Raw genomic sequence first — 72,089 nt, forward strand, 5'->3', positions numbered from 1 at the left:
TTGCAATCATGCTTTTTATTCAAGGAGCTACCAAGTATGGGTGCAATAGCGATGATCTCATGTTTAACATAAGGAACTATAGCAAATTGATCTTCATAAATATTGGCATCATGGCCACAAGAATAGCAAGCATCATGTTCATCAAGTGATATTTCAATCAAATCATCGGAATCATCATTATCTATAGATTCATGCATATCATTATTTTCTTCCAAAGCAATGGTCATTCTCTCAATAAATTCTTTGACATAGACATTATGAGCATAGCTTTCATAGCAATATTTAAGTATGTCAAAATTTTCAGATTCGTAGAGAGTAATATCATACTTTTCAATCAAAGAAGCAACTTCATAAGCACCCTTAAAAGCAACAAATTCTTCAATTTGTTCGATATCATAGTAACTATAAACACCCTTTGCATAAGAAGATAAGATTTCATTTTCATTAAACTCACATAGGTAGGGAAGGTGTTTTTAGGGTTCTTAGAGCAACAAGTAAAATCACAAATTTCACAAAGATTCCAAGCATAACACATCAATCTGTTTATTTGATCCCATAAGAGTCTCCCTTTTTCAGACAAACGGTGACGCACAAAATGAGCATGCTCATCTAAAGATTTCCCATCAACTAGGCTAGTTGGGGTTTCAGCACGAGAGCATAAGGATCGAAGATGATCCAAGTAGAACACTTTAAGTGGATCCATATCAATAGATTTTTAGCAAGCAAAGATGCAAGCACATAGAAGGCACATGGAGACACAAGCAAACAAAAAGGCAAGCGAAAGAGAGAGGAGATTGGGAAAGAGAGGGCGAATAAAACGGCAAGGGTGAAGTGGGGGAGAGGAAAACGAGAGGCAAATGGCAAATAATGTAAATGCGAGGGAGATGAGTTTGTGATGGGTACTTGGTATGTCTTTACTTGAGCGAAGACCTCCCCGGCAACGGTGCCAGAAATCCTTCTTGCTACGTCTTGAGCTTGCGTTGGTCTTCCTCGAAGAGGAGAGGGTGATGCAGCAATACTAGCGTAAGCATTTCCCTCAGTTTTTGTGAACCAAGGTATCAATCCAGTAGGAGGCTTCTCAACAAGTCCCACGAACCTACACAAACAAACAAAGAACTCGCAACCAACGCGACAAAGGGGTTGTCAATCCCTTCACGGCCACTTGCGAAAGTGAGATCTGATAGAGATAGTATGATAAGATAAATATATTTTTGGTATTTTATAATATAGATGCAGAAAATAAAGATGCAAATAAAACTAGATTGGCAGCAAATATGATAAGAGATAGACCCGGGGGCCATAGGTTTCACTAGAGGCTTCTCTCGAGAGCATAAGTATTACGCTGGGTGAACAAATTACTGTCGAGCAATTGATAGAAAAGCGAATAATTATGATATTATCTAGACATGATCATGTATATAGGCATCACGTCCACGACAAGTAGACCGACTCCTGCCTGCATCTACTACTATTACTCCACACATCGACCGCTATCCAAGATGCATCTAGAGTATTAAGTTCATAAGAACAGAGTAACGCATTAAGCAAGATGACATGATGTAGAGGGATAAACTCAAGCAATATGATATAAACCCCATCTTGTTATCCTCAATGGCAACAATACAATACGTGTCTTGCAACCCTTTCTGTCACTGGGTAAGAACACCGCAAGATTGAACCCAAAGCTAAGCACTTCTCCCATGGCAAGAAAGATAAATCTACTTGGCCAAACCAAACTGATAATTCAAAGAGACTTGCAAAGATAACTCAATCATACATAAAAGAATTCAGAGAAGATTCAAATATTATTCATAGATAAACTTGATCATAAACCCACAATTCATCGGATCTCGACAAACACACCGCAAAAAGAGTTTACATCGCATAGATCTCCACAAGAGAGGGGGAGAACATTGTATTGAGATCCAAAAAGAGAGAAGAAGCCATCTAGCTAATAACTATGGACCCGTAGGTCTGTGGTAAACTACTCACAACTCATTGGAGGGGCAAGCATGTTGATGTAGAAGTCCTCCATGGTGGATTTCCCCTCCGGCAGAACACCGGCGACGGCTCCAAGATGGGATCTCACGGATACAGAAGGTTACGGTGGTGGAAATTGTGTTTCGGTTGCTCCCTGGATGTTTTCGGGGTACGTATGCTTATATAGGAGGAAGAAGTACGTCGATGGACGCCCGAGGGGCCCATGAGACAGGGGGCGCGCCCTATAGGGGGGGCCCGTCCTATCTCGTGGAGGCCTCAGTTGCTTCTTGACTTACACTCCAAGTCCTCTGGATCACGTTCGTTCCTAAAATCACGCTCCCGAAGGTTTCATTCCGTTTGATATTCTTTTTCTTCGAAACACTGAAATAGGCAAAAAAACATCAATACGGGCTGGGCCTCCAGTTAGTAGGTTAGTCCCAAAAATGATATAAATGTGTAAAATAAAGCCCATAAACATCCAAAACAGGTAATATAATAGCATGGAACAATAAAAAATTATAGATACATTGGAGACGTATCATGCCCCACTAAGGGCGTCTCACTTTACGTGAAAGATTCCCTGGTTTAGGTGATTTATATATAATCGCATAGGTTGCTTCACACTCAACTTGTATGCATAATGTGTAGCTCGGAGGATTCCTCGATTACATGGTTCCGCATTTAAGCTATGCAGACAGAAGAAACATTCTATAGTAAAGTATGGGGTTGTTGATTAAACTGCTGCTGTGTTCATTTCAATGAGAAAAAGTGTAGTTAATTCAGGTTGTGAACATTTCTTAGGAGTTATGTTAAGACACATATATGCTTCACAACACTTTGTTGAAACCAATTGGAGAACAATGGAATAGCCGAACAGGTCCTGTTTGGCAGTTTTTGAACATATAGCATTACTTAGGGATATATGTAACTGTTTTGGTTACTATTTTGTACTCTAGTTTCTGCTTCTCAGTTTCAGTGAAGCAGCATTGATAATTTTATAATTTATTTATGCCTGAACACTGGGCTTTAGATTCTGCCCTGATCCGTTGACTCATGGTTTGATTCGTGGCCTGCGAGATTTGTTCCTGGGCTGACGTGGTGTGTTTGCAGGTGTGATTTTTGCAGGCCTTGGACATAATCAGGTTCAAGAGCCTCATGGACAAGAGTAAGCTCGATGCACAACCTGAGCTCTTCATCAACATCATTCCTGACAAGGCGACCACCACGCTCACGATCGTCGACAGTGGCATTGGCATGACCAAGCCGGACCTCGTCAACAACCTCGAGACCATCGTGCATAAGCTAAACTCTGTTATTTATGTCTGCCCTGCATAAGCTAAACTCTGTTAGTTCCATGATCAACTTGTATATGCATTCCAAGCCTTCTAAAATGATTGCATTTACTATCCATGTCTTGATGTGATTTGTTCTTGAAATGGTTTGCTAGATAGATCCATGCCTTGTATGTTCTGTGTTCTTTACTATACTGTTCTGGCCTAGGGCAATTAAACATTGTATCTGTTTTTATTGTGATGTAGAACTCTTCAAAAAAGAAACTGTATTATGGAATTACTCATCTGCATGGAATTTCTATGTATTCTAGTAGTTTATTTTTGATACTGTATTGCTGTATTGTCGATCTGCGTGGGAGCCGATGCTCGATTTGTTCCTGTTTCTATTTCAGTACTAGTACAATGTAATGATTTAGTGCTTTCATGAAGTATTTGCGCCATTTTTATCTGTTGAGCAATTTAGAAGACCTGTAGAGCATTTAACTTGACAGTTGAATTTGCATGTGCAACTATGCTTGCTTAGAGAATCCCTTGACTGGTTACATTATTGCGATGGCATGTGCTGTTCTTAGTTGTGCTACAGTATGTGTTTCGTGTTGCTTGCACTTGTTAGCCAAATCATTGCACACGTAGTGTCAATGCGATATTGCGGGTTTGTGACCTAGGATTTCAGTAGGTGGTTATAGGTTGCTGTGATGAATATAAATATTAACAAGTGCTCATGCATGGCGGTATACTAGAGCCAGTTGTATGTGCTGGGTACCTTCCTGTTGTTCTAGTTGCTTACAGAATCTTTGCTCTACTGCTCGCAACTTAAATTCTTGCTTGCTCTCATGTACAGTATGTTTGCTTGCAAGAAGTAGTACGCTGAAATTGTACAGTTTGGTTGCAAGCAAGAAAACTGAACTGAATTTGCTTCCTTGCAAACTGAACTTAATTTGTACTCCTTCCATATTTTGAAATGAGAAATCTTATTGTCAACTCTTATGCTGGTAGGTCACTGTTGTAAGTTCATTTGGGGTTGTATTTAAGGTAAACTTTTGACCTTGGGGTTGTATAAACTGGTCTATGGTGAAACTGTACATTCAGTTAAACTTCATTAAATTTGAATTGGATGTTGAATGCCATTTTTTGCATAGTGTAAACTACAAGCAGTTTGCCATGAAATTCTATTTCTTTTTCACTTTTAAGAAACAATCACTGACCAGCAGCAGTAATATTTATGCAAAATTATGCAAACTTTACTGAAATTTTGAGCATCTACAGTTTACTAAAATTTTGTGTGACTTGTCCATGATTATGCAGCAAATTAAACTTGTGTTTAGTTAAACTTGTCCATGATCATGCAGCAACTTAAACTTGTGTTTACTAAAATGGATGCTTTTGATTCCCATTCAACAATATAGTTACATGTGAAAGTCTACCGAAACACCATTGCCTGAAATTATACATATTGCTTGTGAGTTCTAATGGTGGCATAGTCAAGAAAAACCATGATTTATTGGTCTCTTTTTATCGTCAAATATTAGAAACTTAAGAAAGTAAATTGAGACGAGCTGATATCTATTAGGCACATATTGCTTGTGGACATGCATGGTGCTGCTGAAGCTACACATGTTCTCCACCACAAACTTTGTAATGTCTCCTCATTTTTTCCTGCTTGTGATCTTGTTGTGCAAAGTGGTTGAGGTACCTTCTTTTTATACCCATCTTGATGAAGCCTATATTAAATGCATAATTTATACAAATTATTCTATAATATTTGTAAAAGCAAACATTTCACTATGCAAGTCTGTTGTTTTATTTGCCCTTTCTAGTACTTTCCTGCTTACATTACTGTTGCCATTGCGTTTGTTTGGTTCTGACCAGTAGCAGTACACTAATGCTGGAAGTCTTTGTGTTCACTCTTTTATAGGAGCGCCAGGACAAATTTGAAGTGCAAAGCCATGAAGCCAAGTGCAAAGCCGTGATGCCAGAGATTTGTTTGTTCTGTTTGACTGTAATAGGCTGTAGAGATTGTGACATTGTAACAAATTTAGTGTTAGTTGATAAATTATGTTTGTTTTGTTTTGTTTGAAATAGTGATCTAAAAATTTGTCAAATGGAAACCTGATTAGTGGGATCCACTTACCAAAATAATCTGAGCGATGTTGAAATATGTGATGTGTGGGACCAATATATGAGATTATGTTTTTTTAGCAGTATGTATGAGATTATGATATGTGGGGCTTGTTTGACTAGTGGGCCCGGCTCCAATATATATGGCTGAAATTAGAAAATTGATGGATTAAAAAGGCCACGACCCAACGATTAAAAAGGCTGCAATAATGGGCTTGGCCCATGAAGCTGATCAGAAAATGACAGAAAAATATATAAAAAGGCTGATTTGTTGGGCTCGGCCCATGTAAAGCGTCGAATTGGACTGGGCTGAATCTTATCAACGAACTTTTCAATTGGTTGTAGTTTTGCCACGTCAGATTGCCACGTCGGACCCGACGTGGCCTGGGCAGACAACTAGTGACCAAAATAAAAGGTCATGAGTTCAACGACCTTTTGTTTTGGTCGTAAACATCTACGACCTTATCCCAAAGAAGGTCGTTAATTTCAGTTTACGACTGCCAGCTTTTGACCATCTGTTTTTGGTCACAAAAAGGTCGCAAATAAAAATCAATGACCTTTCAGCGACCAATAGTGAGGGTCACAAGTTGACATATTTCTTGTAGTGGAGGCGGCAGGTAGGGCAGCGGGTCAGGCAGCGAGACTAGCAATCGGGCGATCAGGAGGCTGGCAGCGGGGTAGCGAACGGGTGTTGTGGCGGGGCTAGAGAATGGGTGCAGCCGCGTCTGGTGAATGGGTCAGGCGATTGGCTGGCGGTGGCTAGCGAGCGGGTTGCTGACGCGATGAGCGGGAACGGGATCGGGCGAAGTGCGCGGTGCGGAAGCGGAAACGGGCGAAGCCCAAAGCGGCGACGCGGGATTGCAGGGTGGCGCGGACACGCGGCTGGGGAAGCACGTGGCGCGGCGACCAACGCGGGAGGAGGCGCGCGGGCGGCGGCGGCAGTGTAGAGGAGGCGCACGACGGCGGTGGCGACAGCGGAGGCGAGGATTAAAACCTAAAAAACTGATACCATGTAGAATATGTGAATTGCACGATGTATTGCTCTTTGTGCATAGGCACGTATATATGATGTACAAAGGTGGGCCATGGACCTCAACTATACAAGGAACCAGGAGGCGGGCCCAATACACAATATGCACATAACACATATACTCAACAGCTGGAACCAATGATTTATTTTGCTGGAACCGACGAATTTTTTTGCTGCTATCATCTTTTGGGGATCTTTTTTTTGCTGATATTTTGTTTTTTGCTCGGACATGGTGATTCATGCCGACGACGGTGGCGAACCGGAGGCCGTGACGATGGGATGTTGCAACCACAGTCACCGCAAGCTGGAACCCGCCGTTGGAAAGCTGCAGTCGAAGCTGGGACCCACCGGCGCCCGACGACGGCGAGGGCTGTGAGCGGGTGAGTGTGGTGGCACGAGCGGCCGAGGCGAGCACAGTGACCCGAGCGGCCGGCGAACGCGAGCGGCGTGTGTGGCCGGAAAGCACGGGAAGCTGAAGACGGCCATTTGGACATTTTTACAGCGTGTTTGACTTGTTTCAGGATGGTTGGCGTTTAATCTGGATGGTTAAGGGGGCTGTATCCGACGCTCGCGCGGCGACCGGCCCAAATTTGGGGCGGTCGACCGGCGCCTAGCAGTCGCCATAAAGTTTTGCCAATGGTGGACCATCTGCCAATGGTTGACTCACTGGTCACTGCCAATAGATGCAGCAAGCAGCCGGCGAACCCATCTAATGCAGCGGCAAGCAAGGCATTCCGTGCATATGTAGCAGCAAGCAGGAAGCTGCTCGTACTACAACTAATCAAGCTGCATGGATGGAATAGTTGCTAGCTCCGCACACACGAATAAGTGTACTTTGTTCCAGTACCTGTGTATGTGTGTGTCACAATCGCATGGCAAGACTATTAGCCTGATATATGTCACGGATATCAAGTCTCTGTTTGTGTCGTATGACTTTGATATGGTATAATCTAGCAAGAACTATTATTACTTATATTTCCCAGCTACGCATGCCTGCTTCATCGAGCAGCGGGGTGGCTAATAAAATGAGCAGTCCCGGTGTGCTCAGTCGCAGTTGCCGACTGTAAGGGCTTATTTATCCCATAATAGTTTTGGTGATTGATGACAATGCTTTTGCGGATTAATCGTGTGCGTTAAGTTTTTTCAGAGAATCATCCATTGGCACGAGACGATTTCCTCCTCTCGGTGTTTTTATTCAAGACGGTGTAGCTCCTGCATTTCGTGGTTGGTGGACTAGTTTCGTAGGAGTCACCGTACTATTAAGAGGGGATCCGTTTTGGTAAGACTAGGGTGGAATCAACACGTACACATCCTTATCACACCCGTCGTCTTCCTTTCGCATCTTTGGAGCTGCACCTCTCTTCCATACCTGCTTCGCCCTGTGCCAGCGGTAGTACCGCGGTCTACAGCGGTAGTACCGCCGAAGCCCCCCCAGCGGTAGTACCGCTCCACGAAGCGGTAGTACCGCTCTAAGCGGTAGTACCGCTCCGCAGAGCGGCAGTACCGCTCGCGGGCTTCGGCCGTAGTACCGCGTAGTACCGCGCCTACTGCCGCCTCGATTCGAGACGGTGTTTTCTCGTGTCGGGTATTGCGGCACTAGCAGCGGCAGTAGAAGCGGTAGTACCGCTCTGAGCGGTAGTACCGCTCTACTCCCGCGGTAGTACCGCTCTGGGGCTAGTGGCCTGACTTTCTCTTCAGCGCGGTAGTACCGCTGGATAGGGAGCGGTAGTACCGCCCTCAGTGGTAGTACCGCCCTTCCCTAGCGGTAGTACCGCTCTGTGCGGGGCTGCTCAGTGGGGTAACGGTTGGATGTGTCCCCGCACTATATAAAGGGGTCTTCTTCTTCTTAGTTGACCTACCTCTTTCCCCTAAAGCTCCATTGTTGCTCAAAGCTCCATTTTCGCCCGATCTCTCTCCCTAGCCAATCAAACTTGTTGATTTGCTCGGGATTGTTTGAGAAGGCCCAGATCTACACTTCCACCAAGAGAAATTTGATTTCCCCCACTTATCCCTTGCGGATCTTGTTACTCTTGGGTGTTGAGCACCCTAGACGGTTGAGGTCACCTCGAAGCCATACTCCATTGTGGTGAAGCTTCGTGGTGTTGTTGTCGTTGTTGGGAGCCTCCGGTTGTTGTGGAGTTTGCCCCAACCTTGCTTGTAAAGGTTCGGTCGCCGCCTTCAAGGGCACCAATAGTGGAATCACGGCATCTCGCCTTGTGTGAGGGCGTGAGGAGAACACGGTGGCCCTAGTGGCTTCTTGGGGAGCATTGTGCCTCCACACCGCTCCAACGGAGATGTACTTCCCTTTAAAAGGAAGGAACTTCGGTAACACATCCTCGTCTCCACCGGCTCCACTCTTGGTTATCTTGTGCCTTTACTTTTGCAAGTCTATTTGTTTTACATCCTTTGCTTGCTTGTGTGCTAGTTGTCATTGCATCATATAGGTTGCTCACTTAGTTGCACATCTAGACAACCTATTTTGTTGCAAAGTTTAATTTGATAAAGAAAAGCTTAAAAATTGTTAGTTGCCTATTCACCCCCCTCTAGTCAACCATATCGATCCTTTCAATTGGTATCAGAGCCTCGTCTCTTTATTAAGGACTTTGCCGTCCGAAGAGTATGGTTGACACCAACGATGGTGCGGAGGAACACTCTGGTGTGAATCCCATCTCGTCTTCGGCCGAAGGGGGAACCTCGGTCTCACGTGAGGAATTCAATGTGGCTTTAGACACATTGAAAACCTCCATGACGGCCGAGGTTAAAAGCATGTTTACTGAATTTCTAGAGGGACTTAAACTATCTACCTCGCCTATGAAAGTGGGTGATCCCACTAACAAGGTGACGGATGCTAACTCCGATAAGGGGGAAGCTAACATTGAAAAGAGTCCTTCTACTAGTGGTAGAAATGGCACCGGCATCTTTGCCCATGTGGAACCTCCTGTCTATAGAGGACCGATTCCCTCCACTCATTTAAATCATGCCGGTCCTCCTCCTAAATATGTAAAAAATGAAGACTTTGATTCTTGGGTTTATCGCTTCAAGCGACATTTAAAACATGTGAACACTAACCTTTGGAGAATCATTGAAGAAGGTTTCTATCCTCACGACCCAAGCAACTTCACCCCTCGAGAAGAAGTGGACAATCAATTCAATGAGAGTGCTCTCTTCATCATCCAAGATGCTATCCTTCCCGAAGATCTTCCTCATCTTCGACCTCATGGCATGGCTAGAGAAGCATGGAAGTGTGTCGAGCGTATGTACAGAGGAAGTGCTAGCATTCAACGCTCCAACTATGAAGTGGTGCAAGATGAAGCCGATGAGTTTGCAATGAAAGAGGATGAAGAACCTCGTGAGCTCTTTCGAAGAGTGACCAAACTTGCGGTCGCACTCCGAGATCATGGGAGTAAGGACACGGATGACAACTGGATCAAGCGCAAGTTCCTTAAGGCCATGATGCCCTACAATAAGGCCATGTCCTCAGTCATCCGCCAAAGACCGGACTTCCACTCCATGACCTCTAATGAAGTGTTGGATGAGTTTATTGCAATGAACATCTTGGATAAGACCGCCGACAATGCGGTGCTCCGTTCCCAAAGGGCCAAGAAGCCCAACCTTGCTCTGAAGGCCAAGATTATTGCAGAAGAAGAGGAAGAAGTGGAAGATGAGGAAAGCAACCCCGAAGACACCAAATTTGATTATCATGAGCACATGGCCCTTGCTTCGAGACAATTTTGGAACAAGAAGAGTTCAAGACCCAACTTCAACAAGAACAACTCCAGTGGCGTCAAGGGGAAGCAACGAGTTAGAACTTGCTTCAACTGTGGCAATGTGAGCCATTTCGTTGCGGATTGTCCTTACGAGAAGCGGGAAGACAATGGTGGCAAGTTCATCCGAAAAGACAAAGCCAAGTCCTTCCCCAACAAGAACAACTTCGCCAAAAGGACTCCCACTCATGGATTGGTGGTTCAAGAAGAATACCAAGAGGATGACGATGATGATGAAAATGAAGAAGCAATGGCCATGGCATCAGTTGCCATTGCCACTACTCCCTGGGTGTCTCTCTTTGATTCACCCAACGAAAACATCACCGCCAAATGCCTCATGGCTAAAGCTTCAAACAAGGTAACCCCCAACATTAAAACCACCATTATTCCTAATCCCTCCGTGAAGGATTGCATTGATGAACATTGTGGGTCTAATGAAGAAGTGAATGAGTTTGAGTCGTTTATGAGTAAGCTCAAGGGCAAGTCTAAGAAGCACTTTGTTGCTCTCTTGGAACAACTTGGTGAGGCCAATGACATGATCGAGGCTCACGAAGAAACCATCTCTAAGATGGAAGGTCATAGTCGTGATTATGCCGATGAGATATCGGATCTCTCTAATGCTCTTGAGGAAGAGCGTGAGCATCGTTTGGCTCTTGAGGAGTCACACAACGATGGTCACGCTAAACTAAAGAAGGATCTTGATCATGCTCTTGTTGTGTCTCGTGTTCTAGCTTCCGAGAAGGCTAAACTTGGGGTTGATCATGCTAGACTCACGGAGGAGTTTGATGTACTTGACAAGGCCCACAAAGTCTTGAAAAGTGATCATGCCACCCTCAAGGAGTCTCATGCTCAACTCCAAGTTAAGCTAACTAAGGAAAAGGCCACATTTCCTCACATGGTCTTAATTGATAATGCAAATGCTACTAACCCATGTTGTGAGCATGTGCATCTTGTGGAGGAAAATGCCAAGTTGAAGGAACAACTCGAGAAAGGCCTTGTGTCATGCATACAAGGCGAGAAGAACCTAAATGACCTTTTGAGCAATCAAAAGGAAGTTGTGGGAAAGGAGGGAGTTGGGTTCGCGCCCAAGTCCAAGAACAAGAAGAAGAACAAGGAGAAGAAGAGCAAGACCAATCGACCTCCTCCGCTCACGCAAACTTTTGTGAAGGAGGGAGAAGGTACTCCTAAGGAGAAGAAGAACAATGGGAAGAGCGGTGAAGCCAAAGAGCGCATCGCCATCTCTCCCAACAAAGACGGCGACTTTAACCCGTCATATGTGTTGTGCCGTGCTAGTGATGGACATGTTTATGCTCGATTTATTGGTTCTTCTTATGAGTACATTGAATGGTCTATTTGGGTTCCCAAGACCCTTGTTACTAACATCAAAGGACCCATTACTAAATGGGTACCTAAAACCAAGCATTGATCTCGTGTAGGTGTTTGCTTCCGGTGGGGGATCATGGTTGCTCGATAGTGGAGCAACAAATCATATGACCGAAAGCAAGGACTTGGTGGTGGACGTGCAAGAGATTCCATCTATGCCCACCAATGTCGAGTGGGGTGATGCATCAAATTCTAAGGTATTGGGTCTCGGCAAGGTTGTCATTTCTCATGATTTAACGATCGAGAAAGTCATGCTTGTCGAGTCCCTTGCATACAACTTACTTTCCGTTCGTCAACTTGCACTCATGGGTTTTGCTACGTTCTTTGATATTGATACCGTGGCCCTCTTGTGGAGCAAGACTCTTAAAGTAGCCTCTGTTGGGCATGTCGAGAACGGTCTCTATGTGATTAACTTCTCGGAGCGACCCACTAAGACCGCGACATGCCTAATGGCTAAAGTTGACGTGGGATGGCTTTGGCATCGCCGTTTAGCCCACGTCAATATGAGATCTTTGCAAAGTCTTCTCAAGGGGGACCATGTTCGTGGACTAACAAATGTTAGTTTTGCCAAAGATCGTGCTTGCAGTGCTTGTATTGAAGGAAAGCTTCATGAAAAGGCTCATCCTCCTTCAACCATCATCTACTCGAAGAGACCCTTGGAGCTCCTTCACATGGACCTCTTCGGGCCTCCATCTTTTGATAGTCTTGGAGGGAGAAAGTATTGCTTGGTGATTGTGGATGATTATTCAAGATACTCTTGGGTATACTTCTTCAAGAGGAAGAGTGAGACTCAACAAACCGTTATCAACTTTGCAAATGAAGCTCAACATCAACATGATGCAAAGATCTTGACAATTAGAAGTGACAACGGCACCGAGTTCAAGAACTACACCTTGGATGAGTTTCTTAGTGATGAGGGGATCAAGCATCAATATTCTGCACCATATACCCCTCAACAAAATGGTGTTGCGGAGAGGAAGAACCGGACGTTGATGGATGCGGCAAGGACCATGATGGCGGAGTTCAAGTCTCCATACAACTTTTGGGCCGAAGCCATCAACACCGCATGTCATGCATCCAATCGACTCTATCTTCGCAAAGGCTTGAACAAGACTCCGTATGAGATACTCACCGGCAACAAGCCCAACCTCAAGTACTTCTGGGTGTTCGGTTGTAAGTGTTTCATTCTCAAGAAAGGTGTTCGTTTGTCTAAATTTGAGGCTAGAGCTCATGAGGGCATATTTGTTGGTTATGCTACAGACTCTCATGCTTACCGTGTCCTCAACAAGTCCACCGGACTCATTGAGGAGACGTGTAACGTGGAGTTTGACGAAAATAACGGCTCCCAAGTGGAGCAAAGTGGTACTTGTGATGTAGGTGATGAAATTCCTCCCCAAGCCATAAGAAGAATGGGTATTGGTCAAATCCTACCCATTGAGGAACCCCTTGTGGCCGAAGGATAAGGACAATGCTCTACTCAAGTAGAGCCATCACCTCATCAAGACCCACACGCTTCCGAAGAACAAAGTGAAGGCCCTCAACCTTGTGAACAAGACCAAGGGCAAGATCAATCTCAAGATGGTGGTGAACCTCTAAATGATGCCCAAGGTCAAGTTCTCCCTCTCGAGCAAGCTCAAGATCAAGAGCAAACTCAAGCTCAAGGACAAGCCCAAGATCAAGAACAAGCTCAAGACGGCGCTCAAGATGATCAAGTCAACCCTCCCTCCACATCCGAGGAGGAATTAGAGCGTCGTGCCGTGAAGATTGCTTCCAAGCTCACCACTCAAGGCCATCTCATGGAAAATGTATTTGGAAGCCTAAGAAAGGGGGTAAGCACTCGTAGACAATTAGCAAACTATTGTGAACATCACGCGTTTGTCTCTTGTGTTGAACCCCAAAAGGTATATGAGGCGCTCGAAGACTCGGATTGGCTCAATGCCATGCATGAAGAACTCAACAACTTCGAGTACAACAAAGTTTGGAGATTGGTGCCAAGGCCATCGGGGAACCACAACGTCATTGGAACAAAGTGGATCTTCAAGAACAAGCAAGATGCTCATGGGAACATCATTCGCAACAAGGCAAGATTGGTAGCACAAGGCTACTCCCAAGTCGAGGGTATCGACTACGGTGAAACCTTTGCTCCCGTTGCTCGTCTTGAATCCATTCGTTTGTTGATCGCATATGCTTCCCATCACAACTTTAAGTTGCAACAAATGGATGTGAAAAGTGCTTTTCTTAATGGTCCCATTAATGAGTTGGTCTATGTCAAGCAACCCCCCGGGTTCGAGGACCCCTACTTCCCGGATCATGTGTATCAACTCGATAAGGCACTCTATGGCCTTAAACAAGCCCCACGTGCGTGGTATGACCACCTTACCGAGTTGCTACAAGATCGTGGCTTTGAAGTAGGACAAATCGATCCCACTCTTTTTACTAAGAAGGTCAAAGGGGAGTTGTTTGTATGCCAACTATATGTTGATGACATTATCTTTGGGTCTCCTAACAAAGCTTTCAATGAGGAATTTGCCGCACTCATGACCTCCAAGTTCAAGATGTCTTCAATGGGAGAGTTGAAGTTCTTCCTTGGTTTTGACATCAAACAAAGAAGAGAAGGAACCTTCATCAACCAAGCCAAATACACTCAAGACATGCTTAAAAGATTCAAGCTAAGTGACGTCAAACCGGTTACTACACCAATGCCTACCAAGTGCCAACTTGACATCGATCCCAATGGTAAAGCGGTGGATCAGAAGGTATATCGCTCCATGATTGGCTCCTTGCTTTACCTTTGTGCATCTAGACCGGATATCATGTTGAGTGTGGGGATGTGTGCACGTTTTCAAGCCGCACCAAAGGAAAGTCACTTTGTGGTGGTCAAGCGAATCTTTCGATATTTGGCTCATACCCCAAACTTTGGCCTATGGTACCCAAGAGGAGCAAACTTCAAACTTGAAGGCTTCACGGATTCCGATTGGGCGGGAGACAAAGTGGATAGGAAGTCCACTTCCGGAGGATGCCAATTTCTTGGTTGCTCTTTGGTAAGTTGGTCTTCCAAAAAGCAAAGTTGTGTGTCTCTCTCGTCCACCGAAGCGGAGTATGTGGCGGCCGGTAGTTTTTGTTCTCAACTCCTATGGATGAGGCAAACTTTAAAGGAGTACGGTGTCAATTGTGACAAAGTGCCTCTTTGGTGTGATAATGAAAGTGCCATCAAGATTTCTCTCAACCCGGTGCAACACTTCAAGACGAAGCACATTGAGATTCGGTATCACTTCATCCGGGATCACATTAGGCGAGGGGAGATCGAGCTCAAGTATGTCAACACTCATGATAACCTTGCAGATATTTTCACGAAGCCCTTGGATGAAGCAAGATTTCGCGAGTTAAGGCATGAGCTAAATATCATTGATTTGAGCAATGTGACTTGAACCCATGCACCCCCACCACACTCAATGTGTTGTCTAGTTTAGGTGTAGGCATGGACATAGGGGGAGTGTTGTTCTCTCAATGAACTCTCCCTCCCCCCATTATGCATAAAACGATCAACTCTTTCACTTTAGCCATTGTTGATGGTGCTTGTGCTTCAAAGACGAGTTTTGGTCATGGACCCAAGGATAATTCTTCGCGGTGCCATACCAATTGACTCAAACATAGGTGGCTCCGGCCACCGCCCTCTCATGAGAGAGGCCTAAGCTCGCTCTTTTTGTTGTTGTTTGCTTTGAAGGAGTGGGTTCCGGTTCGTGTTTCGTGTGTGTTGTCTAGTTGGTCTTTCTCTTGTCGTTGCCTTCCCGTTCTTCTTCGTGTGTTTTTCCCTTTTGTTTGCCTAGAAGTTTGTTTTTGGTTGCTGGCGGTACTACCGCCGCTGGCGAGCGGTACTACCGCTCCAAGCGGTACTACCGCCCTCCAGCGCGGTACTACCTCTGAGAGGCGCGGGTGGGGGTTATATCAGGGCAGGGGGAGTTTCTTCTCCCCCATACCCATTCGCACGCCCCCTCGCCTGTTCCTCTCTCTCCAGCAACCGGCGCCGCGGGAGGGCTCCGGCGGATCTCCCTCTCCGGGCCGTCCCTCTCCATTCCCTTCGGTGGAGTCGATCCCCACCTCGTCCTCTTGCCATGGATGCCGGTATTGCCCCCATTCTCTTGTTCTTTCTGTCTAGGTTTCCAATCTAGGTTCTTAGGGGCAGTAGCGGTTGCATCTTTAGATTTTTGGCCAAATCTAGGCTTGAGTAGGTTGGAGATTGCTTCTAGGCAGTTTGGATTAGTGTTTGGTTGGAGTATTTTTGAATTTGGTAGGACGGAAGTACCGGATCTGACCACGGTAGTAGGAAACTGCTGTTTCCCCGCCTCAAGCGGTACTACCGCTGTGAGCGGAACTACCGCCCAAGGGTCACGGTACTACCGCCCTCTACCAGATTCCATTCTACTTCTACTTTTCATTAATCTTTTTGCTTGTGTTTGGTGTCTTATGCTCGTGTTTTCTGGTTGTTTGCGTGTTCTTGTGTGTGGTTCCAGGTGATGAGGTCCCTGAGCATCAGGCTCGTCGTGTCAATCCCGGACGTGCCTCGTCCAAGCGCTACCGCACCACCGAGCCTGCCGGAGGATCCTCAAGTGCTCCACCTCCACCTCCTCCTCCACCTCAACTCCCGAAGAAAGCTGGGGTCAAGCCAAAGTCAACCAAAACCGTGCCTGAAATGCCTCCCAAAGAGTTCTGGGCAAGGCGGCGCCGCAACCCGTATGAGAACGACCAAGATCCCACTTTGGTCAACCGTCCGTTCTGGAACAGATTTCAGTTTGCCATCTTCTTTGATGTTCTCAAAGCCAAGAAGAATCTCTATGTCAACATGCACTCCATCGACACCGCGCATATGGAGAGCGATCTCGACTACTTTGGTGAAGCACTTCAGATGTGCACTCAACTGAACATTCTCAGGATCATGCAATTCAACAAGGACTACGATGCTGATATTGTGGCCCAATTCTATGCCACGGTTCACCTAGGGACTGATGTGGACAGGACACTGACTTGGATGACAAATGGCAAGTTGCTTTCTGTCACGTGGAAAGCTTTCATGGAGTTGCTTGGGGTGGAAGATCTAGGTCTTGAGTCTCCGGTTGGCTTTCGCCCCCACGCCCACGCCCATTGCACTCACAAGCAAGCTCTCTGGCCATACTACACTCTGAAGATCAACTCTGAGACACACAAGGAAACCTATGAGATGCCTGCCTTTCTGGATATCCTGCACCGCATCTTCAGAGAGACTCTTTTCCCTCGCATTGGGAATCTGGACCAGGTTCATTCTTATCTCGTGGACATGCTTCTTTTCTGCCAGCGTGAGAAGGACAATCCCACCGGGGAGTCGTTGGATGTCTCTCATGTTATGTGGGCTGAGTTGGTTTCTGCTATCTCCGAGCGCAAGTGCCCGATCTATGGTCCGTTCATTATGCTGCTCATTGAGAAGGCCTGGGATCGTGTCTATCCCAAGGCGGCACTGGAGATTGGCGATTTGGTCTCTCACGATGTCAAGCGTCTGAGGAAGAAGGATAACTGGGGCACTCAGGCCCCTAGGACTGGTGTTCCGTCATCTGCTGCTGCCATGGAGACTGAGGAGGAGTTTGGTGCTGAGGCTGAGGATGAGGATGACGACTACGTGCCCTCTGGGACAGAGCCATCTTGGGCCAAGAAGCTCAAGGCCAAGGTAAAGAAGCTCTTCTGCATGGAGTCTCACGGTCAGTACATGGCTCACGTGGCTGAGAAGAAGGCCCGCGGTCGCCACAAAGAGCTCATGCGTCAGATGGGTGCTATTGTGATTAGTGGCTCTGAGGATCAGCTCACCGAGGAGGAGGAGTGGATTCAGCAGCACTGCCCTTGGACTGATTCTGATGCTGAGCACTTCTCGGCTGACGATGGTGGCGCTGATGACCCCTCTGAGATCTGATGCGTGTGTCCCTCTTTTTCTCTCACCTGGAGCGTTAGTAGCACTCCTTCTCCTTTTTGGTGTCTCGGTGCCAAAGGGGGAGAAAGTTTAGGGATTTGCGAGTTGTGTCTTCGTGTCTTGTTCGTGGTTGTGTCTTGTTCGTGTTTTCCTCGCTTTTGCTTTGGTTGGTTTGTCTATGAGTCCTTAGTTCGAGTGAGACTTAAGTTCAAATCATATGGTGTGAGACATATGCTACCTTACCTTTCAGTATCATTATCTATGTCTATCTAGCTCATGAGTTGCCTGCTTCTCTTGTTATATCATCTATGCTGCTCTCATACACCATGCTTAGATTGTTGGTCTCTAAAATGTAGGGGGAGCTCTGATCATATTATGTGTGCTGTGCAGTCCAAAGCACTTATCGAAATAGCAAACATCTAGGGGGAGCCCATCTACATGTTAGGATCGTGGGGTTTGTATGCGTACTCTATATCTTGTTTATGCAAATCCCGTATTGTCATCAATCCACCAAAAAGGGGGAGATTGTAAGGGCTTATTTATCCCATAGTGGTTTTGGTGATTGATGACAATGCTTTTGCGGACTAATCGTGTGCGTTAAGTTCTTTCAGAGAATCATCCATTGGCACGAGATGATTTCCTCCCCTCAGTGTTTTTATTCAAGACGGTGTAGCTCCTGCATTTCGTGGTTGGTGGAATAGTTTCGTAGGAGTCACCGTACTATTAAGAGGGGATCCGTTTTGGTAAGACTAGGGTGGAATCAACACGTACACATCCTTATCACACCCGTCGTCTTCCTTTCGCATCTTTGGAGCTGCACCTCTCTTCCGTACCTGCTTCGCCCTGTGCCAGCGGTAGTACCGCGGTCTACAGCGGTAGTACTGCCGAAGCCCCCCCAGCGGTAGTACCGCTCCACGAAGCGGTAGTACCGCTCTAAGCGGTAGTACCGCTCCGCAGAGCGGTAGTACCGCTCCGCAGAGCGGTAGTACCGCTCGCGGGCTTCGGCCGTAGTACCGCGCCTGCTGCCGCCTCGATTTGAGACGGTGTTTTCTCGTGTCGGGTTTTGTGGCACTAGCAGCGGCAGTAGAAGCGGTAGTACCGCTCTGAGCGGTAGTACCGCTCTACTCCCGCGGTAGTACCGCTCTAGGGCCAGTGGCCTGACTTTCTCTTCAGCGCGGTAGTACCGCTGGATAGGGAGCGGTAGTACCGCCCTTAGCGGTAGTACCGCCCTTCCCTAGCGGTAGTACCGCTCTGTGCGGGGCTGCTCAGTGGGGTAACGGTTGGATGTGTCCCCCCACTATATAAAGGGGTCTTCTTCTTCTTAGTTGACCTACCTCTTTCCCCCAAAGCTCCATTGTTGCTCAAAGCTCCATTTTCACCCAATCTCTCTCCCTAGCCAATCAAACTTGTTGATTTGCTCGAGATTGTTTGAGAAGGCCCAGATCTACACTTCCACCAAGAGAAATTTGATTCCCCCCACTTATCCCTTGCGGATCTTGTTACTCTTGGGTGTTGAGCACCCTAAACGGTTGAGGTCACCTCGAAGCCATACTCCATTGTGGTGAAGCTTCGTGGTGTTGTTGTCGTTGTTGGGAGCCTCCGGTTGTTGTGGAGTTTGCCCCAACCTTGCTTGTAAAGGTTCAGTCGCCGCCTTCAAGGGCACCAATAGTGGAATCACGACATCTCGCATTGTGTGAGGGCGTGAGGAGAACATGGTGGCCCTAGTGGCTTCTTGGGAAGCATTGTGCCTCCACACCGCTCCAACAGAGACGTACTTCCCTTCAAAAGGAAGGAACTTCGGTAACACATCCTCGTCTCCACCGGCTCCACTCTTGGTTATCTTGTGCCTTTACTTTTGCAAGTCTATTTGTTTTACATCCTTTGCTTGCTTGTGTGCTAGTTGTCATTGCATCATATAGGTTGCTCACTTAGTTGCACATCTAGACAACCTATTTTGTTGCAAAGTTTAATTTGATAAAGAAAAGCTTAAAAATTGTTAGTTGCCTATTCACCCCCCTCTAGTCAACCATATCGATCCTTTCACCGACGTGCACAGGTCGGAACGTTATGTGCCATCTTGCATGTAAAGCGTACCAATGGAACAGATCGGTCCAGGACGTCGTGGCTGACTCCAGCAAACAGCTGTCCGCTATGCACATGGGTCCGTCACAACCCATACGGCTGACAATACCTGACCCAGCCCATATCCCGAAGGAAACGAGCGACTACCGATTCCAGGAGTATGCGAGCTCATCCGTGCTTGCGGATTTTCGTGTTTGAGATGCCCTAGTGTCCCAGTGTAGGTGGATGCATCTGGCGAAGATGCTACTAAGGATTGATGTACTGAGACTTTGACACGAATAAATAAGGAAACCAATGGAGGTCAAAGTAAACTAGAGTTCTCGGGGTTGAATCACTCATCTTTTCAAACGGATGGAGTTCATTTGGGCCACCCTTTAATTGTTCCTGCCAAAAATAGAATTTCTGGTTACAACTTTGTCCTTGATAGATTCATGGCCAAGCTTCCTACCTATAAGGCATGCTTTCCCATGCAGCTAGGTTAGAGCTTATTCGGTCTGTTTTTTCTTCCATTCCAGTCTATTACATGTCAAATATTTTGTTTACCAAAAAATTTATTTCCAAACTCACTTCTATTATCAGAACTTTTTGGTGGATAGGAATTAAGGAGGGCAATTCTTCGGAAGGTCTTTGCCTTAGAGCATGGAAGGATATATGTACTTCTAAGGAGGAGGGAGGTTTGGGAATAAGAAATCTTCAAGCCATGAACCAAGGTCTTATTCTTGCCTCTTCTTGGAGACTTGCTAATGCTCCCAACTCACATTTGTCTCTTGTTCTCAAGTCTAAGTATTTTCCGGATTCTTCCATATGGACTGCTACTTCTAGCCCTCCAAAATCAGCTTTCTGGTCATCTATTCTTAGAATGCTCCCTAAACTCAAAGCTCATTGGTTATACCATATCACCCAAGGGAACATTTCCATTTGGAGTACCCCTTGATGCACGGCTTGGACTAATATTCATGATAATCTAATTATCCAACCTGTTGGTTTCATCTATCCTGCTCGAGTTAGTGACCTTTGGCTGCCAGGGCAAAAAACATGGAACAATGAGCTTATATATTCTCTTTTTAACGAGCCCATGGCGTCTATAATCATTCACACTACCATAATCCAGGACAATTGTGCATATATTCTTGTCTGGGATCTTACTCCTAATGGAAAGTGTAGCTCAAAGTCTACTTATAAGTTATGTTTGCATGGTATTCAAGCGCTACCATCGAATCGGCCTTTTCAGGTTTCTCATCAGGTTAAAGCTCTTCTAAAGCAAATTTGGAAACAAAAACCGATGGCCCCAAGAATCCAGACTTTTGCCTGGAGATTGCTTCAGAAAGCCCTTCCAACAGGTTTGAGAGCTAGTCGTTTCTCTGTACATATTTCGAAACAATGTTGTCGTTGTGCTCAAGATGAAAATGAAATGCATATTTTTTCCTTAGTAACTTTGCTAGATCAGCATGGTTTGCGCATCCTTGGTACTTTCGGAGTGATCTTCTAACAGAAAATCATCTTTCTATGCAAAGTGTTATTCTAGCTTTGCTCAATATGGACCATCCATATGCTACTATACCTAATATTTTCAATTTTTTGTGGTGCATATGGAAGTCCAGATGTGATTATCTTTTTGATAGGACATGCTCACTCCCACATCAGGTACACGTGGCTTCCTTAGCTTTGGACGACCAACAGAAGTCTCAGATGGTTTCCTCCTTAGATGATCGCAATGTTGTTACTAATGCTAGTTCCCCTGTTAATGCTACTACATTGCCAATGCAGGGAAGCACTCTTACAACTGATCTTCTTGTTGATGGTGCTAAAATCTATTCTGATGCTTCTTTTAGGTGCTCAAAAGTTTTAGGTTTACCAAATGGTAGTGTTGCCACGGGCATTGGTGTCTTTCTCAAATTCGTTCAAGGCAACAAGAACGTTGACGTACAGGTCCAAGCCTCAGCCCCGACCACTACTTCGCCCATTCAAGCAGAAGCACTCTCTCTCCTTCTTGCAGCCAAAATTACCCAACTCTTGCAGGTGGCACAACTAACTTTCCTGACGGACAACATTTCTTTGGCAAAGGCGGCTGCGACCAGAAATGTTTCTGCTGACTCCACTCCATGGGCAATCAGAGCACCACTTGCAGATTTCTTTAGGATAACAGATGATCTCCATTCACAGGTGTTTCACATTTGAGGAAGATAAATGGAGTTGCTCATAATGATGCTCATCAGGTTCTTAGTAGTGCTACTAAACCTGTCTTCTGCTGCTTTGCTTCAGCTCACAAGAACATGCTTTGTCCTGTAACTTCTATCTTATCTACCGTGTCTTTACACAGCTTTGTACTTAATGCTCTACTCTGCTACCGAGCTAAATATATTGGCCCTTTAAGTGCCTTCTCTTGTTCAAAAGAAAAATCTTTTCAGACGGATTAAATACATTACTATTACTCTTCCACTCCTATCAGTGTTTAGAAAAATAGATTGTAGACCATCAGGGACATGACTCCTCTCCACAGTGTACAAAACTTGCTGCCCAAATTTACACACACAAGTATGTTGTCGATCAGATTCATGATTTCTCTCCGTCTCTATCAATACTAACACGTGATTGAGGGTTGTTCGTGTGGCGGGAACACGCAGGGGCACGCACCTGCTCAGTCGTGTTGGCTGCCCGATTTCCTCACGATCCGCAAATTCATTGGATCCTGCGCGTGGGCATAATAAGTTTAAAAAGTTTTAGTTCCTAAAACTTGTCGGTCGCTCGTACCAAGTTTCAAAAGCTGAAACTTAACAAAGTTTTAAAAAACTCATCAAAACGTATTCAAAATGGATCTCATTTGAAAGTCCTTGTTACCAGAAATATGAATATGCAAATGAAATTTAATTTGGACTTTAGTTCAAAAGATATGAAAGATTGAAAATGGAAAGCCAAAAGAAAATGGGGGATGCATGCCTTCGCCCCTGCGTGCTACAAATCCCTAGCCTTGTGGGGCGTGTGAAAGCGTGGTTCATGCGTGATGCTGGTGATGTGAACGTCTTTAATTTGTACCATGAACGGTAATGCTTAGGAGCCGCTTTGAGTTACATGTACGCATGAACCCTCGCCTTTTTAGGGCATCTTCAGTAATTTGTATGTAAGTATGTCTCTATAGTCAACCACGTCATCAATCAACACTATTACATGCATCGATTCCAATAAGTTGAATGGGACACTAGTCTATAATTATTTATTTTTATTTTCCCTCTCATTTGTTCTTTGCCTCTCTGTTTGTTTATTGGTTTGGAGGCTATGGCATAAAGTTTTACCAATAATGAACCATCTCTCTCCTAAATATTAACCCTCTATGTTAGAGTTAGGTGATGTGGCAAGAGCTAACCAATGACGACATATCATTGTTTGAGATGCCCTAGTGTCCAAGTGTAGGTTGCATCTGGCGAAGATGCAACTAAGGATTGATGTAATGAAACTTTGACACGATTAAGTAAACCAATTGAGGTCAGAGTAAAGTAGAGTTCTCAGGGATGAATCACCCATCTTTTCAAACTGATTAAGTACAGTGCTGTCACTGTGTTCCACTCCAATCAGTGTTCAGAAAAATAAATTGTAGAGGATCTTCACATATACTACTTCTAATCATTCAGTTAATGTTAACCAAATCCTGATTAAGCTGTTGGGTTAGGAAGATACGAATATCCCTCAGCATGGTACCCGTCTTATTCCAATCAGCCATATATTTCTGTATTTCAACCATGTTCCAAATCATGTGATGTAAGCTTGCTTGTGTTTCTCGCATTCGCTGGGAGGTGGCGTTCCCGTCTCAAGCGGTGGAGCTTTCTCTAGGGCAGTTAGTTTAATTTTGTTAATTATCTTCCATCTCTCTTGTACATTTGTGAGTAAACAACTTCAGTAACTTACATCTTTCTTGCGCTGAAGATAGTAACGCAAGAAGATGGCGTGATCATTTCTCTCAACTATTATCTTACTCTTATGACCTCCTTGGCCACTAAAATATGTCTTGACATTTTTAAAGGGGCGAAGTAAGATAACTCCAATGCGGCCGAGTCTTCCATGCATGCATCAGCAAGATGCGCTAGATTAACTAAAATTTGTCGAATGGGACACATTAAATTAAACAGATCCAGTAATCATACATACTTCTGTTTGAACTATCTGAGAACAAGTTAGTACAATTATTATGGTCTCAGATAACAATGATTAACACCTTTCACATTACGATATACTATCAGACAACGACCCATTACACCGATTTGCCGTGTGACCAAGATCAGCCAAATTACAAAGGACTCTTGATGACTCACGATATGTATGTTCCGCGGCGTGTCTAGCAACCAATCTTGATGCATCAGTTTGGTTTAATTAGGAAACTCTGGAGGTAGTGGCATTAAGCATGCAGCGGTGACAAATTGGTACCCATGTACACACTTGAGCATATAGTTTTCTTTTTTTGAGAAACTGAGCATATAGTTTTCTAATGCAAGGTTAAAGTGTTTTTCTTGTATTCCACACCGGAAAAAAATGTTGTATTTTCTTTGGGGTAAAGGCCAACCGTAACTGAAACAAACTAAATAAACGTAACATATATAAACACATCATAGAAGTATAGAACACACCTACTGTAGTATTTGCTATCCTAAAAACCTCTTAGCCAAGGGAGGAGTTGGTATAAGTTAGAGAGGTAGGTTTAGGGTTTTGTGTGGATGATACATCCACCTCACGTCTCACTATATATAGATGATCAGGTTACATACGTGTACACGTATAAATACAATATATGCAAACTAGACCCTCTTTTACATACCCCCTCAATCTGAACTACATACAAGATTCAGATTGGTCCTGAAGCGGTCTAGCATCTGACGGGTAGCGGGTTTAGTAAATACATCCGCTCGCTGATCATTGTTGAGATAAACCTGACCTCCAATGCACCTGCTGCTACTCGTTCCCTCACAAAGTGAAAGTCGATCTCAATGTGTTTAGTCCGAGCATGAAACACTGGATTTGCCGTCAGGTAAGTTGCCTCTAAATTGTCGCACCACAATATAGGTGTGCGCTGCTGTGTAACTCCAAGTTCTGTGAGAATCGAGTCTAACCAAATAGCTTCAGCTGCGCCATTTTCCAATGCCTTGTACTCTGCCTCGGTGCTAGATATCGAGACTGTAGGCTGCTTCATTGAACTCCAAGATATAAGATTGGGTCCAACAAACACAGCAAATCCACCTTTGGAACGCATGTCATCAACACAACCTGTCCAGTCTGCATCGGAGAATATGCTGACTCCAGTAAAACGGGACTTACAAATGCGTAGTCCTGTGTCTAGCGTACCTTTGACATACCTCAGGATACGCTTAACTGCTTCCCAGTGAATCTCCGTAGGCTGGGACAGAAACTGTGTTCACAGCAAATGAGATATCGGGACGGGTGAGTGTCAAATACTGGATTGCTCCAACTACACTGCGATACCTGAAAGAGTCATCAGTACTCAGCAATGCACCACTGTGGCGTGAGAGGCTCTCGGATGTAGCTAGTGGAGTGGAAGTGGACTTATAGTTCTCCATGTTGACGCGATGAAGCAGATCAAGTGCATACTTCTTCTGCATCAATGTCATGCCCCCTGAATGAAAGGGCGCTTCCAATTCAAGGATGTACTCCAGCCTACCCAAGTCCTTGATGGGAAAACTCATAGACAAGGACTGCACAAGGCGATCAACCACAGCAGGTGTAGAACCAGCAATCACAATATCATCAAAATACACCAGCATGTATATCTGAATAGCACCATGGGAGAAGATGAACAAGGAAGCATCGGCCTTGGAGGCAACAAAACCATGCTATGAGAGACGCTTACTCAGCCGAGCATACCAGGCACGCGGCGACTGTTTGAGCCCGTAGATGGACCGCTAGAGTTTGCACACATGGGAGGGATAACGAGCATCCTCAAAACTAGGGGGCTGATGCATGTAGACATCTTTGGCCAGAAAACCGTGGAGAAAGGCATTACTCACGTCAACCCGTCGAAGGCTCCACCCCCGGGATACTACAAGAGAGAGAACCAGGCGAACCGTGGCAGGCTTCACCACGGGGCTGAAAGTATCTCCATAGTCGATCCCTTGCTGTTGAGTAAAACCACGAGCAACAAGGCGAGCTTTGTGCTTGTCGACAGAACCATCAGGATGATGCTTGGTCTTAAAAATCCACTTGTAGCCCACAACATTAACACCAGGAGGCTGAGGCACCAACACCCATGTGTTCGTGTGACGAAGAGCAGTGAATTCCTCAGACATGGCGGCACGCCAAGCTGGTTCACCAAGAGCATCACGATGAGAGGTCGGTGTGGCAAAGAAAGCGCGCCGACGAGTGTCGTACCGAACAGTGCCATATGTGTATGTCTTGGTCTTGCACGTATGATCACGATGACGCGTGACCATAGTGTGCTCGGGAGCTGCATCACCGGTAGATGGTGATGGCGGCGACGGAGACCCGACCAGTAGTGTCGCGGCTGAAGTCTCTTTAGCAACGGGCGACAAGGGTCGGGGTGATGCGTCGGGCTAGGCCGATCCAGGCGACGTGGGAGAGCCAGGCGGAAACGCGGTTGGCAACCCGGCGACGACCGAAGCAGGCGACGCGGGCTGGGCCGAACCAAGCGCGGGCGACGCAGCGGGCGACCCAGCCGGGACCACGAACGCGCCAGCGGGTGAGGCAGACGGGGCCGCTGACGGACCAGCGGGCGAGGCACCCAAGGCAGCCTCGGGCGGCGTGGCATGCACGTCGGGGCCATGCACGTCGATCACATCGATGGGTGCAGGTGCGGCGAGTGCCTTCATCTTGTGCATGTACTTAGCCGCGGACATCTCCTCCTTCCTCAGCGTCTGGAGTTGACGCCGGATGTGACAAACGTTGGCGTGGCTCTGCGTGCCGTACATGGCACCGATGGCCGTCCATACCGCCTGCGCCATCTCGCAGCTAATAAGCTGACATGCGATATCCTCCTCCATGGAGGTGAGGGGAAGGCCCTTGACCTTCTGATCCTGAGTCCACCGGTAGTGGTACGCCGGGTTAGCGGCGGTCATCGCGGCATCGCCATTGCCCATGGCGATGATCTTGTCGGGTGCTGCCGTGGTGCCGTCCAGGTAGCCATGGAGGTTGGCGCCGACGAGGACGGTGCCGGCGATGCCTCCCCATAGCATGAAGTTGTGGCGGCTGAGGCGGACGGAGATCGCGGTTAACGGCGAGGGCGGCGGGAACCATGGCAGCCGCGGGCGAGGTGATGGCGCCGACGTTGTTGGAGAGAGAGAGAAGCAGAAGACATCGCAGCGGCGCGGAAGGGTGGCGGCGCGCGGCGGCAGCGGCGGTGGCGCGGAAAAGTGGCGACGCGCGGCGGCTGCAGCATGGTGGATCGAGGCGGCGACATGGGGTTCGCTTGGCAGCCCGATTGGCTATCTGATACCAAGTTAGAGAGGTAGGTTTAGGGTTTTGCGTGGGTGATACATCCACCTCACGTCTCACTATATATAGACGATCAGGTTACACACGTGTACACGTATAAATACAATATATGCAAACTGCACCCCATTTTACAGTATAGCATGTTAGGTTCAGCCGAACCCAAAAAAACCCAATGTATTAGTTTTTAACATCGACTATTACTGAAGAATGCATCGACAACCAAACGGAGCTGAACCTAATGGTTTTTTCTTTAGCTTCACCCCTGCTCTTAGCTTAATTGCGAAAACGCATACATTCCACACCTAATAATAATGAGAAGGAACTACGGCCAACACTCGAAGTGATTATGTGACTGGATGACCAAGCCCCTATCCATGTCGACAAAGACACTATTAGGAAAAAGCCTAGCAGCAGCGCGGGTTTTGGGCCTCTCAGTAGCGCGGGGACAGGCGCTACTAATAAGGTGCTACAACTAACGTATAGCAGTAGCGCCTGTTGTCCCACGTTACTGCTATACATGAATAGCTGTACCGCTGTTTAGAAAAGGGCGCTGCTGATATTATCTGCAGCGATGTTTACCGGGAAGCGCTACTGGTAATGCGGCGCTACTGCTAAATTTCCCCCCTCGCTACTACTAGTTTTATTAGTTTTTTTCCTGCATATTTGTTTTTGTATTTGTTTTGTATTTGAATAGGCTTTATACAATAATATTTAGCATATCATACACATACAAATGTAATCATAGCATATACATACAATTAGTCTCATCAAATCATGTCATCATCATAATCATCATCCAACACAAAGTGGTCTCTCGTCATCATCTCAAAAATAGCGATACAAGTCCTCAATTACTTGCAAATACATCGTCATCCATCTAAACAATGATATATGCGAGAAGAGCTATCACTTTGAGTACATGAGTTCGTATCCCTCTCTCGCATTAGCGTGAACCTAAACTAACTACTGCCTGTTGCTCGGAAACCAGAAACCGGTACACCTGGGCCTGACACTCCGACCACTCGTCGTATATATACTCCTGTCATAGCACTTCTTCGCCATCGATGATCTATGCACCTACATCGTCACATGAGTCGATGATATGCAACATATATAGTTGAGCAATAGAAAGAGACAGACTTGGCAAAAATAGAAACAACATATCATAAGCATAAATAACAAAGTTCATCGTACCCAAAATGCCCTAACTAGAGTGATCTTCGCTAGTGGAGGAGGAGGACGGTTTAATTACATCACAAATAAAGTTTCACCGTGCATAACTCAAAGTTTTGTCATACAGAAAGTATGGACTAAACAGACACATTGTCATATATCGACAATCACTCCACCATGTTGTGCCATCCATCCATGTCAGGGAGATAGTCCCCGAGCTTAGTGAAAGGATTCATGTCGAGACGCTGAGAGGCTATCCTTGTTCGGACGTCTTCCCGCGACATTTGTCCTTCTTCGTAGAACATCCCTGTTTTTTGGACGACCCCCTTCATGATGATTTGGGCAAGTTCACGCTAGATGTGATAGAACTCAGCTCGAAGTCGATGATCCTCGATATCTCCTACGTTCTTTGCCCATTGCAGAATATGGGCATCGCCGGATCTAGGTGACATGCGAAGGTTCTGGTGATCCCGTCTGTACTCCAGCATGTGGTGTAGGACATAGAATCCATCATTAAGAGAATTGTTTGGTTGCTGGATGCAGCAGAAGTCGGTCTTATGGCCGAAGGCGACCCTGCCGCCCCTTCTCTTCTTGTCCCTGACCTCTCCACCCCTTGCTTGGTAGTAAAACATAGCACTATCGAGAACATCCTTGATGTGGGTGTAATCCTTTTGTGAATGTTCTTTGACGAGTCCAAGTAAAGAGCATGGGATGGTGGCGGTTGTCCGTATGATGCAGCCTATTTGATTGCCGTAGCATCGATGCGCTTCCTCGGGCGCCTTTGGCTCAAAAATGCCATTGTCCACCTCCGTGACCACCACTCTAGTAGTCCTGAGTTTGTTAGGAAGCCGTTGACTCTTTGCTTTCGGTTCTACACCGGCTCCGCTCCCCGAGAGGTAGCACCGGTCTCAGTCTCAGCGCCAGTCTCGATGCCGGTCTGAGTCTCAGCGCCGGTCTCAGTCTCAGCACCGGTCTGTGTGTCGGTCTCAGTCCCCGATGCCACCGGTGGGCCCAGCAACGACATCGGTTGATCGTCGGTAAGGGTAAAAAATTCGTCTGCCGCCCGGTAGACGTCGTTGCTGAAGGAAATATGCCCTAGAGGTAATAATAAAGTTATTATTTATTTCCTCATATCATGATAAATGTTTATTATTCATGCTAGAATTGTATTAACCGGAAACATGATACACATGTGAATACATAGACAAACATAAAGTCACTAGTATGCCTCTACTTGACTAGCTCATTAATCAAAGATGGTTATGTTTCCTAACTATAGACATGTGTTGTCATTTGATTAATGGGATCACATCATTAGGAGAATGATGAGATTGACATGACCCATTCCGTTAGCCTAGCACTTGATCGTTTAGTATGTTGCTATTGCTTTCTTCATAACTTATACAAAGTTCCTGCAACTATGAGATTGTGCAACTCCCGTTTACCGGAAGAACACTTTGTGTGCTACCAAACGTCACAACGTAACTGGGTGATTATAAAGGTGCTCTACAGGTGTTTCCGAAGGTACATGTTGGGTTGGCATAATTCGAGATTAGGTTTTGTCACTCCGATTGTCGGAGAGGTATCTCTGGGCCCTCTCGGTAATACTCATCACCTAAGCCTTGCAAGCATTGTAACTAATGGGTTAGTTATAAGATGATGTGTTACAGAACGAGTAAAGAGACTTGCTGGTAACGAGATTGAACTAGGTATTGGATACCGATGATCAAATCTCGGGAAAGTAACATACCGATGACAAAGGGAACAACGTATGTTGTTATGCGGTTTGACCGATAAAGATCTTCGTAGAATATGTAGGAACCAATATGGGCATCCAGGTTCCGCTATTAGTTATTGACCGAGAATAGTTCTAGGTCATGTCTACATAGTTCTCGAACCCGTAGGGTCCGCACGCTTAACGTTACGATGGTAGTTTTATTATGAGTTTACAAGTTTTGATGTACCGAAGTTTGTTCGGAGTCCCGGATGTGATCACGGACATGATGAGGAGTCTCGAAATGGTCGAGACATAAAGATTGATATATTGGACGACTATATTCGGACACCGGAAGTGTTCCGGGTGATTTCAGAGAAAACCGGAGTGCCGGAGGGTTACCGGAACCCCTCTCGAAGAGTTAATGGGCCACATGGGCCTTGGTGGGAAGAGAGAGGGGCGGCTAGGAAGGGCCGCGCTCCCCCTCTCCCTCTGGTCCGAATTGGACTAGGAGGGGGGGCGGCGCCCCCCTCTTTCCTTCCCCTCCTCTCCCCCTTCCTTCCCCTCCTAGTAGGAGTAGGAAAGGAGGAGTCCTAGTCCTACTAGTAGGAGGACTCCTCCTCCTGGCGCGCCCAACAAGGGCCGGCCGGCCTCCCCCCTCCCTCCTTTATATACGGGGGCAGGGGGCACCCCATAGAGACACAAGTTGATCTACGGATCGTTCCTTAGCCGTGTGCGGTGCCCCCCTCCACCATATTCCACCTCGGTCATATCGTCGCAGAGTTTAGGCGAAGCCCTGCGCCGGTAGAACATCATCATCGTCACCATGCTGTCGTGCTGACGGAACTCATCCCCGAAGCTTTGCTGGATCGGAGCCCGGGGATCATCATCGAGCTGAACGTGTGGTGAACTCGGAGGTGCCGTACGTTCGGTGCTTGGATCGGTCGGATCGTGAAGACGTACGACTACATCAACCGCGTTGTGCTAATGCTTCCGCTTACGGTCTACAAGGGTACGTGGACGACACTCTCCCCTCTCGTTGCTATGCATCACCATGATCTTGCATGTGCGTAGGAATTTTTTTGAAATTACTACGTTCCCCAATAGTGGCATCCGAGCCTGGTTTTATGCGTTGATGTTATATGCATGAGTAGAACACAAGTGAGTTGTGGGCGATACAAGTCATACTGCTTACCAGCATGTCATACTTTGGTTCGGCGGTATTGTGAGATGAAGCCGCCCGGACCGACATTACGCGTACGCTTACGCGAGACTGGTTTCACCGTTACGAGCACTCGTGCTTAAAGGTGGCTGGCGGGTGTCTGTCTCTCTCACTTTAGCTGAATCGAGTGTGGCTACGCCCGGTCCTTGCGAAGGTTAAAACAGCACCAACTTGACAAACTATCGTTGTGGTTTTTAGGCGTAGGTAAGAACGGTTCTTGCTAAAATCCCGTAGCAGCCACGTAAAATTTGCAACAACAAAGTAGAGGACGTCTAACTTGTTTTTGTAGGGCATGTTGTGATGTGATATGGTCAAGACGTGATGCTATATTTTATTGTATGAGATGATCATGTTTTGTAACTGAAGTTATCGGCAACTGGCAGGAGCCATATGGTTGTCGCTTTATTGTATGAAATGCAAACGCCCTGTAATTGCTTTACTTTATCACTAAGCGGTAGCGATAGTCGTAGAAGAAATAGTTGGCGAGACGATAACGATGCTACGATGGATATCAAGGTGTCGCGCCGGTGACGATGGTGATCATGACGGTGCTTCGAAGATGGAGATCACAAGCACAAAATGATGATGGCCATATCATATCACTTATATTGATTGCATGTGATGTTTATCCTTTATGCATCTTATCTTGCTTTGATTGACGGTAGCATTTTAAGATGATCTCTCACTAAAATTATCAAGAAGTGTTCTCCCTGAGTATGCACCGTTGCCAAAGTTCGTCGTGCCCAGACACCACGTGATGATCGGGTGTGATAAGCTCTACGTCCATCTACAACGGGTGCAAGCCAGTTTTGCACACGCAGAATACTCAGGTTAAACTTGACAAGCCTAGCATATGCAGATATGGCCTCGGAACACGGAGACCGAAAGGTCGAGCGTGAATCATATAGTAGATATGATCAACATAGTGATGTTCACCATTGAAAACTACTCCATCTCACGTGATGATCGGTTATGGTTTAGTTGATTTGGATCACGTGATCACTTAGATGACTAGAGAGATGTCTGTCTAAGTGGGAGTTCTTAAGTAATATGATTAATTGAACTTAAATTTATCATGAACTTAGTACCTGATAGTATTATTGCTTGTCTATGTTTGTTTGTAGATAGATGGCTCGTGCTGTTGTTCCGTTGAATTTTAATGCGTTCCTTGAGAAAGCAAAGTTGAAAGATGATGGTAGCAATTACACGGACTGGGTCCGTAACCTGAGGATTATCCTCATTGCTGCACAGAAAAGTTACGTCCTGGAAGCACCGCTGGGTGCCAGGCCTGCTGCTGATGCAACTGACGACGTTAAGAACGTCTGGCAGAGCAAAGCTGATGACTACTCTATAGTTCAGTGTGCCATGCTTTACGGCTTAGAACCGGGTCTTCAACGACGTTTTGAACGTCATGGAGCATATGAGATGTTCCAGGAGTTGAAGTTAATATTTCAAGCAAATGCCCGGATTGAGAGATATGAAGTCTCCAATAAGTTCTACAGCTGCAAGATGGAGGAGAATAGTTCTGTCAGTGAACATATACTCAAAATGTCTGGGTATAATAATCACTTGATTCAACTGGGAGTTAATCTTCCGGATGATAGCGTCATTGACAGAATTCTCCAATCACTGCCACCAAGCTACAAGAGCTTTGTGATGAACTATAATATGCAAGGGATGAACAAGACTATTCCCGAGCTCTTCGCAATGCTAAAAGCTGCGGAGGTAGAAATCAAGAAGGAGCATCAAGTGTTGATGGTCAACAAGACCACTAGTTTCAAGAAAAAGGGCAAAGGGAAGAAGAAGGGGAACTTCAAGAAGAACAGCAAGCAAGTTGCTGCTCAAGAGAAGAAACCCAAGTCTGGACCTAAGCCTGAAACTGAGTGTTTCTACTGCAAGCAGACTGGTCACTGGAAGCGGAACTGCCCCAAGTATTTGGCGGATAAGAAGGATGGCAAAGTGAACAAAGGTATATGTGATATACATGTTATTGATGTGTACCTAACTAGAGCTCGTAGTAGCACCTGGGTATTTGATACTGGTTCTGTTGCTAATATTTGCAACTCGAAACAGGGACTACGGAATAAGCGAGCACTAGCCAAGGACGAGGTGACGATGCGCGTGGGAAACGGTTCCAAAGTCGATGTGATCGCGGTCGGCACGCTACCTCTACATCTACCTTCGGGATTAGTTTTAGACCTGAATAATTGTTATTTGGTGCCAGCGTTGAGCATGAACATTATATCTGGATCTTGTTTGATGCGAGACGGTTATTCATTTAAATCAGAGAATAATGGTTGTTCTATTTATATGAGTAATATCTTTTATGGTCATGCACCCTTGAAGAGTGGTCTATTTTTATTAAATCTCGATAGTAGTGATACACATATTCATAGTGTTGAAACCAAAAGATGCAGAGTTAATAATGATAGTGCAACTTATTTGTGGCACTGCCGTTTGGGTCATATCGGTGTAAAGCGCATGAAGAAACTCCATACTGATGGACTTTTGGAATCACTTGATTATGAATCACTTGGTACTTGCGAACCGTGCCTTATGGGCAAGATGACTAAAACGCCGTTCTCCGGAACTATGGAGCGAGCAAACTGATTTGTTGGAAATCATACATACTGATGTTTGTGGCCCAATGAATGTTGAGGCTCGCGGCGGGTATCGTTATTTTCTCACCTTCACAGATGATTTGAGCAGATATGGGTATATCTACTTGATGAAACACAAGTCTGAAACATTTGAAAAGTTCAAAGAATTTCAGAGTGAAGTAGAAAATCATCGTAACAAGAAAATAAAGTTTCTACGATCTGATCGTGGAGGAGAGTATTTGAGTTATGAGTTTGGCCTACACTTGAAACAATGTGGAATAGTTTCGCAACTCACGCCACCTGGAACACCACAACGAAATGGTGTGTCCGAACGTCATAATCGTACTTTACTTGATATGGTGCGATCTATGATGTCTCTTACTGATTTACCGCTATTGTTTTGGGGTTATGCTTTAGAGACGGCCGCATTCACGTTAAATAGGGCACCATCAAAATCCGTTGAAACGACGCCTTATGAACTATGGTTTGGCAAGAAACCAAAGTTGTCATTTCTTAAAGTTTGGGGCTGCGATGCTTATGTGAAGAAACTTCAACCAGATAAGCTCGAACCTAAATCGGAGAAATGTGTCTTCATAGGATACCTAAAAGAGACTATTGGGTACACCTTCTATCACAGATCCGAAGGCAAGACATTCGTTGCTAAGAATGGATCCTTTCTAGAGAAGGAGTTTCTCTCGAAAGAAGTGAGTGGGAGGAAAGTAGAACCTGATGAGATAACTGTATCTACTCCCTTATTGGAAAGTAGTTCATCACGAGAACCAGTTCCTGTGACAACTACACCAATTAGTGAGGAAGCTAATGATAATGATCATGAAACTTCAGATCAAGTTTCTACTGAACCTCGTAGGTCTACCAGTTCCGCACCAGAGTGGTACGGTAATCCTATTCTGGAAGTCATGTTACTTGACCATGATGAACCTACGAACTATGAGGAAGCGATGATGAGCCCGGATTCCACAAAATGGCTAGAAGCCATGAAATCTGAGATGGGATCCATGTATGAAAACAAAGTATGGACTTTGGTTGACTTGCCCGATGATCGGCAAGCCATTGAGAATAAATGGATTTTTAAGAAGAAGACTGACGCTGATGGTAATATAACTATCTATAAAGCTCGACTTGTTGCAAAAGGTTTTCGACAAGTTCAAGGGGTTGACTACGATGAGACTTTCTCACCCGTAGCGATTCTTAAGTCCATCCGAATCATGTTAGCTATTGCTGCATTTCATGATTATGAAATTTGGCAAATGGATGTCAAAACTGCATTCTTGAATGGATTTCTAGAAGAAGAGTTGTATATGATGCAGCCGGAAGGTTTTATTGATCCAAAAGGTGCTGACAAAGTGTGCAAGCTCCAGCGTTCCATTTATGGACTGGTGCAAGCATCTCGGAGTTGGAATAAACGCTTTGATAGTGTGATCAAAGCATATGGTTTTATACAGACTTTTGGAGAAGCCTGTATTTACAAGAAAGTGAGTGGGAGCTCTGTAGCATTTCTAATTTTATATGTAGATGACATATTATTAATTGGAAATGATATAGAATTTCTGGATAGCATAAAAGGATACTTGAATAAAAGTTTTTCAATGAAAGACCTCGGTGAAGCTGCTTACATATTGGGCATCAAGATCTATAGAGATAGATCAAGACGCTTAATAGGACTTTCACAAAGCACATACCTTGACAAAATTTTGAAAAAGTTCAAAATGGATCAGGCAAAGAAAGGATTCTTGCCTGTGCTACAAGGTGTGAAGTTGAGTCAAACTCAATGCCCGACCACAGTAGAAGATAGAGAGAAAATGAAAAATGTTCCCTATGCTTCAGCCATAGGCTCTATCATGTATGCAATGCTGTGTACCAGACCTGACGTATGCTTAGCAATAAGCTTGGCAGGAAGGTACCAAAGTAATCCAGGAGTGGATCACTGGACAGCGGTCAAGAACGTCCTGAAATACCTGAAAAGGACTAAGGATATGTTTCTCGTATATGGAGGTGACAAAGAGCTATTCGTAAACGGTTACGTTGATGCAAGCTTTGACACTGATCTGGACGATTCTAAATCGCAAACCGGATACGTGTTTTTATTAAACAGTGGAGCTGTAAGTTGGTGCAGTTCTAAACAAAGCGTCGTAGCGGGATCTACATGTGAAGCGGAGTACATAGCTGCTTCGGAAGCAACAAATGAAGGAGTCTGGATGAATGAGTTCATTTCCGATCTAGGTGTCATACCTAGTGCATCGGGACCAATGAAGATCTTCTGTGACAATACTGGTGCAATTGCCTTGGCAAAGGAATCCAGATTTCACAAGAGGACCAATCACATCAAGAGAAGCTTCAATTCCATTCGGGACCAAGTCCAAGTGGGAGACATAGAGATTTGCAAGATACATGCGGATCTGAATGTTGCAGACCCGTTGACTAAGCCTCTCTCACGAGCAAAACATGATCAGCACCAAGACTCCATGGGTGTTAGAATCATTACTATGTAATCTAGATTATTGACTCTAGTGCAAGTGGGAGACTGAAGGAAATATGCCCTAGAGGTAATAATAAAGTTATTATTTATTTCCTCATATCATGATAAATGTTTATTATTCATGCTAGAATTGTATTAACCGGAAACATGATACATGTGTGAATACATAGACAAACATAAAGTCACTAGTATGCCTCTACTTGACTAGCTCATTAATCAAAGATGGTTATGTTTCCTAACTATAGACATGTGTTGTCATTTGATTAATGGGATCACATCATTAGGAGAATAATGAGATTGACATGACCCATTCCGTTAGCCTAGCACTTGATCGTTTAGTATGTTGCTATTGCTTTCTTCATAACTTATACAAAGTTCCCGCAACTATGAGATTGTGCAACTCCCGTTTACCGGAAGAACACTTTGTGTGCTACCAAACATCACAACGTAACTGGGTGATTATAAAGGTGCTCTACAGGTGTTTCCGAAGGTACATGTTGGGTTGGCATAATTCGAGATTAGGTTTTGTCACTCCGATTGTCGGAGAGGTATCTCTGGGCCCTCTCGGTAATACTCATCACCTAAGCCTTGCAAGCATTGTAACTAATGAGTTAGTTATAAGATTATGTGTTACAGAACGAGTAAAGAGACTTGCCGGTAACGAGATTGAACTAGGTATTGGATACCGATGATCAAATCTCGGGCAAGTAACATACCGATGACAAAGGGAACAAAGTATGTTGTTATGCGGTTTGACCGATAAAGATCTTCGTAGAATATGTAGGAACCAATATGGGCATCCAGGTTCCGCTATTGGGTATTGACCGAGAATATTTCTAGGTCATGTCTACATAGTTCTGAACCCGTAGGGTCCGCATGCTTAACATTACGATGACAGTTTTATTATGAGTTTACAAGTTTTGATGTACCGAAGTTTGTTCGGAGTCCCGCATGTGATCACAGACACGACGAGGAGTCTCGAAATGGTCGAGACATAAAGATTGATATATTGGACGACTATATTCGGACACCGGAAGTGTTCCGGGTGATTTCGGAGAAAACCGGAGTGCCGGAGGGTTACCGGAACCCCTCCCGGAGAGTTAATGGGCCACATGGGCCTTGGTGGGAAGAGAGAGGGGCGGCCAGGAAGGGCCGCGCGCCCCCTCTCCCTCTGGTCCGAATTGGACTAGGAGGGGGGGGGGGCGGAGCCCCCCTCTTTCCTTCCCCTCCTCTCCCCCTTCCTTCCCCTCCTAGTAGGAGTAGGAAAGGAGGAGTCCTACTCCTACTAGGAGGAGGACTCCTCCTCCTAGCGCGCCCAACAAGGGCCGGCCGGCCTCCCCCCTCCCTCCTTTATATACGGGGGCAGGGGGCACCCCATAGAGACACAAGTTGATCTACGGATCGTTCCTTAGCCGTGTGCGGTGCCCCCCTCCACCATATTCCACCTCGGTCATATCGTCGCGGAGTTTAGGCGAAGCCCTGCGCCGGTAGAACATCATCATCGTCACCACGCCGTCGTGCTGACGGAACTCATCCCCGAAGCTTTGCTGGATCGGAGCCCGGGGATCGTCATCGAGCTGAACGTGTGCTGAACTCGGAGGTGCCGTACGTTCGGTGCTTGGATCGGTCGGATCGTGAAGACGTACGACTACATCAACCGCGTTGTGCTAACGCTTCCGCTTACGGTCTACGAGGGTACGTGGACAACACTCTCCCCTCTCGTTGCTATGCATCACCATGATCTTGCGTGTGCGTAGGAATTTTTTTGAAATTACTACGTTCCCCAACAGTTGCAATCACCAGAACCCTGTCCTTCATCGTTGCTAGCCATGTTTCCTATGATTAAATCTAGTCAATTAATTCTAGACCTAATAAAATGAATAATGACATAAAAAAGGCCTATTGTTTTGCAGGAATGTTGACTCCTTCCTGGTGTGGCAAATCCTGGGCACTCGATATGTCCTAGTTTGTAGCACAAGTCATGCCGAAATTCACGGAAAATTTCGGCATGACCTTTGCTAAAAAGTGGACAAATCAAGAACCTGAAATTTGCCGGAACAGAAATGAATCAACATTCTGGCAAAACATAGGCCACTCAGCATCATTCCCTGGAAACAATGTTCAAATATCCCTCTTCGACACCGCAACACATGTCCAAATATACACGAGCAACCACATGTCCAAATTTCACAAGCTAATTCAAAAACAAAGTGTAGAAGAAAATTCATTTAACTACTAATAGAACAAAATTCAGTTAACTTTAGTGCTCTATAATGATGAAAGGAAAAAAATTCAGTTAACTACTAATTTCATTCATTTAGGTTATTTATTTAACATCACCTAATGAACCTACTGTACCACTACTACTAGCTGCACTACTAACCTAATTAACCTAGCAAAACTCTAGTGCCCTAACTGAAAAACATCTAATTAACATCTACTAGTACCACTATTGCCCTAACCTAATTAACATCTACTAGTATCACTATATAATATACAAGCAACATCTACCCTAATTAAACCCTACTGCCCTAACTAACTTTTGTTGTAAACCAATTTTTTGCTCTAAACTAATTTTTGCTCTAACATCTACTACTTAACATCCTTTGCTCTAAACTAATTTTTTTGCTATAAATAAACTTTTGCTCTACTAATTTTTTCTCTAAAATGCAGAGAGAGAGAGAGAGAGGAGTCGGGGGGAGGGGTGGGGGACTTACAGAGAGGGGAGAGACGGTGGTGGGGAGGTGCTCTGTGACGGAGGCAGGGGCGGAGAGGGCGGGCTCGGGCACGGACAACAGCGGTCCTGGGCGGGCTCGAGCGGCGATGAGGTGGAGGGCGCCGACGGTGACGTCGAGGGCGGCCTTGGGCGGCAGCGGTGAGGCTGAGGGCGGCGGCAGTGAGGATGACGGCGGCCTCAGGGGGAGATGGTGAGGTTGCGGGCGTCCAGCCGGCAGGAGATGGCGGCGAAGTGGGGCGACGGTGAATTCGGGAGACGGCGGCGAGGGCGATGGATTTGGGGAAGAAGTGTGGTGGCCGGGGGGGGGGGGGGTGAAACCGTTGTTTAAGAGAAACGTAACGGTAGCGCGTTTCCGAAACATGCTATAGCTAAGTTAGCTACAACGCGTTTCCTGAAACCCGCTACTGCTATTCCTTTCTCCTTTTTCCCTTTTTCTTTTATTTTTCTTTACATTTTATTTTTTTTCTTTCTCCTTTTTCTATTTCTTTCATTTTCATTTACTTTTCTACTTGTTTTTTACTTTATTTTATTTCCGTTAGCAGCAGCGCCTTACACGTAAGCTTGCTGCAGCTAAGGAGAGTAGCAGTAGCGCTGGGCCAGTATACGCGCTACTACTAGGTTGGGCTAGCCATGTGCGCCCAGTTCAAACATAGCAACAGCGCATTTCGCTTGTACGCGCTACTGCTAAAGTCATAGCAGTAGCGCGATTTATTTACGCGCGCTGCTACTAAGTAGCAGTAGCATTTGATTTTGTACAGCGCTACTGGTAACATTCTGTGTATAAGGTTTTCCCTAGTAGTGAGACATAACCATACCAAAATAGGCTTTTGCCCACAAAGACATAACCACATCCAAGTTCCTACCCATGCGAAGACATTCGCCTTCGACGAGTGGTGAGGGTCCATAACTCCCAAACATAATATTTGTTTTCGCATTTCCTAGGAATTCAATAGGCCATTAAATCTTAATACTACCATTTTTCTTTCTTATGCCGCTACTTTGTTTAATAAAATGGCTGCATGACTGTGTATCACTTGATGCAAAGACTAGGGTAATCCTCCTTTTCGAAAAAAACTTTTCTTTCAGCGTGACTGTGACTGTGTATCACTTTGTTTAATAAAAAGACCTGCGTGACTGTGACTGTGTTTTCTCTGTGATGAACTCGGTCACACCGGTCTCTTGTTTTCGGCCCAACCGAATCCTTTCGGTGCAACCAAAGCATACAACTCGGTGCCACGATTTCACTACAGGAAAGAAAATTTGCCACTTGTTCCTGCATTACTTTTGATCCAGCTCCACTCACTGAATCTTATCCTCTAACAGCATCACATTTAACTTGTTGCTTTGTTCTGTGACTCAAGGACCAAACCCATTCACGAGAAATTCCAGAAGACCCTTCTTAGAAATTGATGTCAAAGGGGGAGAGAGAGATCACATCAAAGCTTAATCATATCTCTAGGGGGAGAGAATACTCAAGGAGAGAGTAATCTTCAAGGATCCCAAATGCTTGGTGTTCAAAATGAGAGATGTTACATGTCTTCTAGAGGGGAAAGACATGTTCATATGTGCTTATTTGCATTAGCTCTGTTCACTCGTTTCTTTGAGCTCTGTTTTTCTGTTCCCTATCTTCTCCCATTATCCCATTCTAGATTCAGGGGGAGCAAGACATCTAAGGGAAAGAAATTCTTTGTATTCTTTGCACATCTTTACCTTTGTGGACATGTCTATATCCAATGTGGTACTTAGTACTCACTCTCTACATGTCATCCCAGTCTTGGTACTCTTGTGGTTTCCTTTGTTTGCTCTGGCTAGTAGGTGCATCTGTGTTATCTAACCTTGTTTACGCAGGTTCACTCCATCCTAAGCCAACTCAAGACCACAAGGTAAGTATATGCATCACAGTCGTGTGTATGAGGAATTCTTGTTGATGTACATACTGTTTGCAAGAAGGACTCATGATAATGTAGGTACATTTCCCCACATCCTTTGCCCTGATGCATATAGCCAAGATACATGTAACACATTGCCTACTCTGTCATGGTTATGCATTCACATGCTTCTATACTCCATATTCACTTGATTGCATACATGTAGGGGGAGCCTATGCATGTTACATGTCTGTCCAAAGCTTTACTTTCTATTCTCTATATCTTTATCTAAAGCTTTGATGTATGTTGTCATCAATTACCAAAAAGGGGGAGATTGAAAGCACAAGTGCTCCCTGGGTTATTTTGGTAATTAATGTCAACATATCTCTTGTTGGACTAACACTTTTACCTAGTATGTTTTAGATAAGTTCAACAATGAAGTGGCATGGACTAGAGGATGTGGAACACCTTCAAAATGCTAAGAACAAAAGGATTGGATCAAGCACAAAGCTCAAGACTCTACATTTTCTATTTTAGTGGTCCAAGATCACATTGGGTCTATAGAAAAAGCCAATACTATCAAGGAGGGATGTGTGTTGCTTAATGGCTTGCTTGCTCAAAGTGCTTAGTGATATGCACCGAAGCCCTCAACTACCTTCTCACATCCACATATGACCTAAACCATAAGTCCAACTCGGCCCCGCCGATTCTCTTCATCCGGCGCCACCGAGTTCAGATGTCATAGCCACTGCCACAAACCCTAGGCAAATCGGTCTCATCGATAGGGATCTCGGTCTCACTGAGATGGGATTGTAATCTCTCTGTGTATGTCCATTACCAAAATCGGTCTCACCGAGTTTGTGTAACCGGTCCTATCGAGATTGCAATGTAAACTCTCTGGTTCCTTTTCTTAACATTTCGGTGTCACCGAGATGAGAGAATCGGTCCCACCGAGTTTGCCTGACCAACTCTCTGGTTAGCTTATGACCAAAATTGGTCCCACCGAGTTTGTGTAATCGTTCTCACCGAGATTATGTTATGCCCTAACCCTAACCATATCGGTCCTACCGAGTTGCATGTCAGTCCCACCGAAAATCCTAACGGTCACTAGATTTGCTGAATCGGTTCGACCGAGTTTCTCAATTCGGTCCCACCGAGATTGGCAAGTTGTGTGTAATGGTTATATTTTTTGTGGAGGCTATATATACCCCTCCACCTCCTCTTCATTCATGGAGAGAGCCATCAAAACGAACCTACACTTCCAACTTACATTTTTGAGAGAGAACCACCTACACATGGTTTGAGGCCAAGATATTCCATTCCTACCATATGAATCTTGATCTCTAGCCTTCCCCAAGTTGCTTTCGACTCAAATCTTATTTCCACCAAATCAAAATCCTGTGAGAGAGAGAGAGAGAGAGTTGAGTGTTGGGGAGACTATCATTTGAAGCACAAGAGCAAGGAGTTCATCATCAACACACCATTTGTTACTTCTTGGAGAGTGGTGTCTCCTAGATTGGCTAGGTGTCACTTGGGAGCCTCCGACAAGATTGTGGAGTTGAACCAAGGAGTTTGTAAGGGCAAGGAGATCGCCTACTTTGTGAAGATCTACCGCTAGTGAGGCAAGTCCTTCGTGGGCGACGGCCATGGTGGGATAGACAAGGTTGCTTCTTCGTGGACCCTTCGTGGGTGGAGCCCTTCGTGGACTCGCGCAACCATTACCCTTCATGGGTTGAAGTCTCCATCAACGTGGATGTACAATAGCACCACCTATCGGAACCACGACAAAAACATCTGTGTCTCCAATTGCGTTTGAATTCTCCAATCCCATCCCTTTACATTCTTGCAAGTTGCATGCTTTACTTTCCGCTGCTCATATACTCTTTGCATGCTTGCTTGTTATGTATTGTGATTGTTAAACTTGTGCCAAAACTCCACTTAAACTCAAAGAAATTAAAAACTGCTACTTAGCACCTAGTGTCTAATCACCCCCCTAGACACCTCTTATCGATCCTTTCAATTGGTATCAGAGCCTTGGTCTCCATTGCTTTGGTTAATCACCATTGGAGGAAGATGGATGAGTCTACTTTGGGGAGTCTTAGACATAGAGTGCCTATACTTGATGGAGAGTATTTTCATGAGTGAAAAAATGAGATGCTTGTGATTTTCAATCAATATCATTTGAACAAGTACATTGCTAGCCCTTGTGCACCTCATGTTGATCCTATGCATCCTACCCTTGATGAGTCAATTGACATGATTAGAAATCTTAGAACTGTTAATCTTATCACTAGAGGCTTGCCTAGAAACTTTATTGGAAACTTGCCTACTCTTGAGTGTGCCTACACTATATGGAAATTTCTTGAGGAACGATTTCCGGATTATTCCTTGAAAAATCTAGATGAAATTCTCCATAAGTCTATTGCCTTGAGCAAGATGAATTCCAATGATCCTATGTTTGGTGATTTTCTATTTGAACTTACAAATCTTATGCGTGCCAAAGGAAATGTTGGAATCATTAGCGATATTATTTCTGAAGCTACTAGAATTCATAAAGGAGATCATTGTCAAACTCACTCTAACGATTCACCCTCTCTAGGAATTGATCCACCACATGACGATGTTGAACATGGATACTATGATGAGGATGATGATAGTGACTTTGATCTTGATGATGCAATGAGACACTTTGGTATTATGGCAAATCTTCGGGGGATATATGGCAGGAGGAAAGGAATGGGTTCTTGATAGTGGGTGTACCGATCACATGACCGGGGATAAAGATATGTTTCATGAGCTTGCTGAAAACGATGGTCCTTGAAAGTATGTCACCTTCGGTGACAACTCAAAGGGTAAGGTGGTTGGCCTCGGTAAGGTGGCCATATCACATGATAGCTCCATACAAAATGCTATGCTCGTTGAATCCCTTGGCTACGACTTACTTTCAGTATCTAAACTTGCTGATTTCGGCTTCAATGTCCTATTTACTGAAGTAGATTGCCAAGTGTTTCGTAGAGATAATCATAAAATGGTCTTTATCGGTATACGGAGAGGTGATCTATACATTGTTGACTTCACTAAAAAGGCTCAACCTAGAACTTGCTTTATTGCTAAATCTTCTAAAGGTTGGTTATGGCATAGACGATTAGGACATGTTGGCATGCGAAACCTTGACAAGCTTATTAAAGAAAATCATATCCTTGGCATTAACGATGTCATATTTGATAAGGATAGACTTTGTAGTGCTTGTCAAGCAGGTAAACAGGTTGGAGGAAGGCATCCCGTGAAGAACATCATGACCACAAGGAGGCCACTCGAGCTACTTCACATGGATCTTTTTGGCAAGAGTCTCGGTGGAAATTCTTTTGGTCTAGTTATAGTTGATGATTTTTCAAGATTTACGTGGGTGTTCTTTCTCGATGATAAATCGCAGGTCCAAAAGATCTTCAAAAACTTCGCTAGGAAGGCCCAAAATCAATTTGAAGTGAAGATCAAGAAGGTTCGCTGCAACAACAGAATGGAGTTCAAGAACGCAAATGTGGACACCTTTCTTGACGAAGAAGGGATTTCACATGAGTTCTCAGCTACGTACACACCTCAACAAAATGGAGTTGTTGAGAGGAAGAACCGGACGCTCATCGAAATGGCAAGAACGATGCTTGATGAGTACAAGACGCCAAAGCACTTTTGGGCACAAGCGGTTGAGACAGCTTGTCATGCAACAAATCGCTTGTATCTTCACAAGCTACTAGGCAAGACGGCATACGAGCTCCTCACCGGTAACAAACCCCAAGTTGGATACTTTCGAGTATTCGGCTCAAAGTGCTACATTCTTGATAAGCATCGTCGTTCTAAATTTGCTCCTAAGTCTCATGAAGGTTTCCTACTTGGTTATGGCTCAAACTCTCACACTTACCGTGTCTACAATAATTTCACCCGAAAGGTTGAAGAGACGGTAGATGTGAAGTTTGATGAATCTAACGGCTCACAAGTAGAGCAATTGCCAATTGATGTAGGAGGCAACGACCCCTCGGAAGTAATCCAAGACTTGTCTATTGGCAAGATTCGTCCAACGGAGGTGAAGGAGAGTACCTCATCCGTCCAAGTGGAAGCTTCTACCTCACGACAAGGTGAACCAAGAGTTGATACGGAAGCATCTACAAGTGGGACAAACCAAGATGAAGAAAACGAGGAAGTACACCAAGAACGTCAACAACCTCCTTCTTCACCACGATAAGAGAATGACAATGCCAATAATGAAGAAGGCCAAGAAGAAGAACAAGATGAAGAAGATGTTCAACCAAGACCCAAGCAAAAGCTTTCATGAGTTAGAGCAAGAATTGCTAAAGACCATCCCGTCGAGCAAATCTACAATGATATCCAAACCGGGAGAATCACTCGCTCTAAAACTCGTTTAGCTAACTTTTGTGAACACTATTCATTCATCTCTAGCATTGAACCCATGAAGGTTGAAGAAGCATTAGAAGATCCGGATTGGATAAACGCCATGCATGAAGAGCTACACAACTTTGAGAGAAATCAAGTTTGGACATTGGTTGAGAAGCCCGACAACAACGACAACATCATCGGTACCAAATGGGTGTTTTGCAACAAGCAAGATGAAGATGGACAAGTAGTTCGCAACAAAGCATGTCTCGTCGCCCAAGGCTACACACAAGTAGAAGGTATGGACTATGGTGAGACATATGCTCCTATTGCTAGACTTGAGTCCATTCGCATCTTACTTGCCTATGCTATTCGCCATGATATCACCTTGTACCAAATGGACATTAAAAGTGCCTTTTTAAATGGTGAAATAGAGGAGGAAGTCTATGTTAAGCAACCTCCCGACTTTGTCAATCCTAAGAAACCTAATCATGTTTACAAACTTCACAAAGCTCTTTATGGTCTTAAACAAGCTCCTAGAGCTTGGTACAAATGCTTGACCAAGTTCCTTATTGAAAAAGGCTTTGAAATTGGAAAATAGATTCTACTCTTTTTACTAAAAGGGTTAATGGAGAACTATTTTTATGCCAAATTTATGTCGATGATATTATATTTGGATCAACTAACCCTCATTTTAGTGAAAAGTTTGGAAAGCTAATGTCGGAGAAGTTTGAGATGTCTATGATGAGTGAACTCAAATTCTTTCTTGGTCTGCAAATCAAGCAAACTAAGGAAGGTACCTTTGTTTCTTAAATGAAGTACACCAAGGACTTATTCAAGAAGTTCAATATGCAAGAATGCAAAGGTATGACTACACCCATGCCTACTAGTGGACATCTTGATTTAAGCAAAGATGGTGAACCAGTTGATCAAAAGGTTTATCGCTCTATGATTGGTTCATTGTTATATCTATGTGCTTCACGTCCTGACATTATGCTAAGTGTGTGCATGTGTGCACGATATCAAGTTGCTCCTAAAGAATGCCATCTTAAGGCTGTGAAAAGGATCGTGAGATACTTAATCCATACACCAAACTTTGGCATTTGGTATCCAAAGAGGGCCTCTTTCAATCTTGTTGGCTACTCGGACTCGGACTATGCCCGTGACAAGGTTGATAGAAAGTCCACTTCGGGTACTTGTCAATTTCTTGGTAGATCTCTTGTATCTTGGTCTTCCAAGAAACAAAACTCAGTATCCTTATCCACCGCCGAAGCGGAGTACATTGCCGCTGGTTCATGTTGTGCTTAATTACTTTGGATGACCCAAACTCTTAAAGATTATGGGGTATATGTGAAACATGTTGAGGGAGTCCTGGATAAGGGGGTATCCGGACAGCCGGACTGTACACATCGTCCGGACTATAGAAGCGTCAACATACAAGACTCAAGACTTCGGCTCGTGTCCGTATGGGACTCTCCTTTACGTGGAAGACAAGATTGGCGATCCGGATATTGTTTTTCCTTCCTTGTAACCGACTCCATGTAAACCCTAGATCTCTCCGATGTCTATATAAACTGGAGAGGATGGTCCTTAGAAGGCCGATCACAATTACAATCATACCATCATAGGCTAGCTCTTAGGGTTTAGCCTCTACGATCTCGTGGTAGATCTACTCTTGTACTACTCATATCTTCAATATTAATCAAGCAGGAAGTAGGGTTTTACCTCCATCGAGAGGGCCTGAACCTGGGTAAACATTGTGTCCCTTGCTTCCTGTTACCATCAGCCTAAGACGCACAGATCAGGACCCCCTACCCGAGATCCGCCGGTTTTGACACCGACACATGTTCCATTACTTTGTGACAATGAAAGTGCTATCAAGATTGCTCTCAATCCCGTGCAACATTCTCGAACTAAGCATATTGAAGTTCGTCATCATTTCATTCGAGATCTTGTTGCCAAAGGGGACATTAATCTTAAGCATGTTCGCACCGAAAAGCAATTAGCGGATATTTTCACCAAACCACTTGATGAGAAAGTGTTTTGCAGGTTAAGAGGTGAATTGAACATCATTGATGCTTCAAACCTGGAGTAGGAACTCCATTTGATACATGCAAGACATGAGCCTATGACTAATCCTTGATATTTCTCTTATGATAACAATCTTATGTCTTGGATATATTTGCACCTTGCATGTTATCTAACCCTTGTAGGCACTTGGATGAATCTATGTCTATGAGATTGCAACTCACTCACATCTTGAGCAATCTCTACATAACCAAGTCTCTACACAATGGTGGTTGAAGACAAGGAAGCACGAAACCATTCACACATATCCTTTGACAAATTCTATGTTGAGTTTCATGATTATCATTGGATACACAAGTGCTCTTCCTTGCAAAAACTAACCCATGTAGGTAGATGAACTCAAATTCCAAAGTGGTGCTCCCAACTCTTGATGAGCTACATCAACCTTGAGCAACCCACACAAGTTCAACTACATGATCACGATCAATACCACCACCCAAGGTATGTTATTCCATCTTAGAGAAGCTTTACTCCAAGACATGAGTCAAAGCGCCTCAATAAGATGAGAATACATCAAAATGCTTAAACGAAAAATGGTAACCCCATTTTGCACTTAAACGATGAGTATGACCCATGATCAAGTGATCTCACTTGACTCCTAAGTCAATATACTCTAACATAGGTGACTTTGTCGCCGGCCAATTCTAGATGAAGTTCTCTTGCGTTCCTTTCTGTGCTCTTGCATTTTGTCTCATGCATATTTGTTTCCCCTTTCAAAAAAACTTCAACTAGATTACTTTTAAGTTTCTTCTCTTTTATTTTCTGTTCTGCATTCCCTTCATCCAATTCATTGCAAATCCTTCAGTTAATTCCTTGCAAATCCTTGTAAGATCTTACTTGTCTAGTGAGCTGAGGTGAAAAGTGTTTTCTCTGTGATGAACTCGGTCACACCGGTCTCTTGTTTTCAGCCCAACCGAATCCTTCCGGTGCAACCGAAGCATACAACTTGGTGCCACCGATTTCACTACAAGAAAGACAATTTGCCACTTGTTCCTGCATTACTTTTGATCTAGCTCCACTCACTGAATCTTGTCCTCTACCAGCATCACATTTAACTTGTTGCTTTGTTTTGTGACTCAAGGACCAAACCCATTCACGACAAATTCCAGAAGACCCTTCTTGGAAATTGATGTCAAAGGGAGAGAGAGAGATCACATCAAAGCTTAATCATATCTCTAGGCGGAGAGAATACTCAAGGAGAGAGTAATCTTCAAGGATCCCAGCTGTTTGGTGTTCAAGAGGAGAGATGTTACATGTCTTCTAGAGGGGAAATACATGTTCATATGTGCTTATTTGCATTAGCTCTGTTCACTCGTTTCTTTGAGCTCTGTTTTTCTGTTCCCTATCTTCTCCCAGTATCCCATTCTAGATTTAGGGGGAGCAAGCCATCTAAGGGAAATAAATTCTTTGTATTATTTGCACATCTTTACCTTTGGGGACATGTCTATATCCAATGTGGTACTTAGTACTCACTCTCTACATGTCATCCGAATCTTGGTACTCTTGTGGTTTCCTTTGTTTGCTCTGGCTAGTAGGTGCATCTGTATTATCTAACCTTGTTTACGCAGGTTCACTCCATCCTAAGCCAACTCAAGACCACAAGGTAAGTATATGCATCACAGTCATGTGTATGAGGAATTCTTGCTGATGTACATACTGTTTGCAAGAAGGACTCATGAGCATGAAGGTACATTTCCCATATTCACATCCTTTGCTCTGACGCATATAGCCAAGATACATGTAACACATTGCCTACTCTGTCATGGTTATGCATTCACATGCTTCTATACTCCATATTCACTTGATTGCATACATGTAGGGGGAGCCTATGCATGTTACATGTCTGTCCAAAGCTTTACTTGCTATTATCTATATCTTTATCTAAAGCTGTGATGTATGTTGTCATCAATTACCAAAAAGGGGGAGATTGAAAGCACAAGTGCTCCCTGGGTGATTTTGGTAATTAATGTCAACATATCTCTTGTTGGACTAACACTTTTACCTAGTATGTTTCAGATAAGTTCAACAATGAAGTGGCATGGACTAGAGGATGTGGAACCCCTTCAAAATTCTAAGGACAAAAGGATTGGCTCAAGCTCAAAGCTCAAGACTCTACATTTTCTATTTTAGTGGTCCAAGATCACATTGAGTCTATAGGAATAGCCAATACTATCAAGGAGGGATGAGGTGTTGCTTAATGGCTTGCTTGCTCAAAGTGCTTAGTGATATGCTCCGAAGCCCTCAACTACCTTCTCACATCCACATATGACCTAAACCAAAAGTCCAACTCGGCCCCACCGATTCTCTTCATCCGGCGCCACCGAGTTCAGATGTCATAGCCACTGCCACAAACCCTAGGCAAATCGGTCTCACCGATAGGGATCTCGGCCTCACCGAGATGGGATTGTAATCTCTCTGCGTATGTCCATTACCAAAATCGGTCTCACCGAGTTTGTGTAACCAGTCCTACTGAGATTGCAATGTAAACTCTCTGGTTCCTTTTCTTAACATTTCGGTGTCACCGAGATGAGAGAATCAGTCCCACCGAGTTTGCCTGGCCAACTCTCTGGTTAGCTTATTACCAAAATCAGTCCCACCGAGTTTGTGTAATCGGTCTCACCGGGATTACGTTATGCCCTAACCCTAACCATATCGGTCCTACCGAGTTGCATGTCGGTCCCACCAAAAATCCTAACGGTCACTAGATTTGCTGAATCGGTCCGACCGAGTTTCTCAATTTGGTCCCACCGAGATTGGCAAGTTGTGTGTAACGGTTAGATTTTGTGTGGAGGCTATATATACCCCTCCACCTCCTCTTCATTCATGGAGAGAGCCATTAGAACGAACCTACACTTCCAACTTACATTTTCTGAGAGAGAACCACCTACACTTGTGTTGAGGCCAAGATATTCCATTCCTACCATATGAATCTTGATCTCTAGCCTTCCCCAAGTTGCTTTCCACTAAAATCTTCTTTCCACCAAATCCAAATCCTGTGAGAGAGAGTTGAGTGTTGGCGAGACTATCATTTGAAGCACAAGAGCAAGGAGTTCATCATCAACACACCATTTGTTACTTCTTGGAGAGTGGTGTCTCCTAGATTGGCTAGGTGTCACTTGGGAGCCTCCGACAAGATTGTGGAGTTGAACCAAGGAGTTTGTAAGGGCAAGGAGATCGCCTACTTCGTGAAGATCTACCGCTAGTGAGGCAAGTCCTTCGCGGGCGACGGCCATGGTGGGATAGACAAGGTTGCTTCTTCGTGGACCCTTCGTGGGTGGAGCCCTCCATGGACTCGCGCAGCCGTTACCCTTTGTGGGTTGAAGTCTCCATCAACGTGGATGTACGATAGCACCACCTATCGGAACCACGACAAAAACATCCGTGTCTCCAATTGCATTTGAATTCTCCAATCCCTACATTCTTGCAAGTTGCATGCTTTACTTTCCGCTGCTCATATACTCTTTGCATGCTTGCTTGTTATGTATTGTGATTGTTAAACTTGTGCCAAAACTCCACTTAAACTCAAAGAAATTAAAAACTGCTACTTCCAGGCACGGGTTCCCGAGGGAGGCCCAGAGGTTTCACTTCTGGTCCAACGAGACCATGATCACGAGCTCGGTAGGACGAATGTCATCGCCGAGCCCACCACTGCGTCATGGCCAGGACCTTTGCAGGAGAAGACCACCTTTCGTTAGGATAAGATGTACTTCATGTCCCCTTTCAAAATTGGCCATTGCGGGATCCCTTCCCACCTGTGCAATAAGGGAAGAGGACCAAGGCCACTATAAATAGGGACTAGCCTCCACCGGAGAGGGGGAGGGATCCATCCTCATCACTAGAGCCCTCGCGAGGCTGCTAACCCACTGTATTAGTTCATCCACCACTTCCTCGTGAGGCCAATCTACCAAAAGCAAGAGTAGGGTCTCACACCGCAAGGTGGCCTGAACCTGGGTAAATCTCTGTGTTATTTCCTTCTCAGCAATCATGTGCGCACGGTGGGATCGAGCCTTGGGTGTAGCGAGCAAAGCGTCCTGGTTAAGCGAGGTTCTTCAAACATGCCCCAGAGTTTGAATCTTACTGGGTTTGCAGATCCCCGATTCCGACATTTGGCACGCCGGGTAGGGGCATGTCGAAGCTCCGTCCCTTCATCAACCACGCTCAGTTCTCGCTTCGCCGTGCCCATGGCTCAAGCTCGTCATGTCCGCGTCGAGCACCGGGCCGCTCGCGTTTCTTAGACGGCCCCGGTAAGCCGCGGCGCCCCTCATCGCTCCGCTTCCCCGCTGGTCAACACCGCCACTGACCCTAGCACTCACAAGCAGCAGGATTCTTTGCTGCCTCCTTCTGTGCCGCGTGACGGCCACACCGCCACGCCTTCGTTCACCCCTGTCATGATGTCGTCTTCCCATGATCACGGCAGGTCGACAAACGCGCAGGCTGCGCTTCTGATGGTGCAGGAACTGTTGTGCTACCACCCTGCCAACGAGGGCTACGACGCATGGCTGGGTCGCATCACCGAGCTCCTCAACGCCGCCGGCAAGGCCCGGCACCCTCCTATTCGCTCCGTCCTCCAATGTCCCATGCGGGCAAAGTGGCACATGGCGCTCCTCCACCTCCGCCTCGATGTAGTGCCGGCGTTGATCCAGGGCCCGATGCGCGTCAGTATGACCCGCCGCGCGTGGCCCTGGCTCTAGTGCGGGACGAGGCCAGCTGTCAGGTGGTAAGCAGCCGCAGTACGACCTGTGTCCGCTCCCCGCGCCACCGCGCCAACGTCAGGACTGACCCGTGCTGGAAGCCGCCCCGCCTGGGTGTCAAGACCATGCCCCTCTTGCACGGGTCGTGCCTGTGAGTGCCGCGGGCTTCCCTGCCTTCTTTCGTGAGCTACGCCGCGTCGTCTGGCCGATCAAGTTCAAGCTCGACCTGCCCCCGTGCTATGATGGCACCCATGACCCCGCGGAGTTCCTCTAGGTCTACGCGCTGAGTATCGAAGCGGTGCACAGCGACAACAAGGTCATGGCGAATTGGTCCCCATGGCCCTCAAGGATGGCGTGTGTTCCTGGATCATGAACCTCGCTGAGGGATCCATCTCCGCATGGGACGAGCTCCCCGAGCGTTTCATCTCCAACTTCCAAGGGACCCGCGACCACGCCCTCACCGTCAATGATCTGTGGCGTGTGAAGCAGCAGCCAGGAAAGACCCTCCACTACTAGGGAAATGCTTATACACAGGAGCTCACCAGTAGCGCTTGTTCAAGGAAAGCCCTGTTGCTACATAGCAGTAGCGCTTGGGTAGCATGGGCGCTGCTACTATGATCATAGCAGCAACACTGAGCCTATAAAACGCACTACTACTACAATTGACAGACCGTTCTAGGTATGCTAGGGAAGGTGGTAGCGCTCATGTTTAGCAAGCGCTACTACTATGCATCTTAGCAATAGCGCTTTTTCCCCGACCAGCACTACTGATAAGTTCAGTCCCCCCTCCTAGGCCAAAGTTTAGTCCCACCTTGCTCCACGAACATAATTTTTACCACCTTAAATATGGTGCTTCTCAAACCATCACAACCACTTGGTCTTCATTGAACTCTATGTGTAGGATCTGTGGCTGCAATAGGAGTCTTCGTCGGTTCTTAAATCGGGGAAGATTCCTATTGACAATTTAGATTCTACACAAAAAGGTCATTGAAGACCAATGTATTTTTGTTTTTTTACATTCTTAGTCTTATCAGTAGCGCCTTTCTTCAGAAAGCGCTACTGCTAAAATCTGTAGCAGTAGCGCTTTTCTTCAGAAAGCGCTACTGCTAGAGATGTTAGCAGTAGCGCTTTTTAGAGACAAGTGCTACCACTAAGGGCCCTTATCCAAATAACCGGCCTGCACGCGTCCTCTCACTCTCCCCCGCACACTCTCGTCCGTCGCCTGCCGCCTCCGTCACCCTCGCCGCCATCGCCGCCGCCATCGCCGTCCTCCTCCTCCACCCCAAGGTCGATCCCTCCCTCCTCCTCCTCCTCCTCCTCCCTCTCCGGCATCGGCGGCTCCCTCTTCCTCCTCCCTCTTTGCTGGCAGCCCCCTTCTCCTCCTCCCTCTCTAGCGGCACCCTCCTTCTCCTCCTCCTCCCTCCTCCCTCTCCTGCTCTCTCCTCCTCCTCCCTCCTCCTCCCTCCTCTCTCCCCCTCCCCCTCCAGCTCTCTCCTCCTCCTCCTTCCCCTCCTCCTGGCCTCCTCCCACATTCCTCCTCCCCCTTTTCGTAAATAGGTTTTAGTTTTTGTTAAATGTAGGTTTTTGTTTTTAGTAGATTTGAATAGAATAATTTGAATAAGTAAATGTAGGTCTTTTGAATAGAATAGGAAATTATAAGTAAATGTAGGTCTTTTGAATAGAATAGGAAATTTTTAGAAAATTTGAATAGAATAGGAAATTATAAGTAAATTTGAATAGAATAATTAAATGTAGCTTATGGAGTTTCACTAAGTCCAAAGATGACGATAATAATGTTTTTGTTTATATTTTGTTTTTGCAGAAATCAAGGAGCCCCTGCATCATCCCCGCCGTCGTCCCCGTAACCGACCCCCTCCGACCTTGATCGAGGTGAGACCAGCCACCCCATGTTGTTAATTTAATTTAGGTGTTTTAGGTGTTTAATCTTAGAATAATGTAGTATGAAACCCTGCTTATTGAATGCTTAAATTGAAAAACTACTCCATCAATTTTGAATGCTCATATGATGTAGATATAAACATGTATATCTTGTGTTGCTCAAATAGGATATGTGCTTGCCCAAGTGGCTGGTCGTGTTTGTAGGTTACACCTTCGAGTGGCCTATGTTTTGCTGGAGTGTTGATTAATTTCCATTCCGGCAAATTTCAGGCGCTCGATATGTCCTTTTTTAGCAAAGGTCATGCCGGATTTTTCGGTGAATTCTGGCATGACTTATGCTAGAATATGTAGGAAATATCGAGTGGCCTGGATTTTCTAGAAAAATAATTAAACTATATTTCTGGTTGACTTTAAGTCTGTCGAGGCTCCACCACATATGAGAGGACGAAGAATCCCGACTATTGTCGTGGGGTAATTTCTCCTTCTTGTCCGGGTGCTAGACCTTTGTTATGCACTAGGGGAAGGAGGAGTAACAACCATCACCGACGGTCGCAAATGTCAGAGAGGAATCAGCGAGGGAGAGTCTCCACCACATATGAGAGGACGAAGAATCCCGACTGTTGTCGTGGGGGTAGCTTCTCCTTCATTCCCGTGTGCTAGACAATTTGGTCTAATGCACTCGGGAACGAAAGGAGGAGCTACCATCACCGACGGTCGAATATATACAGCACATGAGCTGAGAGTTTTCAAGAAAAGACTCGATAGACCGATAGTCAACCCATGATGAATAATAATGATCTAATTTAGTTTTTGTAGAACATATATTTAATTGTACAAGTTTAATCTTTGAATTATGAACATAGGAAATGTCGTCGGACGAAGAAGGTCCCGAGGAGTGCTCCTGGTGCGGCGACAACCGGGGTTTCTGCGACAGGCCTCACTTGGTAGAAGGTCGGTGCTTCAGCATTAAGCTCGAGGAGGCCTTCGATTGTGATATGGTAAGCTACGACGCAAAGTGTTTTTTTCGTAATTAAGCTCGACTTCTACTACTTCAACGTGTAATTTTCGTCTTTTACAATTCGACTAGATTATCCCATGCCATGCAAGACACTATGTCTTGGAGAGGATGGGTTTTGAAGATCATGAGAGGAAGGAAACAAAGAAAATTACCCTAAGGACCCATCATGGTATGGATTTTGAGCTAAATCTATACAATTCTGAGAGCGTATGCCATTTTGGTTGCCTAGGTTGGGAAGCACTTTGCAAGATGTATGATTTTCAAGAGGGTATGTTTGTCACGATGGATCTTGGTGATCCTGACATCGAGGTAGTCAATTTGGACATTTGGGTCCTTGTTGATACGCTTCCAATTCTACCACTATGTGAGTTTCTCAAACATAGTTATTAAGTAATTTATATTGTTTATTTCAAAATAGTTGACAGCTTATTTCCATTGATAGCTTATTTTGATTCTTCAAAGAATGTGCGGAAGATGGTAGATAGAAACTACTACACCAATGGCTCTGAGTTAACTTATTAGGAGAAAAATCATCTGGTCGCATGTTGTACTGACCTTGAGAATTACAATGCCTATTATCAAACTCCTCCACATTATGGCCAATACGTGCCACTAGTGCATGTGTTGAACAACTATAACTTCCATGGATATACCTTGGTAAGATTTTTTACTATTACGACATCTGTGCATCTTTTGCATACTTCTAAAACTAAACTACATTGCTAACTACAAAGTTATTACTATGTTTTTCAACAGAAAATCCCGATGGATTGTGTGCCTCATTTGATGTATCAGAATGGTCACCTTGATGTTTTGAACATACAGCCAGGTCATCCTAAGAGTCTCACCTGTCCATATCGGATTTCTAAAACCGGTGAATGCATGGTAATCAAAGAATGGAAAAAATGTATGGACAATCGTAAGGGGTTCTTGGAAGCAAGATTGTGCGAAAGGCAAGAATTGGAGACAGGATAACCTCCATTCTCCATAATGGAGAGTCAGGGGCTATCTTTTTAATGCTATTTTACCTAGGAGAAGGTAGTAGTAGGTCCTAGCTAATACTCATGATCATGTGCTAAGAACAACTAAGTAGGATTGGTTAGATGACTATGATGATGATGTGGTATCGAGTAGAAGTTGTATGATCAACGATGATGAGTATGACTTGTTATTATGATATCAATGATGAGTTATTTATTATTATGATCGATGATGCATGATTGTAAGTTGTTATATGAGCATGATGAGTTATATATATATATATATATATATATATATATATATATATATATATATATCAGTAGGTGAAATGAACATGGATTAGATTCAAGTGGAGGCAACATGTGGTGCACATCAAAAGTACTACTAATCCAAACTAGATCAAGTTTGGATTAGTAGTACTTTCGACATGCACCACATGTTGCCTCCACTTGAATCTAGCTACTCCACGTTCATTTCACCCAATGTTATATATAATAACTAATCATGGTCATAAAATCATATGATGAAAGTACTGTATATAAAACCATAACAAAAATAAGCTGTATTTTTAAAAATACAGAAAAAGTTAGCAGCAACGCTTTTCAGAAGAAGCGCTACTGCTACTTAGTAATATCAGTAGCGCTTACCATAGGAAAGCACTACTGCTAACTAGATATAGCAGTAGCGCGTCCGTCCAGTGCTACTGCTACTAGTTAGCTGTAGTGCCGTCGTGGTAGATCTTGCACAAGCGCTACTACTAGCTCAAAAACAAGCGTTACTACTAGGGTTTTCCCTAGTAGTGCTCCGGAAGTACATGCAGCGCTTCAACCAAGTCAGCCTCAAGGTCATGAAGGCATCCGACGAGGCCATCATCTCCACATTTATAGAGGGCATAACCGACATAAAGATGAGCGAGGAGCTCGCCATGCATGATGACCTTTGCTCAGCCCTGGAGCTGTTCAACTTGGCTGACAAGTGCACGAGGGCTGAAGAAGGCCTCCTCTCCCTCCTCAAGCACCCTGAGGCCAATCCCGAAGACAAGAAGGCCAAGGCCAAGGAGGCGAAGTGCAAGGGCCTCGCCGTGCTAGCAGCGGAGCCTGAGCAGAAGCGCGTTGTGATCGTGATGAACCGGCCAAGGACAACCGCCCGTACTGCGTCTTCCACAACATCCACACCCACAACACCAACGACTGCCAGGACCTCAGGGCGATCCATGACGAGCACCTGGGCCGCCGCCCCGAGCGCAACGACCGAGGCTACGATCATGGAGGAGGCCGCTGGGACAGCCGTGACCCCCGTCAAGACTGGTGCGACCAGCCGCATGAGAACCACTACTGCGATGAGCCTCGTGAGGGCCCATGGCATGACCAGCCTCATGAGGCCCATCCCCAGGGAAGCATCGACCTTCCTCTGCTGCCGCCGCCACCAAGAAGGAACAATGACAACCAATGGGATGATGGGGCTGGGGGATTACAAGAGCCTCACGCGATCGCCTGCATCCTCGGCGGTGCCCAGGCACCCGCCTCACACCGCGTCTGGATACGTCTCCAACGTATTTTTGATTTTTCCATGCTATTATATTACCCGTTTTGGATGTTTATGGGATTTACTTTACACTTCTATATCATTTTTTGGGACTAACCTACTAACCGGAGGCCCAACCCGAATTGTTTTTTTTTTCCTATTTCAGTGTTTCGAAGAAAAGGAATATCAAACGGAGTCCAAACGGAATGAAACCTTCGGGAGCGATCTTTTTGGAACAAACGTGATCCAGGGGACTTGGAGTGGACATCAAGCAACAGAGGAGGCGGCCATAAGGGTGCCCGGCGTGCCCCCTACAGGTGGGCACGCCCCCCACCCTCATGGGCCCCTCGAGCGTCCACCGACCTACTTCTTCCTCCTATATATACCCACATACCCTGAAACCATCGAAGAGCACCACGAAAAACTATTTCCACCGCCGTAACCTTCTGTATCCGTGAGATCCCATCTTGGAGCCTTCACCAGTGCTCTGCCGGAGGGGGAATCGACCATGGAGGGCTTCTACATCAACACCATAGCCCTTCCGATGAGTTTTGAGTAGTTTACCACAGACCTTCGGGTCCATAGTTATTAGCTAGATGGCTTCTTATCTCTCTTTGAATCTCAATACGAAGTTCTCCTTGATCTTCTTGGAGATCTATTCGATGTAACTCTTTTTGCGGTGTGTTTGTCGAGATCCGATGAATTGTGGGTTTATGATCAAGTTTATCTATGAGAAATATTTGAATCTCCTCTGAATTCTTTTATGTGTGATTAAGTTATCTTTGCAAGTCTCTTCAAATTATAAGTTTGGTTTGGCCTACTAGATTGATCTTTCTTGCAATGGGAGAAGTGCTTAGCTTTGGGTTCAATCTTGCGGTGTCCTTTCCCAGTGACAGCAGGGGCAGCAAGGAACGTATTGTATTGTTGCCATCGAGGATGAAAAGATGGGTTTTATATCATACTGCATGAGTTTATCCCTCTACATCATGTCATCTTCTTAATGCGTTACTCTGTTCTTTATGAACTTAATACTCTAGATGCATGCTGGATAGCGGTCGATGTGTGGAGTAATAGTAGTAGATGCAGGCAGGAGTCGGTCTACTTGTCATGGGCGTTGATGCCTATATACATGATCATGCCTAGATAATCTCATAATTATTCGCTTTCTATCAATTGCTCAACAGTAATTTGTTCACCCACCGTAATACTTATGCTTCTTGAGAGAAGCCACTAGTGAAACCTATGGCCCCCGGGTCTATTTTCCATCATATAAGATTTCAATCTACTTTTATTTGCATCTTTACTTTTCCAATCTATATCATAAAAATACCAAAAATATATTTATCTTATCATATTATCTCTATCAGATCTCACTTTCGCAAGTGGACGTGAAGGGATTGACAACCCCTTTATTGCGTTGGTTGCAAGTTCTTGTTTGTTTGTGTAGGTGCGTGGGACTTCTGAGGAGCCTCCTACTGGACTGATACCTTGGTTCTCAAAAACTGAGGGAAATACTTATGCTACTTTACTGCATCACCCTTTCCTCTTCAAGGAAAACCAACGCAAGCTCAAGACATAGCAAGAAGGATTGTCGAACCCAACAAGGAGCAGAAGGAAATGACAAGCGGTTTTCAGTAAGGTATTCTCTGCAAGCACTGAAATAGCAGGTAACAAATAGTTTTCTGATGAGATAATTTGTAACGGGTAATAAGCAATGAAAGTAAATAAAGTGCAGCAAGGTGGCCCAATCCTTTTTGTAGCAAAGGACAAGCCTGGACAATTTCTTATATGAGGAAAAGCGCTCCCGAGGACACATGTGAATTATCGTCAAGCTAGTTTTCATCACGCTCATATGGTTCGCGTTCGTTACTTTGATAATTTGATATGTGGGTGGACCGGTGCTTGGGTGCTGCCCTTACTTGGACAAGCATCCCACTTATGACTAACCCCTATTGCAAGCATCCGCAACTACAAAAGAAGTTTTAAGGTAAACCTAACCATAGCATGAAACATATGGATCCAAATCAGCCCCTTACGAAGCAACGTATAAACTAGGGTTTAAGCTTATGTCACTCTAGCAACCCATCATCTACTTATTACTTCCTAATGCCTTCCTCTAGGCCCAAACAATGGTGAAGTGTCATGTAGTCGACGTTCACATAACACCACTAGAGGAAAGACAACATACATCTCATCAAAATATCGAACGAATACCAAATTCACATGACTACTTATAGCAAGACTTCTCCCATGTCCTCAGGAACAAATGTAACAACTCGCAAATCATATTCATGTTCATAATCAGAGGGTATTAATATGCATAATGGATCTGAACATATGATCTTTCACCAAATAAACCAACTAGCATCAACTACAGGGAGTAATCAACACTACTAGCAACCCACAGGTACCAATCTGAGCTTAGAGACAAGATTGGATACAAGAGATGAACTAGGGTTTGAGAGGAGATGGTGCTGGTGAATATGTTGATGGATATTGATACCCCCCGATTAGAGGATCGTTGGTGATGACGATGGTGATGATTTCCCCCTCCCGGAGGGAAGTTTCCCCGGCAGAACAGCTCCGCCGGAGCCCTCGATTGGTTCCGTCAAGGTTCCGCCTCGTGGTGGCAGAGTTTCATCCCGTAAGCTTGCTTATGATTTTTTCCAGGGTAAGAGACATCATATAGCAGAAGATGGGCACCGGAGGGCCACCAGGGGGCCTACAAGGCAGGGGGCGCGCCCAGTAGGGGTGGGTGCGGCCCCACCCTCGTAGCGAGGGTGTGGGCCCCCTCTGGTACTTCTTTCGCTCAATAATTCTTATTAATTCCAAAAATGACTTTTGTGGAGTTTCAGGACTTTTGGAGCTGTGCAGAATAGGTTTCCAATATTTGCTCCTTTTCCAGCCCAGGATCCCAGCTGCCGGCATTCTCCCTCTTCATGATAAACCTTGTAAAATAAGAGAGAATAGCCATAAGTATTGTGACATAACATGTAATAATAGCCCATAATGCAATAAATATTGATATAAAAGCATGATGCAAAATGGACGTATCAACTCCCCCAAGCTTAGACCTCGCTTGTCCTCAAGCGGAAGCCGAAATCGAAATGTATGTCCACATGTTTAGAGATAGAGGTGTCGATAAAAATAAAATACGAACATGAGGGCATCATGATCATTCTTATAACAACAACAACAACAATATATATATATATATATATATATATATATATAGACGGTCTATTCTGCTAATATTAGCAGAATAACTATTATGTACATCACTTCCGCACTGCACGCTGAACGCAAGTGCACGTCATTCTTTGAACCAAGTGTGCTGCAGTACTCACACGAGTGAACTTCTCGTCGGAAAAAACTGAACGCGTTATTTTTTCGGTACTGTTTTCGCTCTAATTTTTAACCGTTTATCGGAATGAGGCGTGTAATAGACCGTTGAAAAGCTATGTATTAGGCGCAACTTCGACATGTTGAACACTTCTCGAGATTCCACACGGTTTAAGTGCAGTTTTGAAAATGGTGCGGCCCATGACGATTGGATGCGAGTGTTTTTTCGCGATTTCTTCTAAACCGCTCGTCGGAATGAAGCAAACGATACGCCGTTGGATAAATATCATCGAGGCGCATCTTTTTCATATATAATTTTTTCTCTAATTCCTTACTGTTTAAGAGCAGTTTGAAATTTACTAAATCGCGGAATTTTGTTTTTCAAAATTTTCAAATTCTCGGTACTGTTTTCGCTCCAGTTTTGAACCGTTTGTCGAAAAGAGGCGTGTGATACGCCGTTGGAAAGCTACGAATGAGGTGTAACTTTCATATGTTGAAATATTTTTGAAATTCCTCACGGTTTTGAGTTAATTTTGAAAATCGTGTGGCGGACGACGAGTGGCAGCGGCCGTTTTTGGCAAAAAATTTACAAACCGCTAGCCGGAATGATTCAATTGATACACCGTTGGAAAGATATCGACGAGGCACAACTTTTTCATGTAGAAAACTCTTTCTAATTGTTTATGGTTTAAGAGGAATTTTGAATTTACCGAAATGCGGGCACTATTTTTTCGCGACCCAAAATCGTCGTACGTACTGCATCAGACAGAAAACCGCACTGCCTTCCGACCAAAAACCGCACTGCATCAGACCGACAAGTGCACTACATGATTTCTTTTTTGTGCGACGTAAATTTTCCCATACGAGTTTTTGTTTTTGTTGTCTTTTTTTCAACTTTCTTTTATGAAGGAGAGTGGACCGCAAAGAAAAGGGCAAGTGAGCTGCAACATAATCAAAGTGAACGGCATTACCATCTTGTTGTTTCACTATTTTGTTGCATTTTCATGCTAGGTGCAAGTGAGCAACATCACTCTCAAACACGAACCACATCTGAGGACCAAACGCACTGCAGGCGTTGCATCAATGTAGTGAACCACTAAGGAGTTTTATGGCGGACCACATGAGAGAACAAAGTGAGCTTCAAAGCACACACATCTATCTAATTGTCTTACACAACCACACACACATACAAATTTTGTACTCTCCACCAGCCGAACTACAAAAAATTCTATGGGCTACACTTTGCACTAAGACAAATCTCCGCAAAGGTGAACCACACCATCACGGTAATGAACTTCAGTTTTGACAATGAAGTGCAGATCTCATCAACAACAAAATTGAGTAACTGGGCATCCCACTGAACTGCATCACTTCATCTTTCCTGCAAAGAGAAAAGTAAAATGAACTTCGAGATCAAAAGAGCACTAGAGTTGTGGATCTGGCAAAATAATGAATTGCAACAGAAACACCCTAGCTTGGACTGCAGTGCAAATCTGAAAACTCAAAATAAATTGAACCCCTTGCTACCCCTAGCCGAACTGCGACAGGGGACCCCCTAAAAAATTAGGCGAGTGGACGAGGGGAGTAAGCGAGTGGACTACACCACCTTGGGAACCACACTGCAGGCATGCATGGAGGAAGGCCAACTGCACGCGCGCACGCACAGACTAAATAAGCAAAACTGGAGCCGAACGCACTGCACTGACACACACACTCTTCCCTGCACAACACACAAATTCAGTGGTAAAAGCACACATGAGCTGCGAACTGCACTGCACATGCATAACCAAAAAATACCAGTCAATGTAATTGTCTTGGTGGCCCGTGATTTAGATGAGCTAGTTGCCTAATGGAATCAGGTGTTCCATTTTAGAAAAAACTGAATGTAGTAACAATATTTGCATTGGAGAAACTTAGTCAATTTGCCCTTCACAGCAATCTGCACTTCACAGCAATTTCTAAGCACACAAAAACTCCAAAACCCGACTGCAAATCCGAAATTACTTGTGTTCAAACACACTTGACTGCAATTTTCTGAACACACAAAACTGCACTGCCCGACGCCCTTCGTCCTGTCACGTCATGGGTACTACACCGACGCCCTAACTGAACCTACAGTGAGGGCAACCTGCACTTCCCGGCATCTGTAGGCGGAGCAGAAGCAGATTGTTGTATCGTTGGGAGATAAGCGGTCAACTCTTACCTCCTCCCCGTCAGGAACCGGCTCCGGCACACAGAGGCCCAGTGCGTCGCCTCCGCCATCACCCGCCGGCGTGGAAAGTTTGGGGCGGAGCCGCCTTGCCGGAGATCAGCCTCAAAAGCAAGAGGCCCACACGCCCGCACCAACCCCCGCCATAAGCACGCTCCTCCGCTGCCGCTCCTCGCTCCCCAAGCTGCGTGGGTGAGGGAGGAGGAGACGGCAGCAACTGAGCTGCATACTGGGAGCACCCGAGCTGCATATGGGGAGGTGGTTGTCGACCAGGATCCATTGGAGGAGGCGCACCGGGGACGGTTGCCGGGCCGGATCCGCCACCGGAGGCTGCACTGGGAGTGGAGGCTTCACCATAGGGGGGGAAGGTGGAGCCAGATCCAGCGCCCTTGGATCGACGCCGTGCGAGTTTGGACGGCCGGGGACCATCGAAATTTGGTGGCAGAGGGGTCCTTGGATCGACGCCGATGTGAGGTCACACCAGGCGGATCCAGTGCCCGCAAGTCAGTGGCCACGCAAGGACCCCGGATTCGAAGCTCGGGCTCCGGCGGCAGGGCGTGGAGGCTTGCAGCAGCAGCAGTTGTGGTGCAGTGGGAAGCGATGGCGCTTGGGCGGCCGACGAGTAATGGATCTCGTCGGATTTGGCTCGGGCGACGCACAGGACCAGGAGGACCTCGCTGGATCTAGCTCGTGTAGGCGCTGGACCCACAGAGGCGCAGCCAGTCATCGGGAACGCCGCGGGGCCACGGGGGCTGCACCGGAGAGGAAAAGTAGGTGGTTCCGGGGGGAGGAGCTGAAGGTGGTTGGGGGTCGTTGGGTCTGTGCTGAGCCGCACGGTTCCACGGCGACGGGGCAGTGAGGAAGGAGGAGGGGTCACTGGTGCACGGCGTCTTGTCCAGCTCTTCTGTGGTGGGAGGTGGGTGGGCGGCTGCGGGAAGGTGGGAGAAGAGGGAGTTGGTGCGTCTGAGGAAGGAGAAGGTGGGGTGTGCAGAATAAGCGTTTTTGTTAGTAGAATAAGGGTCTTAAGGGTGTTATCATAATAGACCCACCCTATATATATTGTCATATGATTTCCTATGCTCGAGTAACAATCTATTCACAATGTCAAGTATGGTTCAGAAACTTCATTGAGAACTAACAAACTATAATCTCAGTCATTGAAGAAATTGCAATTTATCATAACATTGGAAAGAGTGAAGAATAGAGCTTTTCAGCAAGTCCACATACTCAACTATCATATAATGTTCTACAATTGCTGACACTCACGCAATACTTATGGTTCTAGAGTTTTAATCAGACATAGAGAAAGATAGGGGCTTATAATGTTGCCTCCCAATGTTTTCACCTTTGGGTGATGTCAACAATAATAGTTCATGCTAACTTACATCCAATTGGATATATATATATATCAGGATCTTTCCAACACGAGGTGCTTGCCAAATGATAAAATGAAAAAGGGAAAGGTGATGATCACCTTGACTCTTGCATAATGTAAAAGATAAGCCCTTCGCAGAGGGAAGCAGAGGTTGTCATGTGCTTTTAGGGTTGGATGCACAAAACCTTAATGCAAAAGAACGTCACTTTATATTGCCACTTGTGATATGAACCTTTATTATACAGTCCGTCGCTTTTATTACTTCCATATCACACGATCGTATAAAGCTTATTTTCTCCGCACTAATAAGTCATACATATTTAGAGAGCAATTTTTATTGCTTGCAGCATGACAACTTACTTGAAGGATCTTACTCAATTCATAGGTAGGTATGTGATAACCCACAAGTATAGGGGATCACAACAGCTTTCGAGGGTGAAGTACAACCCAAATTTATTGATTCGACACAAGGGGAGCCAAAGAATATTCTTGAGTATTAGGAGTTGAGTTGTCAATTCAACCACACCTGGATAACTTAGTATCTGTAGCAAGGTATTTAGTAGCAAAGTAGTATGATAATAATGGTAATAGTAGCAAAAGTAAAGATAAATGTTTTCGGGTTTTTGTCGCAGTTGTAACAGTACCAACAGAAAAGTAAATAAGCGGAGAACAATATAAGAAAAGCTCGTAGGCAATGGATCAGTGATGGATAATTATGCCGGATGCGATTCCTCATGTAATAGCTATAACATAGGGTGATACAGAACTAGCTCCAATTCATCAATGTAATGTAGGCATGTATTCCGTAAATAGTCATACGTGCTTATGGAAAAGAACTTGCATGACATATTTTGTCCTACCCTCCGGTGGCAGCGGGGTCCTAGCGGAAACTAAGGGATATTAAGGCCTCCTTTTAATAGAGAATCGGACCAAAGCATTAACACATAGTGAATACATGAACTCCTCAAACTACGGTCATCACCGAGAAGTATCCCGATTATTGTCACTTCGGGGTTGTCGGATCATAACACATAATAGGTGATTATAGACTTGCAAGATAGGATCAAGAACACACATATATTCATGAAAACATAATAGGTTCAGATCTGAAATCATGGCACTCGAGCCCTAGTGACAAGCATTAAGCATAGCAAAGTCATAGCAACATCAATCTCAAAACATAGTGGATACTAGGGATCAAACCCTAACAAAACTAACTTGATTACATGGTAAATCTCATCCAACCCATCACCGTCCAACAAGCCTACGATGGAATTACTCACTCACGGCGGTGAGCATCATGGAATTGGTGATGGAGGATGGTTGATGATGACGACGGCGACGAATCCCCCTCTCCGGAGCCCCGAACGGACTCCAGCTCAGCCCTCCCAAGAGAGATTAGGGCTTGGCAGCGGCTCCGTGTCGTAAAACGCGACAAAACTTTCTCTCTGATTTTTTTCTCCGCGAGACGGAATAAATGGAGTTGGAGTTGAGGTCGGTGGAGGTCCAGGGGGCCCACGAGATAGGGGGCGCGCCCTACAGGGGGGCGCCCCCCTGTCTCGTGGACATGCCGTGGGCCCCCTGGTGTATTTGTTTCGCCCAGAAATTCTTATTAATTCCAAAAAGTGCCCCCGTGGATTTTAGGACATTCTGAGAACTTTTCTTTTCTACACAAAAACAACATCATGGCAGTTCTGTTGAAAATAGCGTCAGTCCGGGTTAGTTTCATTCAAATCATGCAAGTTAGAGTCCAAAACAAGGGCAAAAGTGTTTGGAAAAGTAGATACGTTGGAGACGTATGAACTCCCCAAGCTTAAACCTTTGCTTGTCCTCAAGCAATTCAGTTGATAAACTGAAAGTGATAAAGAAAAACTTTTACAAACTCTGTTTGCTCTTGTTCTTGTAAACATGAAAAGCCAGCATTCAAGTTTCAGGAAATATTATGAACTAACCATACTCACAATAACACTTGGGTCTCACAATTACTCATATCAATAGCATAATCAGCTAGCGAGCCATAATAATAAAACTCGGATGACAACACTTTCTCAAAACAATCATAACATGATATAACAAAATGGTATCTCGCTAGCCCTTTCTGAGACCGCAAAACAGAAATGCAGAGCACCTTTAAAGATCAAGGACCGACTAAACATTGTAATTCATGGTAAAAGAGATCCAGTCAAGTCATACCCAATATAAACCAATAGTAATACACGCAAATGATAGTGTGCTCTCCAGCGGGTGCTTTTAATAAGAAGGGTGATGACTCAACATAAAAGTAAATAGATAGGCCCTTCGCAGAGGGAAGCAGGGATTTGTAGAGGTGCGAGAGCTCGATTTTTAAATAGAGATTGAATAACATTTTGAGCGGCATACTTTCACTGTCAACGCAACAACTATGAGATGGTTGTATCTTCCATACTACATGCATTATAGGCAGTTCCCAAACAGAAAGGTAAAGGTTTATACTCCCCCAACCACCAACAAGCATCAATCCATGGCTTGCTCGAAACAACGAATGCCTCCAACTAACAACAGCCCTGGGGGAGTTTTGTTTAATTATTTTGATTTGCTTTGATCTTTTTGGATCATGGGACTGGGCATCCCGGTTACCGGCCCTTTCTCGTGAATGAGGAGTGAAGTCCACTCCTCGTGAGAATAACCCACCTAGCATGGAAGATATAGGCAGCCCTAGTTGTAACATGAGCTGCTTGAGCATACAAAACAGAATTTCATTTGAAGGTTTGGATTTGGCACATACAAATTTACATGGAACGGCAGGTAAATACCGCATATAGGAAGGTATAGTGGACTCATATGGAACAACTTTGGGGTTTAAGGAGTTTGGATGCACAAGCAGTATTCCCGCTTAGTACAGGTGAAGGCTATCAAAAGACTGGGAAGCAACCAACTGAGAGAGCGACAACAGTCATAAACATGCATTAAAACTAATTCACACCGAGTACAAACATGAATAGGATATAATCCACCATGAACATAAATATCGTGAAGGCTATGTTGATTTTGTTTCAACTACATGCGTGAACATGTGCCAAGTCGAGTCACTCAATTCATTCAAAGGAGGATACCATCCCATCATATCACATCATGATCATTCTAATAGCATGTTGGCATGCAAGGTAAACCACTATAACTCATATCTAATCAAGCATGGCACAAGCAACTATAATCTCTAAATGTCATTGCAAATATGTTTACTTCATAATAAGCTGACTCAAGAACGATGAACTCATCATATTTACAAAAACAAGAGAGGTTGAGTTCATACCAGCTTCTCTCATCTCAATAAGTCCATCATATATCGTCATTACTGCGTTTCACTTGCATGACCGAACGATGTGTATAATAATAAGAGTGCACATGCATTGGACTAAGCTGGAATCTGCAAGCATTCAACTCAAAAGAGAATACAATTAATATGGGCTCTGAATTAAATAAACAGTCATGCATATGAGAGCCACTAAGCATTTTCAATATGGTCTTCTCGACCCCCAAAGGAAAGAAAATAAAATAAAACTATTTACCCGGGAAAGCTCCCAACAAGTAAGAAGAAGAACTAGAAATCTTTTTGGGTTTTCATTTTAATTTCTACTACAAGCATGGAAACTAAACTAACTAATTTTTTTTGGTTTTTCTCAAGGTTTATCAAGCACACAAGAAGAAAACTAGAAAAAGGAATTTAAACTAGGATGGATAATACAATGAAAGAGTATGAGCATCAACAACTAGTGTGTGAACATGAATGTAAAGTCGGTGAGAAATACGTACTCCCCCAAGCTTAGGCGTTTGGCCTAAGTTGGTCTAGTAGCAAGGATCGCCTGGCTGATATCCATAAGTGAAACCGGGGTTGTACTACGATGCAGCGGCAACCGCCTCCTGAGTTGCAGCGTGTTGGCGAGCTGCCTCCACTCCCCTCTCGTATTCAGCTGCTTCCTCCCCTGTGACAACATATCTTCCTTTTGCCAGATAATCAAAAACGTAGGGAGCAGGAAGAGTAACAGGGATGACGTCGCGTCTGTCATAGATTAGTCGATAATGGAGGAATTGTTCATTCCTCTCAAGAAAATGATGATTAAACATAGCTTCTTTATCCAAATAAACAGGGGGTAAAATCATATCCCCCTCTCGTGGGGCTATATTAAGATAATTAGCCACACGGGTTGCATAAATTCCTCCAAATAAATTTCCCTTTCTACTATTATTCTGCAACCTTCGTGCAACTATCGCCCCCAAGTTATAACCTTTATAACCTAACACAGCACTCTTGAGGACACATAGATCAAGGACACACATGTGACAAGCTTCATCCTTACCATTAATACATCTACCAATGAAGAGAGCAAAATAATGTATAGTAGGAAGATGGATGCTCCCTATGATAGCTTGTCCTATATCCCTAGATTCTCCCACAGTAATACTAGCAAGAAAATCTCTAAATTCAGATTTGTGAGGATCATTAATATTACCCCACTACGGGAGTTTGCAAGCAGTTGTGAAATCCTCTAAATCCATGGTATAAGATGTATCATAAATATCAAATAGGACACTAGGAGAATTACGCGTACAGTTATATTTAGACCTCCGCACAAAGGAATCAGTCAATTGATAGTACTGAGGACACTTATCTTGTAAGAAGTCCTCCAGCTCAGCATTACACACATACGCGTCAAATTCCTCCTTAAAGCCTGCTCTGACAATAAAATCATCGGATGGCCACTCACAAGCTCGTACATTCGCATTCCTCGGCAATTCAACATCTTGCTCACGTATAGCAATACTGGGCCCTTTCTTCACCGAGGAACCACCTTGGTACATTCTCCTAAGCATATTTCTTTTTCTGAAAATTTCTTAAATTTTAGTAACTTCAAAATAAAAGTGCATAAAACTAAACAAGATTGATAGCAACTACTCCTACAAGTGCCTAGAGCCTATATCATGCATTGGAATTGCTTGGGACCTCAAAAATTTAACATGCAAGCTCAAGAACATGATCACCTATGCAGCAAAAATTTGCAATGAATAAAGCACTAGAACAAAAACTAATTGGACCAATGGAGGAGTCACATACCAAACAACAATCTCCCAAAGCAGTTTTGTGAATGGAGCTTTGAGCTAAGAGATCAAAAATCGCAGCAAAACGAGCTAGAACTCGTGCTTGAGCTGGATGGGGATTTTTTGGGTAGAAGGTCAAGTGTGTGGGTGCTGGCATAAGTGGAGGGGAGCCAACAGGGGCCCACGAGACACGGGGCACGCCCTATAGGGGGGGGCGCCCTCCACTCTCGTGGCCTGGTGCTTACCCCTCCTGCATTGTTTTCAATGCCTAAAATCCTCAAATATTCCAGAAAAAATAATACTAAATTTAGAGGGCATTTGGAGCATTTTTATTTTTGGACTATTTTTTTATGCACGAATAATTCAAAAAACAGACGAATAATACTATTTTTGCTTTATTTAATCTAAATAACCGAAAGTAAAAAGACGGTACAGAAGGTTGTGCCTTCTAGTTTCATCCATCTTGTGATCGTCAAAATGAACCCACTAACAAGGTTGCTCAAGTCTTGTTAACAAACTCATTTTGAATAGCACAGAACCAGAGAAATTTTGAATAACACTAAGTTACCTCAACTGGGATATGAAAATCCCCAACAATAAGAATATCATACTTTTTCTTGACAGTAGGGAGAGGAAATTCAAAACCTCCAAAAATAATAGTTGGAACTTTTTCAATAGAATTGATGCTATGAACTTGAGATTGTTTGCTCGGAAAGTGTACCGTATGCTCATTACCATTAACATGAAAAGTGACATTGCCTTTGTTGCAATCAATAATATCCCCTGCAGTGTTCAAAAAAGTTCTACCAAGGATAATAGACATACTATCGTCCTCGGGAATATCAAGAATAACAAAGTCCGTTAAGATAGTGACATTTGCAACCACAACAGGCACATCCTCACAAATACCGACAGGTATAGCAGTTGATTTATCAGCCATTTGCAAAGATATTTCAGTAGGTGTCAACTTATTCAATTCAACTCTATGATATAAAGAGAGAGGCATAACACTAACACCGGCTCCAAGATCACATAAAGCAGTTCTAACGTAATTTCTTTTAATGGAGCATGGTATAGTCGGTACCCCTAGATCTCCAAGTTTCTTTGGTATTCCACCCTTAAAGGTGTAATTAGCAAGCATGGTGGAAATTTCAGCTTCCGTTATCTTTCTTTTGTTTGTAATTATATCCATCATATACTTAGCATAAGGATTTACTTTCAGCATATCAGTTAAATGCATACGTAAGAAAATAGGTCTAATCATTTCAGCAAAGCGCTCAAAATCATCATCATCCTTTGACTTGGATGGTTTAGGAGGAAAGGGCATGGGTTTCTGAACCCATGGTTCTCTTTCTTTACCGTGCTTCCTAGCAACAAAATCTCTCTTATCATAACGTTGATTCTTTGATTGTGGGTTATCAAGATCAACAACAGGTTCAATCTCTACATCATTGTTTTTGCTAGGTTGAGCATCAACATGAACATTATCATTAACATTATCACTAGGTTCATGTTCATCACCTGATTGTGTTCAGCATCAGAGATAGAAATATGATTGGGATTTTCAGGTGTGTCTACAATAGGATCACTAGAAGCATGCAAAGTCCTATAATTTTTCTTTTCATTTTGGAAGAACCAGGTGCCTCTAAATTATTTCTCTAAGAATCTTGCTCGATTCTCTTAGGGTGGCCTTTAGGATAGAAAGGTTCCTGAGTCATTCTACCAGTTCTAGTAGCCACTCTAACAACAAAGTCATTTTTATTATTTAATTCATCAAGCAAATCATTTTGAGCTTTAAGAACTTGCTCAGCTTGAGTAGCAATCATGGAAGCATATTTGCTAACGAGGTGAAGTTCATCTTTAACTCTAGCCAGATTATCACTTACACATCCTATCTCGAAAGCATTATTATTTAACTCTCTACCAACATAAGCATTAAAACTTTCTTGTCTAGCCATAAAGTCATCAAATTCATCTAAGCATGGGCTATGAAATTTAGTAGAGGGGATTTCAACTTTATCATATCTATAGAGAGAATTTACCTTTACTACCTGTGTCGGGTTATCAAGACAATATGGTTCGTCAACAGGTGGTATATTAAGACCATGTATTTCTTCAATAGGAGGTAGATTCTTAACATCTTCAGCTTTAATACCTTTTTCTTTCATTGATTTCTTTGCCTCTTGCATATCTTCAACACTGAGAAATAAAACACCTCTCTTCTTCGGAGTAGGTTTAGGAATAGGCTCAGGAATTGGCTCAATTGGTTCAGGAATTGGCTTGGGAAGAGTCCAATTATTTTCATTAGTCAACATATTATTCAATAATATTTCAGCTTCATCGACTGTTCTTTCTCTGAAAACACAACCAGCACAACTATCCAAGTAGTCCTTGGAAGCATCGGTTAGTCCATTATAAAAGATATCAAGTATTTCATTTTTCTTAAGAGGATGATCAGGCAAAGCATTAAGTAACCGGAGAAGCCTCCCCCAAGCTTGTGGGAGACTCTCTTCTTTGATTTGCACAAAATTATATATTTCCCGCAAGGCAGCTTGTTTCTTATGAGTAGGGAAATATTTAGCAGAGAAGTAATAAATCATATCCTGGGGACTACGCACACAACCAGGAGCAAGAGAATTATACCAAGTCTTAGCATCAT

Source organism: Triticum aestivum, chromosome 4B (genome assembly GCF_018294505.1).
Source record: "Triticum aestivum cultivar Chinese Spring chromosome 4B, IWGSC CS RefSeq v2.1, whole genome shotgun sequence".
Taxonomy (NCBI): Eukaryota; Viridiplantae; Streptophyta; class Magnoliopsida; order Poales; family Poaceae; genus Triticum; species Triticum aestivum.